Source organism: Lepidochelys olivacea (assembly GCF_965140295.1).
Source record: "Lepidochelys olivacea isolate rLepOli2 genome assembly, chromosome: 9".
NCBI lineage: Eukaryota > Metazoa > Chordata > Testudines > Cheloniidae > Lepidochelys > Lepidochelys olivacea.
Window position 1 is genome coordinate 23,305,277 of NC_140419.1, and position 72,089 is coordinate 23,377,365.

General features: G+C 40.7%; 2 protein-coding genes across 2 annotated transcripts in view; both read right to left on the minus strand.

The window, feature by feature from the left end:
- Nucleotides 1-669: 669 nt before the first annotated feature.
- Nucleotides 670-33,145, minus strand: MLF1 (myeloid leukemia factor 1). Its single transcript, XM_084639743.1, has 7 exons — nt 32,967-33,145; nt 16,190-16,352; nt 8,162-8,248; nt 6,125-6,253; nt 4,783-4,942; nt 4,283-4,415; nt 670-2,999 (listed from the first exon to the last, which is right to left on the minus strand). Exons 1-7 carry the CDS (start codon nt 33,134-33,136, stop codon nt 2,888-2,890), a joined length of 954 nt encoding a protein of 317 aa, XP_084495869.1. The 5' UTR covers nt 33,137-33,145; the 3' UTR covers nt 670-2,887.
- A 21,038-nt stretch (nt 33,146-54,183) lies between these two features.
- RSRC1 (arginine and serine rich coiled-coil 1) overlaps nt 54,184-72,089 on the minus strand; it is a 369,693-nt gene continuing 351,787 nt past the window's right edge. Inside the window, exons 8-10 of the mRNA XM_084638898.1 lie at nt 65,728-65,834; nt 64,280-64,426; nt 54,184-58,287 (exon numbers count right to left, since the gene is read on the minus strand). Of these exons, the coding sequence (XP_084495024.1) occupies nt 58,195-58,287; nt 64,280-64,426; nt 65,728-65,834 (347 nt within the window). The 3' untranslated portion in view covers nt 54,184-58,194. The remainder of the gene's footprint in view (nt 58,288-64,279; nt 64,427-65,727; nt 65,835-72,089) is intronic.

The following is a 72,089-nucleotide window of genomic DNA, read 5'->3' on the forward strand; positions in this document are numbered from 1 at the left end:
AATGTCCATGTTTATGGAATCCCTGGCCTCTGCCGAGTACTACATTTGGCACTAATGCAATTGTGGTTGGGGAATTGTATAGATAAGGGGATTGTTGATACGAGAATACGGAGCCTGCCTTTCACATAGAGGCTACAAATTCAAGTTCAGGTCAGTAATGCCCAAATGTTACAACCATTTGAAAGCCGTTCAGTGGTTGCTGCAAAAAGAGTTAATGGTCTCTGTGCTAATGCATAAGCATCTATATGATAAAAAAAGATGGTTAGAAACCAGACAACCTGGTGAAGCCAGAAAGAAAAATACAAAACAAAACCCAGCCAGGTGAGAAACTAAGCTGAATACAGAAGATGTTTCACTTACCTTTACTTAGGCAAAGAACTGTGTAACACTGGACAGCTTGAATCTGAATCTTTTCTGTGGTGACACGCATTTGTCAGCGATACTAAAGAGGAGTACTCTACCGACTGAAAGAATCATCTGTCTGAAATCCATTCTAGTCATTGCACAGAGATATTAAGAATAGTTTCCCTATCTTTTCCTTGTTGCATTTTTTTAGCTGCATGTTTTTCTTTTAACAGCCAGCATATTTACTTCCCTCCAGAATATTGCTGTATGAAAAAGTATTTATAACAGCCCAAACCAAACACAATGCACATTGTGGTACTAAGGTTAAAGAATAAACAACTCTTTATTAACCAAAGAATTATATTTTTATACCTTTAGAAACAACTTTTCCTGCATTAACTTTTAGATTATTATTTAACATTACATCAAATTCAGCCATGTGTATTAGTCCTCCACTGCTTCTTTACAATCAAAGTATCTGCTTATTTAATAAAGAATGAAGTACTTTATGTATATGTCTAATGTTTCTTCTTCAAGTACACACATAAAAGATGTAAAACGAAAAGGTCAAGTATAGGGCTGTAACAGATGTAGAAATTTTTTTATGAAGTTACAGAATCTCCTAAACAGAAGATTTCCTTCTGATTTAATTTTAATATTACATTACAATTCTAATGTACAAGCATTCGGTTACATTGCTTGTTATTAGAGAATCTAGGTGACAAAACAAACATACATTAAGAGCCTAATCTTGCTCTAAATGAAATCAGTGGCAAGATCCCCATTACCTTCAATGAAAGCAGGATCAGGCCTCAAATTTGTACACTGGTTAGTAATAAGGACAGTACATTTTCAGATTAAGAACTATTATCTGTAAATAAGTCTGATCTGACTGTAAGATGTATGAACTACATATTGGTCTTAGTAACATTAAACCATAGACACTGGATTTTACTATAATACTTGAAGAAAACTTATTGCATTAAGCAAGCAGAGAGAAGAAAACGGAGTCTTCCATTCCAAAAATACAATTAAACAGGGCATGTTATGTGTAAGAATAATAATATTAAATAATTTAGGGATCTGCAGGGGAAAAAAAATCAATATGGTTTAAGAGTAAACATATTTTAAAGACACCTCGGAGGTTGATATGATTAAAAAAGTGTACATCTTGGCCATGAGAAGTCAAACGCTGTAATTTAAAAATACTAATAGATTCATTGTTCAGGCTTATATTTATATATCATCTACAATTCCTTCCAAGTAACAAAATGGTGCATGAACTTTGACACAGATAATATACATTAAAATGTTTACTTTTCCCAATAAATCATTCAGTCTGTTTTCGCCTAATAATTTTAAGCCAAGGAAACTTTTAAAAAAGAAAACAAAACGTACAAACAAGAGAAGAACTTTGAAATAGTAAAATTTTCAAGGGAGCTCAACAATTTTTACCTTTACCAGATCCTGGATTCCTTTAAATTAAAAATCAGGACACAAAATGATACAACACAGCCACAAACTTAGCTGATAGAAGAATATGAATGACCACAAGTAGCATTTCCTGCACATATGTTTTTAAAACTATCATTTACGGAGGGAATGGTGTAATTATTCAGCATTTAGTTCATATACTTTTACAGTCTGTTGAACCAAATTTGATTCCCAAACCAATCTGGTTAAGAATGCCAACAGTCATATCTATTGTCCATACAAGGGAACTGCAGTATATTGCCACAGAAAATAGAAAACCCATCATGCTACTTAACTCTAGCCCTAGTATGGAGAATCTGCAATGGTGAGAAATAATGGGTCACACCTTCAGTGGAAACACACAAAGGATGTAAAACCACTTAGGAGATACAATATAAAGCCATTGAAATTAATGAACTATGTACAGAAAATCAACTATCCAAAAGTGATAAATAAGAATGTCGATAAACTTAAATTTTACTTAAAAACAAGTTACTTGACTACTTATTTTTAGACTCCGTTAACATTCTGAAATCAGGGCAATCCCCATGAATCTGGCGATTATACAATAGCATGTAAATTACATGCTATTTAATAATTTTAAAGTGTAATTTTAAATCTAATTTCACCAAAACCACACCGGTATTGCTTCAGCCACAAAAAATAATTTTACAAAAAGTGAATTGAGTTTCTGTGTAAGCTGTATTGCATGGGTAATAGATGTAGTTTCACCACCAAGCCTGCTGAAAAGTTTGAGAGATTAGCATAATTGTAGGAAAAAAGCCTTGGAAGGCAAAATATTGTAGTTTACAGTATACAGGAAAGTGATAACCCAATAAAGTGCTTTTCAGTGGTAAATATTTTCTTTTACTGCTCAGACCCAGATAGAGTAGCCAAAGAGATGGTGTCTTCAAGAACAATCAGCGGTCAAATGACTAGACGAGCAAGGCCCACTAATACTTAAAAACCAGGGATTGGTCTTATACATAACGATCCAGCACCATTATCTTCTCTGAAAAAAAAACCACCACCAAAACAAAAAACCCATCCAAATCATTATACAAGCCATTTATCTTTTGCTGGTTTTGATTGGGACGTGCGATCCTTTCACATTGAGGTTCTCCACAGAAACTTCGGGTTTTCTGGATCCTGCAATCAGTGGTTTTGGGTGGGGTTTCTCCCTGAAACAAAAAAACACAACACAATCAAAACCATTGTATGATACTTGGAAAAAAAACCTGGCTAATGCATCATATTGTTCACCATTTACAAAACACATAATGGATTATCTAGTTATTTTTAGGTAAGCCTTTATTATATGTATTTTAGCTATTTTACAACTTAGAAACATCCTCTGCTGGTAAAACTACTAACATGTTTCAGTGAATGAGAAACTTTAGCAGCCTCGGCTTTTTGTTGAGTTTATTGTGTACCTATGTATTTGATAAGAGACAGCTGCAAAATGGCATGTAGGCAGAACTCACTGAAGTGAATGGGAGCTGTGCCTGATTAAAAACTGAGCAGTAATCAAGGGCTGGATTTGACTCAGTTTACATAAGCACAACTTGCCCATGGAATACTGCAGGAGGGGCAAATGCAACCTCTGCAGTTTGGCAGTGTTTCCCTTCTAGGACTATGCAGAAGTGACACATGGAAAGCACTCTGCACGGTTTGGGAAAAGGTGTAGCTAGGACTAGTGCTTCTTACCACAGTATTCCCTACTCACTCCAGAAATTAGTTTGAGCCAACATTAACTCTTGCTGCATAACCTCCATGGTCAATACCAAGCAGCTGACAAAGGCAGCATACCTCCTACTAGAGCTATGCTGATAAGAAAAGACCAAAAGAGCAGCATGGGGAAAACAATCTATGCAGGACAGACACCTGCATCCATAGATATGGGGCATGCTCCTCCCAACAGATTCCCTGGTCTCTGGGGTTGGATTGCCTTGTCTCCTCCTGAACCTGTGCATCTCACCACAGGAGATACTGCCAGGAGAGGAATACAGCAATTTTCTTCCTTCTCCTGCTCTTTTCCTCAGGGGGATAGACCAATCCACCTCTGAGTAAAGAGTTAAGGATTCAACCTTAATGCAGTGAACCCAATTTGCATGTGATCAGTTCTCTCTCTCTCTCTCTCTCTCTCGTTGTTTGAGATAAAAACATACTTATCTAAAAAAATAAAATTGTAAAATTTACAAGTCAAAATATAATCAAATAGGTTAAATAGTCAAAACTTCTGAAAGCCACACCTAGTATTTCCTCAAATTTTAGTTATATCAAAATACTACTCTGAATTACACTTCAGCTACATAATCTCTGAAGCAGAGAGTAAGTATATTATTTCTTCTCAAGGTTCCTAACAGGAAGTTCTTATTAATGAAATAGGGCATAGTCTTTCCTTTTTCTTAGAAGAAAATGAGCGTATCAGCACAATTAGAGCCATTACAGAAATCATTTCTACCTCCTTGATGCATCTTCCCTGCTTATATGACGGTTACTTCTGTGTTTTGGAGCTTCTAAATTGCATCTAGCTCCAGATGTTCCAAACTTCATAATCTCCTTCTGCCATTCCTCATCAAATATGTGGGCCTCAGCTGCAAACAGTTACAAACATTTTTGTTTAAACTCGATGAAAACATAGGAGAGAGTATTTAGCTACAATTGCTACATCCCGAACCAAAGCAATTGCATTAAAACACAAAGTTTTGTAACTGGAATTTTTATATAATTTAATATATTAATGTCCATTCAAAACCATAAAACATTACCACTCAGATTACCCGCAAGTATGACCAAACACCACCGCCGCCACCCTGCCCCCCACCCCCGAAAAGTATTTTCAAAAGTGACTGATGATTTTGGGATCCTCACGTTTTAGGTGTCCAACTTGACACCCACTGAAGGGGCCAGATCAACAAATCAGCACTTCCTAAAAAATCAGGTGTGTGCTGCAAGACTTACATTCATCCAAGTTGATAAATTCTTGATTCAGTTCTCGATCACCAGTTTTGTTGTTCTTTGATTTTTTAATTACATGGGCACGATCATGAATGTGATGACCAACAGCCATTTTTTCCAGCCCACTTTCAGAATCTTTAAGTGCTTTTCTAGTCTCTCTGATCTGCTCAAAGAAGGGAAATTATATTGTAATTGCTACTTCAATTGAAAAAGCAGATTATCCAAATTAGTTTTCAGAGTTTTATTTTAAACTCAAAACAAATTTGCTTTAAAATGAAGTTTATGAAAAAAACAGATGCTTCCTACTGAATCTATTTTTGTTGCACTGGCTGAAAGACTGATAGCTCACACAAAGTATCGAGCAAACAATACTCATCCCACTATTAGCAGACAGGAAAGATAATATTACCACCCAATGTTTTTAAAGGAGAGAATATGCATGCAGGTTATTATTAATTGTTTCAAAATCTGTCAGAGCCCAGCCTAAATATAACCCCTGCAGAGAGTCTTAAACATTCTCCTTGACAACAGAACAGATAAGTATGTGTTGGTATTCTCTACATGAAAGGGCAACTAATTACGAGGCTGTCACGTTGACTGGTCTGAAACCTCTTGTCCACTGCTTATCACTGTGTTCATAGGTATATTATTAGAGCCTTTCTGATAACTAAGTGCTGGCTTGAGCTCTGACATGATTGGCTGTGGGATATTTTCAACAGACTCATACTGCTTGCATATAATCTTTCATGAACATTGCTCGAGGGTTCAAATTTAAATTTGAATTTCTTAGCAGAATTAGATGCACAACAGCTGCAACGAAGGTAATGAGAGGGCATCTTCATCTGAAGCATTATGTAAGCATTTAAAAGTCAAGTACTTAGGCTCAACAGATAATTCGAAGTAGCTATTTTGCACTATTATGGGTACATAAAGTGATTTGAGGTAAAATTGTGTATAAATGCAGACTTTTTTAGTATCTTACGATTGCAAATATTTAGGTGTAAATATATCCCAATAGGCAAAAGGAATATAACATTATACACTGGCTCAAAAAGCAGCAAATGCAGAACTGGTAGCTGTATCACTCACCTATTCAGCTTTTGAGAAAATGGGTATAAAAGTAGCTTTAGTAGGGGGGATAGCACAGGATATAATGCCTTAAAGAGTATTTTCAAACAGTATCTACTCTAAGATATAGCAATGGTGTAATAGAGTGTATATCTTTCTAAATTATGGAAACGATTTACCCCAGTAAGCATTTTAAAGGAGACTGAACTTGAGTCTGCATTAATATACAGTCTGACAATTTAACAACACTCTTCAGCCATGTCTCAAGAATACTTACACCTCCTGGAGCTGTGCGAGTCTGAGCTGAAGCTTGGAAAACCTTTGGTGGTTCATCACCTATCTTGGAATAGGTCATCACAGAAGAAGAACTGAATGAGTGTGCATCTGGATTGAGTGAGAGATGATCCTGAAATTGATATACTTCAAATTAATAAAAATATTAAAACTGACAGATAACTTAAGAAGAAAGAACAGTATCCCACATTAGACACCTTCTCCATCTCAATATTACTTTTGAGGAATTATATCAGGAAAAAATAGGGGGAAAAGAGCCTGAGTTTGCAATATCCTCTGTATTTGCCAGTGAATCTTGCTTTAAGCCCTGAGCATGCAGACTATCCACACAAAGGGACCCCTCTGCCCACATATAGCCCTACTGACTTCAATGGGATGTGCTTTTGTAGAGTTTATTGCAGGACTGGTACTTCAGAAGGGAAGGAACTGACTTTGTGTGCGTGTCATATACAGAACAAAGCACGCAGTCTGCACTTAAACAATAAAAAGGTCATGTAATGTATTTGGGAGGATAAAGGTATCAAAATGTTTGTGTGTTCTATTGTCTTCAGTACTGATAATGCCAAAACTGTTTTACCAGAGCACTTTAATAAATTAAACACATTTGACCACATTCTACTCCAGTACATAGACATAACTGGAGTACAACTGATAGTATAAAGAATTAAAACAAATACTTTCTGGGCAAAAAAACAAACAAACAAAAAAACCCCCACATTTTCTCTCTGCACTCCATAGGGAATCATAATATGGCTTTTTATAGGACTTCCCGAATAACTGTTTTAAACACTATTATTCTGTTTGTGACGGGTTGGATCATAGGAAACCCCTTGGGACTGCCAGCTGATGTGCTGAGACTAGCCCTGAGCCTGTTTCCCTGGTCAGCTTGGGACTTCAGTGCCCTACCTGGTTTGAGCCAGACATGCTAGCCTGCTGCAAACCCAGACCCAGGTCTGAACCACGTCCCCTAAAAGCTGTGGGCTTAACTGAAAACAGCTTAAGAAGTGTTCCTGTCTCTAGCACTCAGATGCCCAGCTCCCAGTGGGGTCCAAACCCCAAATAAATCATTTTACCCTGTATAAAGCTTATACAGGATAAATTCATAAATTGTTCACCCTCTATAACACTGATAGAGAGAGATGCACAGCTGTTTGCCGCCTCCCCGGGATTAATGCATACTCTGGGTTAATTAATAAGAAGTAAAAAGTGATTTTATTAAATACAAAGAGTAGGGTTTAAGTGGTTCCAAGTAATGACAGAACAAAGTAAATTACCAAACAAAACAAAACACACAAGGCTATGCCTAATACAGTAAGAAAACTGGATACAGATTAAATCTCACTCTCAGAGATGTTTCAATAAGTTTCTTTCACAGAATGGACGCCTTCCTAGTCTGGGCACAATCCTTTCCCCGGTACAGCCCTTGTTTCAGCTCAGATGGTAGCTAGGGGACTTCTCATGATTGCACCCCCTTTGTTCTGTTCCTCCCCCTTATATGTGTTTTGCATAAGGCGGGAATCCTTTGTCCCTCACCGGGTTCCCACCCACCCTTCTAAACGGAAGGGCACCAGGTTAAAGATGGATTCCAGTTCAGGTGACATGATCATATGTCACTGTAAGACTCCAAGCCCTCATTCCTCCCAGCCTGACTCACAGGAAGGCCTGCAAGCAAACAGAGCCATCCATAGTCAATAGTCCTGGTTGATGGGAGCCATCAAGATTCCAAACCACCATTAATGGCCCACACTTTGCATAATTACAATAGCACCTCAGGGTTATATTTCATCTTTCTAGTTTCAGATAGATACAAGAGTGATACATTTATACAAATAGGATGAACACACTCAGTAGATTATAAGATTTGTAATGATACCATATAAGAGGCCTTTTGCATGAAGCATATTCCAGTTACAGTATATTCACACTCATTAGCATATTTTCATAAAATCATATAGAGTGCAACGTCACATTGTTCAATATAAATAATACTTTTAAGACTGAATTTTCGAAATGTACTTACAAAATTTCTTTGCAGTTCTAACATACTGTTTCTCATGTTTGATATAGTTCTGTCCATTGCAAAGAAAGGATCCTTGAAATCTGAATTCTGTTGGAGGAGAGAAATTATTAGCTACAGGGGAAAACTATTGTTTGGGGTCTCTGTACCTTTAAACCTCTCTTTGGTGACTGACTGTCAATTCTGGTGAATCAATCCAGAGAATCAAACAAACTAGAAATGCAATATGCCTCTCCATCCCTTAGAACCCCAAAGTAGACAGAGCATCTCTAATCTGCAAATCTCACTGGTTGCATTCATGAACATAAAGCAGTCAGCCAGGAAAGGACATGAATGAGGATTTAGAGTGGACTCCAAATGTAATCAGTGAAATTCTTCAGACATTGTAAGCAGTTGTTCAGCAAATGTCTCATTAGGTAGCGCTATGAACTCCATAGAGCAGGTGTGGGAAAACTACAGCCCGTGGGCCAGACCTGTTGGGGAATGGGGTCTGGGGCTTTCCCTGCTTCGGTGCGCTAGCCAGGGTGCAAGGTTGGGGGCCACATCATGCGGCTCCCAGAAGCTGCAGCATGGCCCCACTCTGGCACTCCAGCAGCGGAGCAGGGTAGGGGGCTGCTCCATGTGACTCCCGGAAGCTGCATCATGGCTCCCTCTAGCTCCTATGTCCTCCAATGGCTCCCTCTGGTGCTCCAATAGGAGCAGCAGAAGCGGTGCCTGCAGATGGGGCAGTGTGCAGAACCCCTGACCGTGCCTTCGCATGGGAGGTGGAGAAGGGACATGCCACTGCTTCTGGGAGCCGCTTGAGGTAAGCGCCTCTCTGAGCCTGCATCCCTGAGCCAGTCCCCATGCCCCAACCCTGATCCCCCTCCTGCCCTCCAAACCCCTTGATCCCATCCTGGAGCATCCTCCTGCACCCCAAACCTCTTATCTCCACCCCCACCCAGAGCCCACACCCCCAGCTGGAGCTTGCACCCCTTCCTGCACCCCTGCCCCCTCCCGCACCCTGAACTCCTCATTTCCAGCTGCACCCCAGAGCCCACATGCCCAACCAGAGCCCTCGTCCCTCCCGGACCACAACCCCAATTTTGTGAACACTCATGGCCCGCCATACAATTTCTATTCCCAGATGTAGCCCTCATGCCAAAAAGTTTGCCCACCCCTGCCATAGAAGGAGTGAAAGGCAGAATGAGATACTCTAGAGGCATTTTCAATAAAACAAAACAAACAGTATATTTTTAATACTATCATAGCTCTTTAATATAGGAAAATCTGAAATCCACAATAGGATAATTTACTAAATGTAATAGCTTTAGACATCCACAAAATTTTTTTGAGCCAAGACATTTCCTTCACTACAAACTAAGGCAACCAAGTTTGAAAACGAGACTCTATATAACTAATTCAAGAACAATTCTAGTGGAAAAAAAAAGTTATTTTGTTTTATATCTAGCAGTACATGAAATCAATCCTTGAATAGACCTGTTTACTTACCAAGATCCATAACCAAAACAAGCTGTAGTGGACTGTCATCTCATCTATGTGTATTATGAAACACTGAGTTATTTTTCAAAAGGAAAACAGAGGGCAATGAGAAAACAAAGAGGTGGGGGAGGAGGAGGTTTCAAAACCAGATCAATTTTCAAACTGAAATTTACAATAAATTCATAATCTCATTTAAAATATGCAGGAAATATATTTAATTCCTTATAGAATCATAGAAATATAAGACTAGAAGGAACCTCAAGAAGCCACCAAGTTCAGCCCCCTGTGCTGGAGCTGGACCATATAAACCTAGACCATCCCTGGCAGGTGTTTGTCCAACCTGCTTTTAAAAATTTCCAGCAATTATGCGGATTTTCAGAGGAGGTTGTGGAGACTGTTCCAAAGCTTAACTACACTTATAGTTATGAAAACTTTTCTAATATCTCACCTAAATCTCCGTTCCTGCAGATTAAACCCATTATTTCTAACAGTAGACAAGGAGAAAAACTGACCACTGTCCTCTTTATAACAGCCTTTAATAGATCTGAAGACTTATCAGATCCCCCTTCAGTCCTCTCTTAAAGACTAAACATGCCCAGTATTTTATCCTCTCTCCATCGGTCAAGTTTTCTAAACCTTTTTATCATTTTTGTCACTCTCCTCCAGACTCAGTTTGTCCATATCTTTCTGAGGGGGTGGTGCCCAGAACTTCAACTAGGCCTCACCAGTGCTCAGTAGAGAAGGACAATTATTTCCGATGTCTTACATATGTCACTCCTGTTAGTACACCCCAGAGTGATATTAGCCTTTTTCACAGCTGTGTCACTTTGTTAACTCGCATTCAATTTATGATCCACTTCGATCCTTTTCAACTGCCACCTAGTCAGTTATTCCCCATTTGGTTGTTGTGCATTTGATTTTTCCCTTTCCAAAATGTAATACTTTGAACTTGTCGTTTTTAAATTTCATCTTGTTTTCAGACCAATTCATGAATTTGTCAATGTCATTTTGAATTCTAATCCTGTCCTCCAAAGTGCTTGCAATCCCTTCCATCTTGGTGTCATCTGCAAATTTTATAACCATTCTCTTCATAATCCAAGTAATTAATGAAAGCATTAAACAGTAGTGGATCAGGAAAGACCCCTACAGGGTTCCACTAGATACTTCCTCCCAGTATGACAGCTAACCATTGATAATTCTTTGGATATGGTCTTTCAACCAGTTGTGTTTCCACTCTATAGTAATTTCATCTAGATCACATTTCTTTAATGACATACCAATATTTGTTACCCGTGGCTAAACTTCATTAGGCAGAAAGAGGCGTGGAATGGCGTTCTGATCAGAAACAGACATATCAAGAAACATTTGCTTGACAGACCTTTGAGTAGACTCCAATTTTTGTAATTCTCAGTCACAAGACCTATATTTACACATCAAATGCATTATATCTCCTTTGGATAAAGCAGACAGCGGACCTAAGAGAAGCAGGAGGTATATGAGTGACTCCTTTCTGACTAGCAGGCACCACATTGGGTTAACCTAATGAACTACTGGAGGCTTTAGTTGTTTCATACGTACTGCATAAGTAAGCATTTCTTCACAGTTTAAAAGTTAATTGCATAATTCACAACATATCGTTTCAGGAAAGCACTATGGAAAAATGATTTTCATGGTCATCCTGGAGAAGGGATGGGAAGGAAATCTTTGCACATCACTGACAAATGACTCAGAATTAAAATGCAAAACTATAAAGTGAGCAGCTAATCCCAGTGCGGCACAAACTCTCCTTATGAGAAAACATGTCCATATCAAAAGGGACGGCCTGAAGGAGAAAAGTGAGCCTTTGCAAATGGTGTAATTATTGTCAAGGGTCTGAAGAAAATCCAGTGACATAGGCTTGTTCAGGTTAAGTTAAGTTTAGCATCTATCTCTGTCCTGACAGGGAAGAAATTACAGGTTGTTACTATACTGCTCCCTAAAATATACTTCAAAACATACAATTATGCTGGCTGAGTAAGTTTAATTTAAGGATGTCCATTCCCAAAGCCAATTTAAACACTTATACATATAGTAAATACATTGTCACCAAAATTCCATTTTTGAATTTGATTTGAAAATCATGACTGTTTAATTAAGAGTGCAACAGGCAGATCAGACTAGTGCACACTTTAGAGTGAGAGATAGATTTTCCTTGTCAAAGGAGATGTTATCAATGTTTTTGGGTCCCACAAGTTCTCTACTCTCTTCTTTCATCCAGAAAGTCTAATGGTGGCCATGACTTTCACATTCACTCACATATACAGGAGATATTATTGCTTAGAAGATTCTTGACAGTGTTATTTTCTTTCACCATCAATGAAGAAGCTAATGACACTACATCTGTCTACTTTTGTTTTGGAGAACCAGTATCATTGATATCAGCAGGAACATGGTATAGCTATGGAAACATTTCCTCGTCAACTATTTAATTGCAGAGCAGCAAGGAGCTTGTGTATCATTTGAACGTCTTATATCAGAATGCCGACTTCCAACCACACCACAAGCTAGTGTGCATGTTCCTGTCAAAGCACTCAGTATTCCATTTTCTTCTGTACTGTACTCTCCACCCACCCTGCAATAATTGTGTCAGAGGCACAATCATTGTGGAAAACGTCTCCATTTGTTAGAGTTGTTCTATGTTGTTTCTGAGTTGGCTACCAAAACTGCCAAAGGGCATGAGGGAGCAGCTCACTGCCTGGAAGAAAAGTACCAGTTCCTTTTAGTTATTGTACCTGTTATGCATCATGCTTAAGAGAAATCCAGTGCACTTTCACATACAGCAACTGAAATAGGTTTTTGGTAAAAAATTTTTTAAAATGTCATTTAAGTGGACCTCAGTGATTTATAATATGATAAAACAACATAACACGAAGCAGTTTTCTGTAGACACAGGAGTACAATTATTTCCAAATAAAAAAAGATGACTGCAGCCATGCTGAATAAATCATATTTACACAAATATAATAGAAGAAACATCTGTGTATCATAGCAACCTTTATACCAAAGGTAATTAAAACATAAGGTGTACTTCAAATGTCCCTTGCTTCCCCACACACTCTTAATTCTGCTTATGTAGTAGAGGCAGTTACAGAGAGGTTAATTAAAACCAACAAGTCTGTGTCTGCTTGACATACAAATTTACATAACTAAATTACAAAAGGCTGGCATAAATTTTACGGCAGAAAAATTGAAGTAAGTGATGCATCTGATCGACTCATAAGCTCTCATTTTATGTAATGCAAGAGATTAATGTAGACTTAAAAATGAAATATATACATATTCTCTAAAATATTCATATCCCTCAGGATAAACCAAATCTACTCTACCATGTCAGCAGTTTCAAAGGTCATTGCAAAGAAGTTCTAAGTATATCTATCGTCACATTCAGAACAGTCTGAAGACTAATAAATCCACAGTGCATAAATATATTCTTATACAGATGCATAAATAGATGCAGCTATGAACACCATCAGATACAGTTCCTGTAAAACTGACTAGTTGGTCTTGAATATCCCTGTCTGAGACAACAGTTCAAATGCTGGAAAACAAATTTAAATTTCCAGGAAATAAGGATGAGATGTTAAATTTACACACACACACACACACACACACACACACACACACAGCGCGCCACCTAAATACATGTGCATAGCTCATAAGGGTATAACACTTTCTAACAATGCAAGTTCAAAATGGAATATAATATCTGATTGCAGAATATTATACACTGTATGGAGCCATATACATTGCAGCTAAGGCTGACGGCTAGTTTTGGGGAAAAATGCACAAGTAACTGTCACGACTTCCTTTCATATCGAAACAATAATTTAGTTTTTGATCATGGTCAATTATATATTAAATATCCTTAATTTTATAATAAAAACGTAAAACCATTTAATATTTGCCTAATAGTTTAAATCCATAAAAAAGCTCTTATTGCACTATGACTGGACATATAGAGAGCCAAATCTGAAGACAATTCATGAAGGTGGCTTGCTCAATAGTAGAGCAGGTTGGAAAATGGAAAAAGAAATTCAGTACTTTGGAGTTTTTTCTATAGCAATTTTGAATTTTTTGGAACTTTTCTCAACCAGTTCTACTTAATAGCTATGGTAACCAAAATCCAACTGTTTATTAAAAGAAATTAAAAATTCATAAATATGAAAAGATACAGCTCGAATCAGACACACTGAAGACAACTTAAGAAATCAGAGTATTACTGCAGGTGTTAATGCACTGTATTCTTCCACCACCCTCACCCCCACCAAATAAAGTTAAACAAGCTTTGTGATCTGTTTAGAAAACAGTGTTCAAACAAACCTGGAAGAACAGTTAAAATCATAAAACAACAAACGCAATTGCTCCCAGATTGTTGCAACATACATTTTATTCCTTTTTAAAATGAAGCTTAGGCACTATAATTTACTTAAATACAGTAGGAATTATACTTTCATTAATGACTGGATAATTTACCAGCATGAAATCAGACAACAAAGTTTTGAAGCTTTTAAATAAATTAATTCTTCTCAAAGTGTGTAATTTAAATCTGTAATAAAGACACTGATATGTCTCTATACAACATCTAAGGAACCACCATCAGGTCACAGTATCCAGCTCTAAGTTTTCTGTGTAACTTGGCCACTGTTTTAGGGCAACCACAAGGATTTTTTTTTTTATTTTAAAAAGGATATTGGCGTGACTTTAGGCACCAAGACCAGGCAGATGCATTTTTCTTGGTGCTCTTTCAAACTACTTCAGTGTCCCCAAACACTAAGCTCCTCCCAACCACAACTCATGTTCCTCTGTGCCCCAGATTTGTTGAGATTAGACAGTGAGAAATCCCACTGTGTTTTTGTTTGTTGTTTTTTTAAAATAAGGTCAAGCCCATATTTAAGCATTTGCTGAACTGAAGCCCGAGAGCCTACTCCTCCCATGGACTTTAATGGAAGCAGAATCAGACCCCAACTCTATCTATAGTTTAAACTAACTTTCAGTTTATAAGCATAGGGGAAAGAATCTGGCAGTTACCCTTTTGACCTGCAGGTGACAGCTTGTGCTCCAGCTATGTTTATTAAGCTCCAAATATATAAGATTGAATTACAGTGACTGATTCTGGCAAAGTTCCACAACCCCCTGTAGTTGTGTTATCCTTGAACTAAATGCCAGTGGTTCATATCTAACTTAAAACAAAGTCCAAATGCTTTGAACATAAAATATATTTGTCATGTTATTTAAAAACATATATCCTTTCTAAACCAAGAAATCAGATTAGATTTAGAAACAGAAACATTGCCATAATTGTCACTGCACAACCCATCAGTTGAAAGTGTACTTTATATAAGACAGACTGTTGCCAATTTTCTTCTCTTTTGCAGAGAGCCTCAAGGATTATTAGATTTCATATCATTCACCTGATCCTCCTTAATTGTTACAGCCATATAACTGGAGGCAAGACATTTAAGAATCAGGCTGAATGTAGAATATGAAGCATCAATTCAAAGTAAAGAAATTGTATAAGGCTTAACACTATTTCAACAGTTTTAGATGTCTAGGTTTCAAGTGCGTTTTACACCCATGAAGGTGGAAATTCAAAGTTAATGACAAGCCATTACAATACTTAGGCTCAGACATAACTGAATTAATTATGGAGAAAGCAAGACCCACAACTATTCTGTTGGTAAGTAAGTAAATTAAATGGAAAACCAAAAACTTAGGGCCCACAGCATTATAGGTCTTCTTCCACAGACTGCAGCCTCTCCACTTCAAAGAGCAGATAGCTTGTGGAGGCTTTGGAGGCCAGTAGCTTCAGACAGCTAAAGTACATTGATAGTGGCTAGCCATGAATCATCCAACTTTGCTGATTTAATCTGCCATACACATTTAGGGGCAGATTTTCAACTGGAACAACATTTATGCACCCTCATACTGATCCTAGTAATTAAATGCATAAATTCTTGACTACATTTGTGTGTATAATTACGTAGGCCCAAGAGATGAGTTTATAAATTAAAGGCATAACTTAGATACCCACTTTAAAAAAATCTTTCCTTTAACATTATGAAATAAAGGAAATTCATATGTAAAAATAAAGAGAAGTTTAGGGAAAACTCTTCCATTGGAAAATTTTATTTCCTGCTATTTAAATATTAGCCACGCACAAGTGTTTACTTCATGACCAGTTCTAACATAAAAACTCACTTGTAGCTGTTAAGTAAAACTCTTCTATAGTGCTTTTCATTCAGAGATCATAAAGCATTTTACTACAGGAAGGCAAGTATCATTATCCCCATTTTAGGGATAGGGAAATGGAAGCTCAGAGAGATTAAGTAACTAGACCAACATCACATAGGCTAACCGTAAGGCCAGGAATTTAACTTTGATCTCCTATTTCCAGACTAGTGTCCCATCCATTAGACCAGGTTAGAGTCTAAAATCGAAGTGTTATGCCAGATACCTGAAATAATTAATTACTGGTAAAGGAAAAAATCCTGAGATTATGAAAAGACTTACTCTCTGATTTCCTCTCAAAGCAACCTGAGAATCACGGTGTCCTCTTTGATCTCGAGCTCTTTCGTCACCCTCCGTAATACTGAGAAATGGATCTCGTCCAAAAGGATCAGAAAAGCTTCTCAGCATTTGACGCATGTATTGATGCTGTGCAGCAAAAGGCTCCCTGGGGAGGAGGAGAAAGAAACAAAGAAAACTCATGAATATTCTTTTAGAAAGTTAACATGTCCAATTCCAAACTATGTAAAATTATTATGAAGTAGGCCAGGCCTGACTAGCAATAGCCAGAACTCCACTTAAAGCCACGACACACATTGGTCTCCAGACACCTCATCACCTTGATAGCAAAAACTGTTTTCAATGGACAGCTCCATTGTAATAAACCTTAGGGAGGCAGAGATTTCCACTTATTCCCTCCACCCTGCTGTTCATTTCCCATGTATTTCTGTCTTCTATTCCCCATAGCTCTTTTGCCTCATCCTCCCCATCATCAGCCCCTCTGGCTCTCAACTCTCCATATTTCATTTTCTTCCTCATCACCTTTACTTATGTCTCACATGCTTCAAATCCATCTTCTCTTCAACCCAACCTCATAACTTTTCTGCCTGCCAGGCTTTAATACTATTAACTTTATATATGTTGCCTCACTTCCCCTTCCTTTCACCTGCTACATCTGGAATTCCCTCTCAGTATTAAGAGCATCACCCCAATTCACTTTTGTCTCCCAGTTGCTCCATATGTTAACCAAAAGCCTGATTTCTAAAACTTGAATACTCCTATCTTCGTATTAGGCTTAGTTCTTTGCCTCTCCTTTGATTGTTTCCATCCCTCCTACATTTGTTTTTTCCCCCCACCTCCTTTGAGGCCCATACCATTCACTAAATCCATTCCTGGCTCATTCTCCCTTATTGTAAGCTCTCTGCTCACCCCTACTTTTCTCTCTTTCCCTCCAAATATGCCCTTTTATCCCCCTCTCCATCTTAGAAAGAATTTTCTCTCCTCTCTCTTCCCACCACCCCTTACTTACCTCTCTAAATCTGATCTTGTTTTTCCCCATACGCTCCAAATCTATATCTCCACATTCCTTAAGAACAGTGAACTCTTCCTTTTAACCTCCTCCAGATCCCCTCCACTCCAGTTTCTAACTTCCTCTACTACACTGAGCAAGGTAGCTACACCTCTCCTTTTAGCTTAATTAAAGGGATACGTCTTAATCCTTCCCCTCAACCTTTTCATGTGTGTCCATTCGGCTTCTGTCTTCAGTCCCTCTTTTTGGCTCTAGGAAACCTTAACCCATCCCATGGTGTTAACTACCTCTATGTGAATTAGTCCCAAAACACCCTCCTAGCCGCATAGGCATGTCGTCTCCGACATCCAATCATCTCCTCATACTCACTGAAGGCTAATTTCTTTCCTTACCACTCTCCATTAAAAATTTTATTAAGATGATATTTAAAAAAAGTGAATGGTACAGAGTTGAAGCATATAAGTTACTTGTTATCAGGGAATAACATACAGATTACCAAGGGGTGTGAAGTTTGGTTTAGGATTGGATGGCATAATGAATACATAATCTATAATATTCCTGTTTGGGGGTAAAAGGTTGACGGGTCAAAGTACAGACATTGAGATATGAGGGTATGTTGTTCCTACATCCCAAGCTTATAGCCATGTTGCCACCCTTGACTTTTCTCCTTCCCCCATAGCTATATATCTCACTAGGCCCCATAGTGCATGGGAGTTTTTTGTTTATTTGTTCATTTTTAAAACTGACTACGTAAGATTTATATTAAAATCTAAAGTTACATTTGTAATATTGGGTGAAGACATTTGTTTATTAAAAACATGATTTTTAACCAAACAGTGTCTCTTTAAGCTATGCATATACTTTACATCCATTTCCGTGTAGACAAGCAATTCCATGTCTAGAAGTAGTTTTTCCACTGTCAAAAGCAGTCCCTACCCTACCCACATGATTCCTAGTTTTAGCTTCAGTCCAAACATGGTAAGCAACTATGAGGCAGCAAGTGTCTTGGCAGTTATTCACAGGATAAATGCCTTACTCACAGTGTGAGAAATATAAGCACAAGCAAGTTATCACCTGTACAACCCTGTTCTCAAAACCATAAAGCATAGGAGTGCCACCACAATTTATAATTGCATACATACACTTCCATAAAGCCTCCTCCTACTCCACAGACTTTAAATACATTTAGATACCAAAATACAAAATGCATACACCATTTCTTAAATAATTTAACACATAGCAAAACTATCTGAAGGCTTTATCCATCCTCTCCTTCCCACACAAAGGACAGGTCTCATTCCCTATTAAGCACCAAATGAAATATGCTCAATATGCCAAGCCCAAGAACATACAGGACTTATATTAGTTTTACTTTAATTAAAAGTACAGTTTGTCTAGCAAGTTGCATTCCATTCCATCCCGTGTGGGTATAACTTTCAGGAGAAAACATGTTATGAAAAATGCAGTAGTTACATGTGGTACAACAAAAGGCTTGTTTTTAAAAACCAAAACTACTCGTATTTGGCAATTGATAAAGGTTTTACCTCTGTCCTTAAAACGAAGCAAGTCAAAGAAACATGAAAAAACCTGAGGTCCTTAACTTGTGGGAATTGTTGAACATTTTTACTCTAAACATCATTCCTCCAATATTTCTGCAAGAGCATGTGCATATAACAGCAATGCATTCTAAGAAACTTTGAAATATTTCATACATAGCACTTAAAGCACTTTTCATTTAAGGATCTCAAAGTGCTTTACAAAGGTGAGATAGTACCTACGCCCACATTTTACAGTCTAGGAAGCAGACACAGAGACGTTAAGTGTTTTGTCAAAGGCCACACAATGAGTCAGTTGCAGACCCACAAATAAAACAGAGATCTCCCAACTCCCAGTCCAGTAACTTATGCACAGGATCTTGTTTTGGGATGTGGCTAAACAGGAATTGCTGGTACAATCTTACAAAACTTCCAGGTTTGCTAATAACCAACAAGACAGAAATGGAAAGCTAACAACTCTTTGTTTTGGGGGACACAACATGTTCAGTTGACTACTGTTACATCTCTGAAGATCACAACTCAAAGCATAATTACAGGGATAAAGAGTTAGCTTTGGGTTTTGTTTTTTAAATTTGACTCCAGCCCATTGTTGGTCCTAGCAGGACATACAAGATTTGCAGTGGTACAGTCTGGTCAGTGGCATTATCAGACAGTAAGAGATGGAGAAGCCCATTTAAGTTTAACAACCCATCATGGAAAGAAGATGCTGATTCTTTAATATTTATAACTCATTTGTTGCTCAAGTCTGAGTGTGGGTATTTGGGGGGTGGGAGGGGAGAAAGAAGATGAAGTGATGGCAAGGAGAGTTGACGCCCATTAAGCGCATGAGGTTCCTGCATGTTTTGTACCCCTGTACTACAAAACTGACTGACTTTCTCAAGAAAAAAAAATTCTTTTTCAAGCATCTTGCACACCAAGCTTCTGTCATTCACATGTTAAAAAAAGTTATAAGCTTCTATAACTAAATTTATAATGGAAGCACTGACAACTCTGATAGCAAGGCAAATTTGTTCCACTATTGTGCAGTAATTACATTTGCATTATGATCTAATCGGTAGATAAATTCTCAGTAAAGGTCAAATTAAGACTTTGAGAGGATCAGTAATGGGATATAGAACCTTTCTCATCTGAGGCACCAGTTCATACTCCACCCATATCAATAGTAACCAAAAGTTTCTTCAATCTGATGGCTAAGGGGATAACGTGAAGTGATTTTGTATTGGTGTCAGTTCACCTCTCAGACAAATGTTCATATCACAAAATCCTTGTGACAGTTGCAGTAGAGAAGCTAAAGATTCGGTGGGTCTGAGAACCGAACTGTTGTCTCACTTCTACAGGCAGGCCCTCCAATTCAGGAACTGGTGTAGTTGATAGGAAAGATAGCCCTTGTTACTGCCTGAACTGTGTATGTTCTGTGAACGGAAGAGGCTCCAGTAGTCTGAACTATTAATCAGGTATAATTCATAATCACTACAGCAAGACAAAACATAAATCATTTTAAAAATGAAAAGGCAGATACTGCAAACACTTATGCAAGCAAGTAACTTTACTCTTGTGAGTAACTTCACTGAGATGCTTACACATGCAGGCAACGTATTTGCAGGACAAAGGCTGAAGTTCCTAAATTCAAGTGCTCCTCGTTCTCAGTTGAAAATAACAATGTTCTCAGAAAATGGTAACAAAAATATTATTGCTACTCTTTATTTCTCACACATTTTTATTCTGAGATGTGTATTCAACCGAATAACCATATTTTTATTACTTTAGAAGATCACAGGGTGGATAAAATAAATGATTTCTTTTTTAAATTAAAAAAAAATCGGATTTTTTTATTTAAATCAGATTTTTTTGATAGAATGCTTTTTGAGGGAAAAAACCTGTCTGAAGATAGTTTTAATTAAGATCCATGACGAGAGATCATGTGATAGATTATAATTTCTAATTCTGTAGTATGAGATAATATATTCATGTAATGTTTAAGAAAAATTTTGTAAATGAGTTCCAATAGTTCATGGATTAGGGACCCAATTTTTGGGGGTTCTAGGGACTTCAGTATAGATTACTTAGGTTAATCTTTCTATCTACCCAATGGGACTCAGCATCAGAGATGCTTAGCTTTGCAGTTCTCAAACTGTGGATTTGTGTCTCCAGAGATAACATTCTTGTTAACAGCAAAAATGTTTTAAAATAAATATATATAACAAGATATAGATATAGATAGATGTGAGAAATAACAGACCTCAACCCTATTGTCCCTCTGCAAATTTGTGTACACAGAGTCAATCCCTTACTTCTCTCTAAAAGTGCAAAATTTCAGAAAGTTCAATGAATAGTAGATTGTTGGGGTTGAATAGATCCGGACAAGGAGAAGACGTCTGGAGACAAATGTGAGATGGGAGGGACGGGCAGCAGAAACAAAAGTGAAACTGTTTGACCAGCATATTCTAGAAGTCTTGAGGTCTTTCTGCAGGGGCAGGATTTTAGAATTGCACTATAAGAATTAATGTATAATTTGATTTCATCCTGATAGCCACCCCATTTGAATAGCAGAAAGGAATGACCCTCTGGGACTATGAGATTCTGTTTTCCCATATGCATTACAAATTGGGCCCTCTTTAGTTCTTTGTTTTGAGGTTTAGTTAGTAAGAGACAGGATTCTGTATTGTGTCTATGTTAAGTAGATTAGAGGAACGTTGAAGGCCTGGGTCTCAATGTAAATTGTTTTGGTTATCGACTAAAACTTAGCAAGGTTTAATTTGCAATGCCTTTTTGCTCGATATAAAATACTACTGTTTGTATTCTCAAAGTCTCTGTAAAAGACTGCTTGTGTGAATGAGGAATGCATGCATCAGGAAAAGATAAGGTGTGAAGGCCATTGTTAAGCAGATGGTCAAGAAAGGAGAAGCGAAGACACTTACTGAGATTTGTTGACGCCAAAGAACCATCAACATGTATCCATGACTGAGGAAGAGCAAATTGACCACCCTGAGGTGAAGGCTGGCACCCCTTAAGATAACTGATTAAATCGAAATCAGGACAGAATGACCCTCTCAGAGGTGTTTTGGAATGTTAACAGCAATCAATGAGTAAAATCTATAGACTTCAACAGAGAAAAAGGAATATAAGAACAGGGTGCTTTGCCATGGGACTTTGGGTTCGTCTTGCCACACTGCAGGAGCATCAGATCGCGACCAACAGTGCCCTGCTCCCCTCTGCGACCAATCTGTTTGGCCACTAAATTGATCCAGACTCTGGACTGGTAACTATGAACATCAACTGGCGGGTGGGGGAGGGGAGGGAGAGTTTGAAAAGCATATGCTAACTGTTGTATTCTCAATAAATGCGGCGTGCTGCCTTCTTCCCTATAAAGATCCCGTGTGCTTCTTATAAGTATAAGATTTCTGAGTGTAGCCTTCATTGATTTGAGATCTACCGTACCATTCGCTCACTAGATGGGAAAACCTATAATGGCAGCAGGCTGTAAAAGAGATCCAGTTTGGGAATATTTTAATGAAGTTCCTCTACCTGTGGGTAAGACAGGCATGCGCACAAAATGCAAACAGTACAACAAAGAAATGCAAGGCCTGGTTGCCCGAATGAAACAACATCATGAGAAGTGTTCTTTCGCAGGAGGAAGCTGCATTGAAGATGATGAAAGGAACAGGTCTGAACATGCAGGATCTTCAGGTTGGTAAACTTTTTGATTTCATACTTCTTTCTTAAGGACTGCCTGTCTTCTATCTGGACTATTCTTGAATTCTCATGTTTGAGCAAAAAATGTAGCTGTTACTCTATGGTACTATCATTTTAGATGCAGTTGTGATAAAAAATAAATAGCTGAAATGGGCAGATCCTCCTTTTACAATTTCACCTTTAAAGTAGTACTGAGTGTCAGTGAATGGAATGAGTACTACTAAATGAGCAGTATGGTAATAATAATTAAACAACTGCATTGACTTATTTTGTTTAGGAGAATCCATCCTCAACATATAGGATTCTGAAGACTATCCACCTTCAAGATCACCATCATTTTCTACAGTTTTAGAAAAAACGAGTTTTTGGGAGTGGTTGGGTCATTACAAAACCTAAACCTAATTTCCCCAATACTAATTTCTCCCTACTGTTACTCACACCTTTTTGTCAACTGTCTGTAATGGGCCACTCTCATTACCACTTCAAAAGTTATTTTTCCTCCAGTAGTATCCTGCTGTTAATTGATTTATCTCATTAGACTGACCTCACACTTGGTAAAGCAACCCCCATCCTTTCATGTATTTATACCTGCTACTGTATCTTCCACTGCATGCATCTGCTGAAGTGGGTTCTAGCCCATGAAAGCTTATACCCAAATATATTTGTTAGTCTCTAAGGTGACACAAGGACTCCTCATTATTTTTGCTGATACAGACTAACAAGGCTACCACTTTGAAACCTATAGTTTTAGAGTTATCTGCCAATGATAGTGTTTCAGTCTCATCATGTATGTCACATAGCCACAGTATATCACTTGCAGCAAAAAGAAAAAAAATCTCCATCATCCGGAAACAACCATAGATAAGCTTGTGATGAGAACCAGCAAATTACAAAAAGAGGTAATTGATGAAAAAATTGCCTGGTTTGTTTATGCACAAACTCTCCTTTCCGTACGATTGAGAACCCACACTTCATGAACATGGTTCAGTCATTAAGACCAGGATACAGTCCACACAACAGAGCAGATGTCGCAGGCAAATTGCTGGATAAAGGGTATGAAAGAGAAATTGAGCAGTGTGCAAAAAGTCTAGAGGGGGAAATTGTTAACCTGAGTCTTGATGGGTGGAACAATGTCAATGATCCTGTTGCATGTACTTGTGTGACAACAGAAGAAGGGAATGTCTTTCTTACAGAAACAATTGCAGAAACATTATAGAAACATTAGGAAATGCACACACAGCAGAATACTTACAAGTAGTAGCAGTAAAAGCTATAACAAACTGTGAAAAAAAATTCAAATGTCTAGTATGCAGCTTGGTCACAGACAATGCTGCAAATTTATCAAGGATGAGAAAAAATTATTTAGAAGAGTCCCAAGCTAATAACATACGGTTGCAATGCTCATTTGATTCACCTCCTAGCCAAAGACTTCAGTGTTCCAGAAATAAAGGCTAATGTTGTTGAAATTGCAAAATACTTCCGTAACAACTGCTTTGCAGCAGCTGCTCTGAAAAAAGTGGGAGGAACCAAGCTAACTCTCCCACAAGACTTGAGATGGAACTCAGTAGTGGACTGTTTTGAGCACTATATCAAGAAGTGGCCTAATCTGATCACTGTTTGTGAACAAAATAGATGGCACTGTCACAGCTAAAGTTCTCAACATTCGGTTTAAGAGAAATGTTGAACACATGCTGAGTACCCTGAAGCCTATTTCTGTAGCCTTGAACAAAATGCAGGGAAATAGCTGTTTTATTGCTGACACTGTTGAAATTTGGAGGGAACTGAATAAGATCTTAAAAAGAGAAATATGCAATGACAGAGTTAAACTACAAACATTAAAAAAACAAATGGGACAAGCACTATCTCCAGCTCATTTTCTTGCAAATATCCTCAATACTCGGTACCAGGGTCAAACCTTAACTGCTGAAGAGCAGGTGGCTATGACATGGACATCCAGCAATCATCCCTCTATAATGCCAACTATAATAAACTTCAGAGCTAAGGGTGAACCATTCAAGAAATATATGTCTGCGGATGATGTTTTAAAGAAAGTCACACCAGTGAACTGGTGGAAGTCACTTAAGCACTTGGATTCAGAGACTGTTGAAGTGATAATCTCACTTTTAACAGTAGTAGCTTCTTCAGCTGGCATAGAAAGAATATTTTCTTCCTTTGGACTAATTCATTCCAAATTGAGAAATCGTTTGGGACCTGAAAAAGCAGGAAAGCTTGTTTTTCTTTTCCAGATTATGAACAAACAGGAAAATTAAAGTGAAGACAACCGAGTTAGCTGCAGAAGCCAATATTTTAAGTTTCTCATGTTGACCTGGCTGACATAGTCCATTTAATTTTTTTTTAAAAATATTTCATTTAACTACTTTAGTTAGTTAAAAACAATTTTAACAAAAACACACCTGTTTTAAAAAAAACTTGAATGTTTAACTAAATTCAAAAATTCATATGGTTGTTTTGTTAAAGTATTACATGTTTGCTGTTGAAGAAAAAAATCCAGAATACATAACGCTGTTGTTTTAGTTATATAAAACAATTTAAATATCTGTCTGGTGACGTTCTCCTCCTAATACAGCATGGCAAGAAAATCCTCCAAATATAAATGATTAACCTGTTGAACTAGAGATAGTTCACCTTCCAGTGACTTCATAAATATCTGCTTCAATTACCGTTAGTAAATGAAATAACCAAACAATCATTCATTTTCTGATATAACTGTAAAATTAATCTGAAAAGTTTCCAAAATAAATCACTTTAAAAATGTAGTGTGTACCTTCTAAAAATGAAACCTACATCTATCTGAGTTGTGAAGAATATGTATTAAGGTTATAACAACCAACAAGAATGCACTTTAATGTAGAAATTCATGATTAAATCAAGTCTTCCTGACTAGTGATTTAAATCAAATCCACCCTGGAAGATCATACTTGGAATTAAATTATTTAATTAATTCACTATTGTAAAATAAAATTACATTAGTTCTGATTTGGAATGAGAAGTCAGAAGCAGCAGAAAGTCACACTGAAGATAACAGCTGGAGTGATATAACACATTGACAAGTTAAAAACAACAGAAGAGATCTAGCTTCTGCACTTGCCTAAGCTATTCAGAAGGAAATTCAGCTAGATCCTGGAAGCATTTTGATCAAGATCAGCTAGTGCTTCCCAGGGCCAGTTCTCTAGAGATAGAGACATTTATATTACTCTTAACCAAGACACTATTTACAATTCATCAGTCAAAAATCTCTCCTTGTTAGGCAGTGGAAGCCTTTATTATACTAATTTGGCAGTGAATCTAGTCATTGGCTGAAGAAGTAAGCTGATCCCCGTAGCTGTATGTAAAACAGCTCTGCAAGAACTGTTCCAGCAGTCAGTATCTCTCTCTCTCTCTCTCTCATACACACACACAGTAAAGTTTTTTTTCCCTTTCAAACAATCCCCCAGCCACTAGAGCAGCACTGGAGCCACACTAAGAAAAAAGGAGGAATGCCGACAGTTGAAAGTACAGGGGTGTTTCCACTATCCTTTAAACACGTGACCTACGATAAACTAGACTTTATATTTTTCATCTTTCCATTCCTTTTATATATAAATGAAAAGTTTCTAAATGGGACAATTACCAGCAATTGTGGCTTTCATGTGGGAATCCTTGTTAGGGGAAATTTTGTGGTTCCTGTAAAACCGTGTACATCTAGTTGCCACAGTATCGTATGACCATTTCTAGAGGTCAATGGTACCAATCAAGTATAAATGTATGAAAGCCTGAGGACTACAGAAAGTTAACTCCACAGGTAAGAATATTCTTCTTGAGATAAGGCCCAGAGCATGCTCTCAGGTGTGCATATGCAACATAGGAACGGCCATAGTGGGCTAGATCAATGGTCCATCTAGCCCAGTATCCTGTCAGTGGACAATGACAAATGCTTCAGAGAGAGTGAACAGAACAGGGCAATTTATCAAGTGATCCATCCCCTGTCTTCCAGTCCCAGATTCTAGCAGCCAGAGTTTAGGACACCCAGAGCATTGGGTTGCATCCCTGACCATCTTGGGTAAAAGTTCATGGAGGACAGGTCCATCAATGGCTAATCTAATTCTTTTTTGAAACGGGTTACACTTTTGGCCTTCACAATATCCCCTGGCATCAAGTTCCACAAGCTGACTGTGCATTTTGTGAAGCACTTCCTTAGGTTTGTTTTAAACCTGCTGCCTATTAATTTCATTGGTTGACCCTGGTTTCATGTGTTATGTGAAAGGGTAAATAACACTTATATTCACTTTCTCCACACCATTCATGATTTTATGGTAGCATATTCTATGCTAGCATTCCCCATTTAGTCATCTCTTTTTTAAGATGAATAGTCCCAGTCTTTTTAATCTCTCTTCATATGGAAGCTGTGCCATGCCCCTCATCATTTTTGTTGCCCTTCTCTGTACTTTTTCCAATTCTATATTTATTTTTTTCAGATGGAGCAACCAGAACTGCACATAGTATTCAAGGCGTGGCAAGCCATGGATTTATATAGTGGCATTGTGATATTTTCTGTCTTATTATCTATCCCTTTCCTAATGGTTGCTAACTTAGGTTTTGTTTGTTTTTGTTTTTTTTTAATACTGCTGCAGCAATGTGACCAGATGTTCTCAGAGAACTATCCAAAATGACTCCAAGATCCATCTTATGTGGTAATAGCTAATTTAAATCCCATTAATTTGTCTGTATAGTTGGGATTATGTTTTCCAATGTGCGTTACTTTGCATTTATCAAGATTGAATTTCGTCTGCCATTTTTTTGCCTAATCACCCAGTTTTGTGAGATCCCTTTGTAACTCTTCCCGGTCTACTTCAGAATTAACTAACTTGAGTAATTTAGTATGGTCTGCAAACTTTGCCATCTTACTGTTCACCCCTTTTTCCAGATCATTTATTAATATGTTGAACAGCATTTATTAATGCAGTACAGGGTTTAATTTTGTTTTGGTTTGGTTTTGTTCACAGCCAGTTTTGTCCAATGAACTATGTACTCAGCCAAAATTGTTGTAAACCATGTTAGTCCTTGAATAGTCCTTCCCATAAGAACCTCTTCTGTGCAATAAACACTTCCCTCAAGGTATTGTTAGCACTGTTATGTCATTTCATCTTGCACAGATCACCCATGAGGCAATTTCATAGTGATACGTACTGAAGAGAAATAGCTACACTGGTTATAGCTTCTTGTCTTTTTGGAAGAATGGATGGTGGTTGCTCTATTTCTTCTTTGCTCTAATCCACTCTAGTTTCTCTGAACTCCTGCTGCAGATACATTTGCCAAATGTAACACTGGCTGTCTCCTCATGTTAAAATTGTGCAACCCTGTCTCTGCAACTCAGGAGAAACATAAATAGAATGCTAAACTGTGTTCTCTGAGTTTAGATATTACCTCTTAGAAATAATGCTTGTTTTGACTGGTTTCAACCTGGTATGTCAGCCCTTCAGCCAACCAACTCCTGTTTTATGTACACGATATGTGAGCACCAGTGGCTCTTTGGTTATAGTATACTTGCATATTCAACCTATAGTATAAGTTCCAATTCACATAGGCATCTTCATTTTTTAGCAAAAGCATGGCTTGCCCAATGTCTAAAATAAACACCCTTTCTAGCATGATGGGTAAGACCCTACCAAATTCACGGCCATGAAAAACATGTCATAGACCATGAAATCTGATCTCCCCCATGAAATCTGGCTGTTGTATTCTACTCCCACTCATACTTGTGTGCTGGTGGTGGTGGCGGTGCTGGCTTCAGAGCTGGGCAGCCGAGATCAGCTGCTGGCTGGGAGCCCAGCTCTGAAGCCAGCGCCACCAGCAGCAGCAGCAGAGAAGTGAGGGCGGCATGGTATACTATTGCTAACCTTACTTCTGCACCGCTGCCAGCAGCAGCGCAGAAGGGTGACAATACCATACCATGTCACGCTTACCTCTGTGCTGCTGCTTTCAGAGCTGGGTGGCCAGAGAGTGACAACTGCTGGCAAGGTGCCCAGCTGTGAAGGCAATGCCGCAGTCAGCAGCGGTACAGAAGTAAGGGTGACAATATTGTGGCACCCACCCCCCTAAAATAGCCTTGCGACCCCACCATGCATGATTCTTTTGGGTCGGGACCCTCATGATTACAACACACTGACAGTTCAGATTTAAATATCTGAAACCATGAAATTTACGATTTTTAAAATCCTTTGACGGTGAAATTGACCAAAATGGACATGAATTTCCTAGTGCCCTAATGATGGGGAAATCTAGAGATGTTAAAGGTTCCTGCCTTGACTGCTTACTTTTGAAGTAAAGGTACTTCCATGTAGTAGGCAAGCATTGAAGCAGAAAACTGAGACAGCTGATATGATGGACATTCAAAATATAGCCTGTAGTGTCATGTGTAACTGGAAAAAAAAATCTTACAGAAAAAAAAAAAAAAAACACACACACACAAGGGCAAAGAGTAACCTTAACAAGTACTGGGGCAGCATGAACTTGCTACTGGAAGCCTCAAAAGTAGCAGCAATATTTGGATTTTTTTCTGTATGGGAGGCCTTTTTAAGGGGGAGTTGTGGGGGGAGTATATAGAGGCTAGTAGTTGTTCTGATTCATAAAGTTCATGCGGTGAGTGACAGCTCAGTGGTTTGAGCATTGGCCTGCTAAACCCAGGGTTGTGAGTTCAATCCCTGAGGGGGCCATTTAGGGATCGGGGGCAAAAATTAGGTATTGGTCCTGCTTTGAGCAGGCGGTTGGACTAGATGACCTCCTGAGGTCCCTTCCAACCCTGATAGTCTATGTATTTCCTTTTCTTTCACTCAGCAATTCCCAGTATGGAATCATGTTATAAAGACATTATTAGAGCGGGGTGGAAAATGGTGGTCCCATCCTGGGACATTTTTAGAGATTTTGAAAAAATTTCCTGCCCTGAACCCAGATAAAAAACCAATCTCAAAAATGTTTGTGAATTGACAATGGGGGGGAGAGGGGGGGATTTAAATAAATAATTTAGTTGGGACAATTGAAATGTTTTAACATTTTCAAAATGTTTTGATTTTTGATCCTTTCCATTTTACTAGTTTAAATTGCAAAATAAAAATTTGTTTGGAACAAAAAACCCAGACATTTTCATCTCAGAAATATCAAAATGGGACATGGACACTGAAGAATTCTTGAAGAAAAAATTTAGACAAACTGAGAATTAGATCAAGGTCAACCATTTCTTGTGAACAGTCAGTTTCAGACCAAAAAAAAAAAAAAAAAAAAAATCATCCTGACCAGCTTTACTAAAGATATTTATTGATAACTGAATCCTTACAAGTGTCAATAAATGTAATAATGAATATTCTGTTCCTAATTGGTGATGATGTAGGGCCAAGTTCTTCTTTCAGATATTATTCTACAGCACCATTGATGGGTGTGTGCTTTAGACTTGTAAGAATACATATCTATTCTATAGAGTTTAGAATTTATAATCTAGATTAGAGACATAAAAGGAGTGGGGGAAGAAGGGAATGGGAGAAATTACATGGAATGATGTGATTTGGATTGTTTTGGCAAGTGTTTTTGCTTTAGTTGAGTCCAAAGCAGACAGCAAAGAATTACAAAGGGATCTCACAAAACTAGGTGACTGGGCAAGAAAAAGGCAGAGGAAATTCAATCTTGATAAATGCAAAGTAATGCACATTGGAAGACATACTCCCAACTATACAGACAAAATTTAAAAGTCATTGTGGATAGTTCTCTGAAATCCTCTGCTCAATGTTCAGAAGCAGCCAAAAAAGTTAACAGATAGTTTGGAACCATTAGGAAAGGGAGTAAGACAGAAAATATCATAATGCCACTATATAAAATGCACGGTATTTTATATACCTTGAATACTGTGTGCAGTTCTGGGTCACCCCATTTCAAAAAAGATATAACAGAATTGGAAAAAATACAGAAAAGGGCAACAAAAATGATTGGGGGTATGGAACAGTTCCCATATGAGACGAAATTAAAAAGACTGGGACTATTCATCTTGGAAAAGAGATAATAACTAAAGGGAGCTATGCTAGAGATCTATAAAAATCATGAATGGTGGGGAGAAAGCGTATAAGAAAGTGTTATTTACCCCTCCACTTAATACACAAATCAAGGCTCACCCAATTAAATTAATAGGGAGCAGGTTTAAAATAAACAAAAGGAGAACTTCTTCACGCAACGCACAGTCAACTTGTGGAACTCGTTACCAGAGGATGCTGTGGAAGCTAAAAGTACAAATGGGTTCAAAAAAGAATCAGATAAGTTCATGGAGGATAGGTCCATCAATGGGTATTAGCCAAGATGATCAGGGATACAACCCAATGCTTTGAGTGTCCCTAACCTCTCACTGCTAGAACAGGGGAGGGTTCACCTGATGAAATTGCCCAGTTCTGTTCACTACCTCTGAAGCATCTGGCACCAGCCACTGTCAGAAGACAGGTTACTGGGCTAGATGGACCACTGGTCTGACCCAGTATGGCCATTCTTATGCTCTTATTGATGCACAATCTTCTCAGACTGTGCTCCTTAACTAAAAAGTTTTTTTAGGTAGAGTACATAAGAAAAAAACCTAGTAGATTTTTCATAATACCTGTGCTCTGCACAGTCTATTAGGACTCTGCATAATATTTAAGTTGTATAATCATAAACCACTTTTTGTAGCATGTTGTCTTTACAGTCCCATTGGATCAGAGGTGGGCAAACTACGGCCCACAGGCCACAACCGGCCCGGCTCTTGAGCTCCCAGCCAGGGAGGCTAGCCCCCGGCCCCTTCCCTGCTGTCCCCCCTTCCCTGCAGCCTCAGCTCACCATGCCAGCACGTGGCTGTGAGCTCCTGCCGGGCAACGTGGCAGCATGGCTGCCAAACATGCTGCTCTGAGCGGCATGGTAAGGGGGTGAGGAATGGTGGGGTTGGATAAGGGGCTGGGAGTTCGGAGGGGGGCAGGGCAGTCAGGGGACAGGGAGCAGTTGGATGGAGTGGAGGTTCGGGGGGGGCAGTCAGGGGACAGGTAACAGGGGGGGTTGGATAGGGAGTGAGGTCCTGGGGGGGGGCAGTTAGGGGCAGGGGGGTCCTGGAGGGGGCGGTCAGGGGACAAAGAGTAGGAGGGTTGGATGGGTCGGGAATTCTGAGGGGGGCAGTTAGGGGACAGGAAGTGGGAGGATAGGGGGCTGTGGCCAGGCTGTTTGGGGAGGCACAGCTTTCCCTACCCAGCTCTCCATACAATTTCAGAGCCCCGATGTGGCCCTCAGGCCAAAAAGTTTGCCCACCTCTGCATTGAATCAACTGAAGCATCAGGCAACCCACATTTTCTGCAGTTAAGAAATCATAAAAATATGGATTAAATCTTTTTTTAAAATATAAGATATGGGCATTTTAGCCGATAAGACTACAATATACAAATGAATTGTGCAACAGTGTGAGAGTATGATGACTGGCAGTTGCCTCTGATATGACCGTTCACCAACTAGGATGTGATAATACCCATCACGCAACATTGAATTCTTTGTAGGGTAGCCTCGAGTGGGGAAAGTGGGAGAAACAGGGAGACGAGAAGAAGAGCACCAGTATGATGGTTCTGGAAATCACTTCATGTTTCCTTACCTGTCATCTCCTCGAGATTAAAATAAGAGATGTATTAACCCAGTGCTTACTGGAACATACTGTAAACCAAGAAATCTATCTATATCTAACACACACAAAGGTAAAGCCATTAAACACAGCCACAAAGACAGGTTTCAGAGTAACAGCCGCGTTAGTCTGTATTCGCAATAAGAAAAGGAGGACTTGTGGCACCTTAGAGACTAACCAATTTATTTGAGCATAAGCTTTCGTGAGCTACAGCTCACGCTCTGCCATCTGGACGACAGTTACGCAACTGTGAACGCCAATGCTTCATACGGTTCGCATGTACTGGCCTGACCACCCGCCACCGGCAGATCTCGAGAACACGAGGATAAAAAAAGCCAGCCCACTCCCCCCACTGCGAGCAATGGGCAGAGCGGCAGCCTAAGTCCCTGACCCAAAGTCTTCCCCAAGCGGCTCTGTTAGGTTTCCTCCCCAGCTGAAAGGAGCGGAGCAGGACACTCACAGCCAGGCGCCTTCACCATCTTTCTGCTTTCTACAGTTTTTCTGGCTAGTATTTCAGGGGGCCGAAGATCCCGGTTCCGATTCGGGCCCCTCCCCTCCACGTCTCCCCGGCGCGCATCACGCTCACAGCCACCTTACCTACCTGCCCGGCAAGGGCTGAAGCGCAAACGCCGGGCAGGAGACCGAGGAGACGAAGCTGAGGAGCCGGCTCTGGGCGGAGGATGAGCCAGGCAAGGCAGAGAGAGCCGCACACATCAGGCCGGCCGGCCGGTGCAGCCCCCCCGAGCCTCGGGCGGGTGGAAGCTGTCCACGCGCAGGGGTCGCTGCCGCCGCCGCCCTCCCCAGACCCCCGCCAGGTGCCTCGCCCCGCCGGCCACTCACCGGAAGAAGGGGTCTTCCTCGAAGAGGTCCCTCAGCCCGCCGGCGCCAAACATGGCTGCGACTCCGCTCCTCCGCCTCCCTCCCGACTCGCCGTGGCACGGCAGCTGCAGCCCCAGCGCAGGCGGCGAGCCCGTCGGCTCCCCGCCGCGCCCGCCGCCCAGCAAGCTCATGTGAGGAGCCGCTCACGTCCCATTGGCTGCCACGGGCCTTGGCTGCCTCCCAATAGGGTGGGGGAACGGAGTGGGAGGGTGTCGTGGTGGGGCTGCTGCCCTGGCAACCGCTTTCAACACAAGGCCTGGGCTTGGGCTGCTGGCCAGGTCCAGAAGCTTCTGGCTCGGCTGGAGCCTCAAGGGCAGCAGGTTACGGGGGCGGACAGCACCATGACAGCAGGAGGGGAGCCCCTATGGACGGGGGGACCGGGCAGGGCACCATGACAGGGGGGAGGGGAGCCCCAAGGACAAGGCACAGGACTGACACAGCAGCACAATAAAGTAGGTTGCAGCATGAGTACTTAGACACTCAGCACCAACATATTAGGGGGACCAGAGCATAGGGATGGAAAACCATGAAGTAGGGGGGCCTGAGGGACGATTACCTCAGAGAGCAGCTCCAGAGAAAACTATGGTGCAGGGGCACTAAATAACCATATGGCCGCCTTGGGCCTCTTGGGTGGAAGCACAGGCCTATGGAATATAGGAAGTCTAGGGCTACAGCATGTGGGGTTTCTAGCACCCAAAATGGAGTGCTATCCCCATAGCACTATTATACAGGGTCCCCAGTGCCATGGGCCAAAGAAAAGTCCAGGGGCAAGGGGCCAAAGCAAACAGTGCACTGTAAGACAATGAAAAATAGCAGAGACTTGGAAAAATATATTCTGTAGCTAGGAAGCAATAGTCTATTTAGAGACAAGGAACAGAATTTGTGTAGGAAGTGGAGATGGGAACAATTTCCCTTCTTTCCACTTTCAAATTATTCATTATTTGTTTTACTTTAGCCCTAGGAGCCTTAGTCATAGACCAGGATCCCTGAGTGTTAGGCCCTTTGAAACACAGACCAAAAAGACTGTCTCTGGCCCCCAAGGCTTACAGTCTAAATACAAGTCAGTATAGATTTGTTCCTGTGCTTCTTTAGGGAGTTTCTTGAGCAGATGGAACAGGAACAAATTTACACTGACACACCCCTGGAGCCCTGACCAGGGGTATTCTATCTGCTACCTAAAATCCATAAACCTGGGAATCCGGACGCCCCGTCGTCTCAGGCATTGGCACTCTGACAGCAGGATTGTCTGGCTGTGTAGATTCTCTCCTCAGGCCCTAGGCTACCAGCACTCCCAGCTATCTTCGAGACACCACTGACTTCCTGAGGAAACTACAATCCTTTGGTGATCTTCCAGAAAACACCATCCTGGCCACTATGAATGTAGAAGCCCTCTACACCAACATTCCACACAAAAATGGACTACAAGCCATCAGGAATAGCATCGCCGATACCATCATGGCAAACCTGGTGGCTGAACTTTGTGACTTTGTCCTCACCCACAACTATTTCAGATTTGGGGACAATTTATACGTTCAAGTCAATGGGACTACTATGGGTACCTACATGGCCCCTCAGTATGCCAACATTTTTATGGCTAACTTAGAACAACGCTTCCTCAGCTCTCGTCCCCTTACACCCCTACTCTACTTGCGCTACATTGATGACATCTTCATCATCTGGACCCATGGGAAGGAGGCCCTTGAGGAACTCCACCATGATTTCAACGATTTCTACCCAACCATCAACCTCAGCCTGGACCAGTCGACACAAGAGGTCCACTTCCTACACACTACAGTGCTAATAAGCGATGGTCATATAAACACCACCCTATACTGGAAACCTACTGACTGATCTACTTAACGACATGCCTCCAGCTTTCATCCAGACCACATCACACGATCCACTGTCTACAGCCAAGCTCTAAGATACAATCACATTTGCTTCGATCCTTCAGACAGAGACAAGCACCTACAGGATCTCTGTCAAGCATTCTTAAAACTGAAATACCCACCTGGTGAAGTTAAGAAACAGATTGACAGAGCCAGAAGGGTACCCAGAAGTAACCTACTACAAGACAGGCCCAACAAAGAAAGTAACAGAATGCCACTAGCCGTCACCTTCAGCCCCCAACTAAAATCTCTCCAGCACTTCATCAAGGATCTACAACCTATCCTGAAGGACAATCTCTCACTCTCACAGACCTTGGGAGACAGGCCAGTCCTCGCTTACGGACAGCTCCCCAACCTGAAGCAAATACTCACCAGCAACCACACACCACACAACAAAAATACCAATCCAGGAACCAAACCCTGCTACAAAGCCCGTTGCCAACTCTGTCCTCATATCTATTCAAGGGACACCATCATAGGACTTAACCACATCAGCCACCCCATCAAGGGCTCATTCAACTGCACATCTGCCAATGTGATATATGCCATCATGTGCCAGCAATGCCCTTCTGCGATGTACATTGGCCAAACTGGACAGTCTCTATGCAAAAGAATAAATGGACACAAATTTGACATCAGGAATCATAACATTCAAAAACCAGTAGGAGAACACTTCAATCTCTCTGGTCACTCAGTAACAGACCTAAAAGTGGCAATTCTTCAACAAAAAAACTTCAAAAACAGACTCCAACGTGAAGCTGCGAACTGGAATTAATTTGCAAACCATCAGATTAGGCCTGAATAGAGACTGGGAGTGGTTGGGTCATTACAAAACCTAAACTTAATTTCCCCAATACTAATTTCTCCCTACTGTTACTCACACTTTCTTGTCCACTGTCTGTAATGGGCCACTCTCTTACCACTTCAAAAGTTATTTTTCCTCCCTTGGTATCCTGCTGTTAATTGATTTATCTCATTAGACCTACCTCACACTTGGTAAAGCAACCCCCATCCTTTCATGTATTTATACCTGCTCCTGTATTTTCACTCCATGCATCTGATCAAGTGGGTTCTAACCCACAAAAGCTTACGCTCAGATAAATTTGTTAGTCTCTAAGGTGCCACAAGGACTCCTCATTATTTTTGCTGATACAGACTAACACGGCTACTACTCTGAAACCAGTCTACAACAGTGATACTCAGACAGTGGCTCTTTAATGTGTCTCCTGCGGCTCTTTGTAGCACCTGATATTAAAACACTGTGTGATTTAATTATTAACCAATCTAAATTGTTAACCACTCGGTGCTTTTACTATGTTATTAACCAATTGTAGTTGATAAAATAATAATACTTGGTCATTCATTTTACTGAGAGAATAATATACATATATAATAAATAAAACAATTCATACTACTGTGGCTTTTTTGGGTAATGTTGATTGCTATTTGGCTCCTGAACCACTGAGGTCTGAGTATCACTGGTCAAAGTAAAACAAGACATTACGGATGGAAACAGACAGATGGTGGGAGTAGCAGGAACAATGAGATGATATTGGTCCTCATGACAGGCTAGTCTCTTGCACACTAGTAGTCAAACTGTTGTCAAGTTTTATGTAGGCATCATGCCAAAGTTTTAAGGAATTTGAAGGTGGATAATGAGGTGGCTTTGAGGATATTTACCAAGAGCACCTTCCAAGTCTGTGGGGCAGCATGGGAGAAAGGATGAAGGTATCTAAAAATGTAACAAGTGGACAGTGAAGATTCACGCCATTGGGCAATCAGAGGCAAACACTGACAAATCATTGAGTCTCAGAATGGGAGACTTGGCAAGCACTGCACTAGAGTACTGGTTTTCTGTAGCTAAATACAAATAAATCTACTTGGTAACAACTTGCACAACAGGATATGTGTACACTCAGCTAGCCAGGGTTGTGAAATCCTTGACCATAGGTTCTTTATTCATCAGTCCATTGTATATGTATGAAGGGTGGGTCCAGGATCTGTTCCTAAATTGGTAGTATCTGTTTGTGTCCTCAACTGCCTTTGACTTCAATGTTTCTTTGCTACTTGGAGCTGATTAGTAAATATATGGTAAAGGTAATAAAATTATTTGTTGTTTTTTTAAAATTATATGTGTTCATCCATACAAGTTTTCTTTCCATAGAAAAGGATTCTGAACTGTCATTATCTGGTGAGAGGGGGAGAACACAGTGTTTCAGTGGTAGGGTTTAGCTATTGGTTGCATGCTACAAGTACTGTGAGTTCTGTAGGCTGCTATAAGGCTTTTGGGTCCTCTGGGATTCTAAAATCTCGATCCATTATTTTGTGATGTACTTTTCATTACTAAGATTGTCTCTCAGATTCTAAATATTCCCTACATACTAATGCAAAGATCTTGTAAGAGAAAAATCAGTATTTAGGAACAGAACATATTGGTACCAATGAAACAGTAAATAAGGCTAAGTTTTTGTCACGATTATTTTTAGTAAAAGTCATGGGCAGGTCATGGGCAATAAAGAAAAATTCACGGACGCCCTTGACCAGTTTCTGACTTCGACTAAAAATAATTGTGACAAAATGGGGGGGAGGGGTGTCCAGCACCCACTGCTGCTGTGTCTCTGGGGTCCACAGGTGCCCGTGGAGGCTGAGAGTACTGAGGTTGCCCCCTGTGGCAGCTGGGAGCTGTGGGGTCTCCCCACTGCCTGCGGCAGCTGGAAGCTGCAGGGGGCCCCCCGCTGCAGAGCTCTGGGGCTGGAGGCTGGGAGTTATGGGGGGCTCGCCACCTGCAGCAGCCGAGAGCTACAGGGCCCCGCTGGCTTAACGCTCCAGCCCAGCTGCCCCAGTGCTGAAGTGGAAGATGTCACGGAGGTCTCTGGAAGTGATGAATTTAAACTACTGTTCAAAAAATGACAGCTTTTGTGATACCATTAACTTTTGTGGTGCAAAGCAAACTTTGATCCAGCTTAACTGGTATGTGGGAATTAGGCTGCACAGTTAGCTTCACAGTGTAGGGGCTGTTGCTAGGGAAAAGATGGCATGACTGGAGTGTACTTCTGCAGCTGCTGGAATGGTCCCTGGTGGATAATGTCAGCTGGCATAATTTAGAGCAGCAATTTGTTTCTTGGGAGCTGATTTGCAGCCTCAGGATCAGCCATCTTTATGTTCTTCCCATCTGAGCTCCTCTGAACACCAAACATCCAGTCCCAAGGATCTGGAACACAGCTTTGGAAGGGCTCCCGGCATCTTTGCATGCCTGAATATTTGGGAGGTGGGGCAAGAGTAGATCAGGGAAGTGATTTGTTATGATCTGGGTGAAACCTGGTTATGGGTTGTCATTCAAAAAGTCATTCAAACTGATGTGTGAACACACCCTCCATTCAGGATATTTGTAAGAGACACTTAAGGGGCCACACCGTAAACAAGGACTAATAGATTCTGCCCAGAAGCTAGCAGTACTCTGTGAGCAGGGGATTCCACTGTGTATTGGGACCAGGGGTGTGTGTGTGAGAGAGAAAACAGAACACACAAACTGAAAGCAGACACAGAACAGAAAGTGAAGCAGAGACAAAAAGCAAGAAAGCCAAGCAGTAGCCATTGAGCACAGTGTGTGACCCTGGAAACACTAAAGAGAGCACTTTTGGGTTTGGTGTTGGGTAAAGAGGCTTCAGTCTATAAGTTAAGAAACTGCTTCTTTTGTTCTTAGTTTCTCTTCTGTTCAGAGAAGCAGGACCTAGTACATCATTTTAAATAAGACTGCATTAAAGAAAAGACCAGACTCCATCAATTTTTATTTCCAGCTGGAACACCCCCAGAGCACTGAACTTAACTAACTACTCAGATCAAAAAGGGGCAACACTGGTGTCAGCAGTAGGATCCAGGAGAGGGATTGTGAGCTGGTATTCCTGTTGAACCAAGATGGAACTGTGATGCTTTGGGGGTCCACCCAGGTTCTGGCACCACCTGTCTACTAACCCTGGGTGCGTCTGTGCTGTGCAGGTTTGACCTGGAGCTCTGACCCCAGCAATATACAGCATAGGGGCCTCACCCTGGATTCCACCAACCTAGTTACTCCTTGCAGAGTGACACCAAAAGCCCTTCCAGTCCCAAGTTTCCTCAAAACTGACATGACACCTTTTAGATACAGATTATGACAACAGTGTGTTGGGGCAATAAGTGTGTCAGGTCTGATGTAAGTTGTGGTATGGTGTGCCCTCTACTAGTGAGCACTGAGGGACTCCCTGGGTCACAGGAATGTATAATGGAATTACTTGCAGAAATCAGAAATGGCCAGCAGGAATTAAAATGAGACCTAAAACTGGAGCTGGAGATTTTGCAAAAGGAATTAACACAGGACCTAAAACAAGAGCTGGAGATTTCCCAGAAAAAGCTCAGAGATGATTTGTAGGTTGAGATAAGATCCCTTTTGGAACAGAAATGACAAAGTGCCTGGACAAACTGGAAACCAACTGCCATGCAGTGAGGCTGGAATGGTAAAATAGCTTGATGAGGTAACCAGCAACCTGACTGCCACAAAACAGAAGTTTTTCCATGAAATAGTGGAGACCAAGCAGGCTTTGACCAGTTTGGAACTTGCTAAGAAAGATGAGCTGCAAGGACTTAAGGAGCTGAAATTTCAACTCCAGAAGGAACTTAAAGGATCACAGACCACAGTAGAAGGCAACCGTCTGGATGTGGAAGTGACCAATTAGAGGACTTGGGTGAGACTGGATATTTACAACAGTTTTTTACCCTGTTTGTAATCCATAGAGGCGCAGAGGGGAGAGGTCAGGCTGTCCCAGCTCAGATGATGCAAAAGCCTGCTATCTTTGAGGGGAAAACTCCCTGTGAGGCTTATTTGGCTCAATTCAACATTGTAATTCGAATGGCTAGGAAGAAAGACAGAAAGGGGCAGCCAATTTCGGTGGCGCAGCTCTGATGCTGCTGCAGAACTCACACCCAGAAAAGAAAATAAGTTATCCAGACCTGGTACAAGCCTTTGACATGTAGTTTGGAGCTACCTATCAATCTGAGCTGGCCAGGGCACAGCTGAGAGCTAGGAGAGGAAAATATGAACCCCCACCTCAACTGGCAGAGGACCTGTGGAGGCTTGTGTTCCTGGCATACCGAGACACCAACGAGGCCTTCCAGGATAAGTTGGTGAGGGATCAATTTATAGATGCTAAGCTGGACTTGAACTTGCAGATCAAGATCAGTAAAAGGAGGCAAAAGGCACTCTAAGAGGCTATGGAATTTTCCACAGAACTTGAATCTTTCCTTGCAGCAGTGCACCAGAAGAGGAAGCAATTAAGCTGATCTCCAAGAGCCCTGTAAGTAGAGCTCTGTGTCTGATGAAAGAGGGGATTCTGACTTCATCCATGACATTATTGAATGATTAAAAAAACTGATAAATTCAGTTTGGAAAAGAAGGCAAAGCTGCAATAATGCAAAAATTAAAGGAAACAGTTTAGTTAAATGCTAGTAATGTGACAAAATTGGCCACAGAAGAAAGGATTGTTATAAATATAAGGTAGGCCAAGACAGACTGCCACAAGTGTCTTGTGAAAGGCAGTCTTCCAGTTTGGGAAAATGGAGAGCACAAAGCTGAAGGGTCAAAACTTGGTAGAATCACAAAGAGCAGCTCCACCGTTTTGTATTGATCTGGGCAGCTGAAGAACAATGGGAGCTTGGCTATTGAGCATGTAATAGGATCTATAAAATGCACAGCAGTGATTGAGACTGGTTCAAATATAAGTTATTAAACCAGACATGCTAAAAAAGTCTAGGGAATTAGGTATCCAAACTGAACCACCTAATTGGACTGAAATTGAGACATTCATTGGGGTAAGGGCACCCATTCAAAAACTGGGTTTGAAGATTGGCCGTTTGGAACTTGAGCAATAAGTCTGGGTGACTGAAATAGATGAGCTAATAATGGGCTTGGATTTCTTTATAGTTAACAACTGTGTAATCAGTGCCAGGATTCAGTCTGTGGAAATTCCCTTTAAAGGTATTGCCCAGGTGAGACAAATGGTTTTTTGGAATTGGTTTGCAGTGATCCAATTGTCCTGTCCCTGGGGCAGAAACCATTATATCAGATACATGCTGTGGTAGGCTTCTGGCATGAGAAAGATGGGGAGTGGTTGAAACTTATGTAGAAACCCAGAGTCTCAGGACAATCTTAGCTGCCTAAGCTCTTGTGAATCTGAAATAATAATTGATCCTTGTTCATTTGTTGAATGTTTCTGACAGGCAGCAAATAGTTAAAAAGGGAAACCATTGTAGTGGTCAGCAGAGTGTGATTTAGCATTTTCAGAGTTGAAAAAGGCTTTTTGGGACTGTTCTCCTCTTGGCTTATCCATATTTCAAACCTCCTTTCATATTGGACACAGATGCTAATGCTTGCGGTTTGGGGGCCAGGATTTCAGATTGGCAGCCCTTCCTTTCCCCAAAATCTGAGATTGTAGCTATGGAAGTTGAGGCTTGAAGAGTTGTTATAGAGGTTGTCATAAATATAAAGGGAAGGGTAAACCCCTTTGAAATCCCTCCTGCCCAGGGGAAAGCTCCTCTCACCTGTAAAGGGTTAAGAAGCTAAAGGTAACCTCGCTGGCACCTGACCAAAATGACCAATGAGGAGACAAGATACTTTCAAAAGCTGGGAGGAGGGAGAGAATCAAAGGGTCTGTGTGTCTGTCTATATGCTGGTCTTTGTCAGGGATAGACCAGGAATGGAGTCTTAGAACTTTTAGTAAGTAATCTAGCTAGGTATGTGTTAGATTATGATTTCTTTAAATGGCTGAGAAAAGAATTGTGCTGAATAGAATAACTATTTCTGTCTGTGTATCTTTTTTGTAACTTAAGGTTTTGCCTAGAGGGGTTCTCTATGTTTTTGAATCTAATTACCCTGCAAGATATCTACCATCCTGATTTTACAGGGGGGATTTCTTTATTTCTATTTACTTCTATTTTTATTAAAAGTCTTCTTGTAAGAAACTGAATGCTTTTTCATTGTTCTCAGATCCAAGGGTTTGGGTCTGTGGTCACCTATGCAAATTGGTGAGGCTTTTTATCCAACATTTCCCAGGAAAGGGGAAACCAAACCTTGTCCAGGAAGTGGGGTGCAAGGTTTTGGGAAGTATTTTGGGGGGAAGGACGCGTCCAAACAGCTCTTCCCCAGTAACCAATATTAGTTTGGTGGTGGTAGCGGCCAGTCCAAGGACAACGGGTGGAATATTTTGTACCTTGGGGAAGTTTTGACCTAAGCTGGTAAAGATAAGCTTAGGAGGTTTTTCATGCAGGTCCCCACATCTGTACCCTAGAGTTCAGAGTGGGGGAGGAACCTTGACAGAGGTGAACTCTCATTTGAACAGAATGGGCAGGTTCTGCCAGCAAAATCAAAAGAAACAATAGGCATTCCTCAGGAGCTGCTGAAAGAAGCCCCTTTTGGTGGATGAAAGAGGAAGTGAAAACTCCCACAGGGGCTTGGATGGGAATAAAATTCAGTTGGGGTTGGTGATGTAAAAACATCTTGACAGAAAGACACTGCACATATGTAGATAGCTAACCTTGTATCATTTTCAGTTTGTTACATTGTTTGTATTTTCTGTTTGGGAATGGGTCGTACTGGGTATCACCATTTTGGCCGAGGAACGTAAAAACCCCAACAAATCAGTTATATGTGTGAGGAGAAGATGGTATGAGGAAGTCAGTGGAGTGGGAATCTCTTCTTTCCCTTTATTCACTATAGGATGGGGAGAGCTATATTCCAATGGGGGAAAAATACATTCTATGGCAGCAAAGCCTGTCCAGACCTGCTGGCAATTCTTTTGCAATGCGGTCAGCCTCTCGGTTGTGCTAACCCATTCAGTTTCCCTGGTGGTCAGTCAGGTGAGGAGATCCTGCACCTTCTAGTAGGAAATGGAGAAGGCATTCTTTGCCCTGATGTCCTCCCTCAGTGTCCCAATTGTTACATGTGTCCGTGAGAGAGGGCAGAGTTACAGAATGTGACCCTGGGGTGGGAATAGGGTTGGGCAGGAGTATAGGAATTACATGGCCATCCTAAAAGGTCTATCACCTTTCAAGATTGGCATAGCTCATCTGCAGTGAGGAAGATGGCGGGGTGATGCAGCTCTGGCTAAGAGCCACACTGCAGAAGCTACCATGCCAGCATATGGCCTTAGGTGGAAAACTGACATAAAAGATGAATGAACTGGGCCAGCAATATTTTTGAAAAATATCTGTAATCAGATGAGCATTGATTTTGCTGTCCACTGATGTGCTCTTTTTTGTAAATCAAGCAAGTGGTGATATTGCAGCCTTAGGATACACTCTGAGTTGAAACAGTTGCTATTGGAAAAAGGTGTATAGTGATTGACTGGTGGGCATGTAGGTCTGACAGAGAAAGGGTTACCCACTGATTATTCAAGTGAAGTCTGTGAATTGTTTGTACATTTCTAGTGAAAGACTGTCAAATAAAAACAAAACAGGGCTGTGATTCTGTAGTCACAGAACTGTAACTATAAAGCTATGAGGCTCTTTTATATAGAAACTTGTGTCAACTGTGGTATTTTACTAAGTTGCATTGCTCAGAAGCAAAATCCATCTTGGATTCTGAACAGAAAAAAAGTGATTAAAAATTATCATAGTAAAAATATCATACTTTGCACTTCTATAGCCCTTCAATTTATGGATCTCAAAGTATTTTCAAGTTATATCTTGCAATCTTCTCATGAAGTAAAGAACTATTATTGTCCCCATTTTGTCATTGAGACACAGAGTTTTCAGTAATTGACCTGCCCAAGGCCACATGGGAAGTCTGTGGTAGAGCCAGGAATAGAATGATAGTCTGCTGACTGCCTTCCTCTGAGTTAGCCACAAGATTATCCTTCCCCTAAGAAGGAGGGAAGGAAGTCTCCGGAGAAATGGCCTTATGGGAGCATAGATAAGTCCTAAGAGCATTAGAACTCAAAAGAGAAGTTAAAGAAGGAAAAAGTGGCAACAATGTGCAGAGAAATTGGAATTAGCTAATCCCTTATCTTTTTCACTGCTGGTCCTCCATTGCGTCAATCAAAGCTACTGGGTTAACTGCATCTCTGACTAATTCTGGTCTCCTCAACTGCATACCCTCTCCGGTCTCAGGCCTAGAGCCATCACCTTTGTCAGGATCGAATCACGCATCCTGGTAGGTCAGCTATGATTACTTCAACAAGTCTGCTTTATGTCCAGATCCTGTAAGTCTGTTCCCTCCAGAAGTAATGATACTGGTAACCAGTGACCAGATAACTTTCTTAATGCAAAGTATTATTTATCTGAGACAGAAACATTTCAGAGAAATCAGATTTTAAAACAATAAAACAGGCTATATGCATGTCTAGTTTACCAAAGGTCCACATGGGGATCTTGGTACGTTTAAACTTCCTATAGACCCTCTTCCCTCTCAAAGATAGCTGGGGTCTAGGTCACACACTCTCTTCCCTTAATTCACAAAATAGTTCACTCTCCTTGCTTCAGGGAGAGTCTTCTTTAAAAGGTGCTTAGTCCTTTTGATCACCCTCCTTTCCAGAGAACAAGTCACTTTTTAACTCTTTATAGCCCCTTGATCTGTTGGGTCCCAGCATTGCCAAAACAGGGCTTGTCACTTGGTTGGAGACAGGATATAAGGTCCTCAGAGGTAACATTTTGACCATTGTCTTTTATGTGTGTGACTGGGACTATTGTGTTGCTTTCTTGATTGCTTTTCCAACAGCCCTCTCAAGCTCGATCAATACATGCAGACAGGAAAGATTTCTAACCCAGTATGCTATAACTTCACTTCACTGACCAGGTCACATAAAAATCACATAAATCTGACCAGGTCACATAAATCACAAAATGATTACATATCATTATTCTTAGATTGCTACAAGCAGCTCCTCATCCATTACAGCAAGTGTGTTTGCTATTTATTACTATTTCACTGGTATCCAGGCTACTGGCATGTTAGCACATATCTGTTTTTTTCTGCAGAGCAAGTAGGTTTTACTTGGTCATACCTGGCACGTTCAGCAGCAGTTCAACAGCTCTACAAACTCGCCTCCTCTTAGGTGAGTTATCTGTAGAAATTTGCATTTCAGCTTGATTATACTATTTTGCAGTCTTCTCCCCTAAATAAGTACTGTAATTCATACAAAGTTCATTAATAGATTATGACTAAAGTTTCAAGTTATAAATTAGGCTAGAACACAGTCTCGCCTTACTGTGAAATTCATTATGTAAGAACAAACCAGTTATTTTCTTCCATACAATTATGAAATGGAATTGTGATGCCTTTCAACTGCTGCTCACTGCTGATTATTTAGTCTAAGGGTTGCCTATCTAATTTCATGAAGACTAACTCAGACTCTAAAGATAGATTTTCTTCCCAAGTCATAGAAGACCTAGACATAGTTCTCCATACAGACAAATAAGGAAGATGAGTTCTAGCTATTGTTAATTTATTTTGGTTGTTAGTGGAAAGAGGAGCTCTATTATAAATGAGCTCATTATGAGAGGATCACTCATATGATAAAGTCGGTACCCTATTTGCACAAAGTGATGTCTCTAATTGCTCAGACCTTTTTATGGTTTGTGTCTGCTTGAGTTAGAGTTCTTTTGTGTAGATAAAAAGGCTTTTGTAGGAAATCACCTCAGTGCTATAGGACTGTCAGTCTGGAGGGCATCTCCAATGAGATTAATGATGTCTGCCTTAATATAAGAAATCTTTGCATAAATGAGATTATAGATTCTGCAGAAACCTGCCAACTCTTATTCATTTGGAGTAAATATTATCTTTAATTAAAAGTTTTACGGTATCTTGTCCCCAAACTAATGAGATCTACATTGATTTCCCTTAGGAATTAATTTACCTTCTTAATTCTCATTCATTTTGGTAATAGGACTATTTAAATCTTATTCCGACTCTGCACCTTTGTTGAATATACTTGTTTACAACAAAAGGTCACTTTGCCATATTGACATCTTGTTGGTATTTATAATACTCTATTCTCTCTTTTGGTTCCATAAGTATTTGTTTAGTTTGTTACCCAAAACATTTATTACTAATGTCTCCGTTCATCTTAGTTCTACATACTGTGCAACACTTGTCAATAGCTATGTCATTTTGGGATATATTATCTTTGTTTCACACAGAAAACAGATCATTAACTGTGAAGCTAAAAAAACCATGAAGTTAAACAGAACTGCGTAGGTAAGAAAAACACACTAAAAGAAGTCTGAAAAGTACATTGTGCAATCACTGAAATATATCAATGGCTCATTGTATGTCTGCACACTCATCAGCTGCTATTTTTCTACAAGGATTAGTTTTAACCAGCAGGGATGTTTTAGATTTAGAAGCGAAAATTGCATTACGGATCTTGGATACACATACATATTTAACTAGGCAAAGCTCCAGCATATAACAGGGCTGTGAGAATGGAAGCCAGTACCCACTTTAGGAACATACTTTATAAAAGTAATATTCTTGGCTAGAATAGAATTATTTTAGTTAATTTACACTTTTTCTTGTTTCATCAAGAATAAAGACAATGGATCTTAAATATTGATCACTCTCCTGTCACAAGTACAGCATAATATAGTCTAACCGTTTAAAACACGAATGTAAGGCTATGTTTACACTACTGCGGTAAGTCAACCTAAGTTATGCTATTCCAGCTATGTGAATAACGTAGCTTAGCTTGACTTACTGGGGGTGTCTACACTGCACTGGGTTGACGGGAGATGCTCTCACTTTGATTTACCTTATTCCTCTAATTCCTGGTGGAGTACTGGAGTCGACCGGAGAGTGCTTTGCCGTCGATTTATCGGGTCTTCACTCGACCCGCTAAATTGATCCCCGCAGTAGTGTAGACATAGCCTAAGAGAGCGAATTATTAAAGGCCACCTTCTGGTGCTAGATGGAATTACCATGATAAATGGAACAGCTGTTGTTTTGGGTTTTATTGTACCCAAATATCTATTTTCTTAAGCCAAAATTATGGAAGACTTCACCCACTTGCCTTTTCTATATCTTCTTTCTTGTATTTTGGTATGTCTGTGTCTTCAACTTTGTGTACAGGTAAGCACAGCCATACAAATGATTCATGATAAATCACTTACTTTAAACATTTTTGACTTTACATCTCATGTAAGAAGTGTTGAGATAAATTGATACTTATTGCTCTGTGAAGCTCAGTGGTTTCTGTTCACAGGGGGTTCAAATCAACCTTTTTCTATTTTAATTCATGTGGGCTTTGTACTCTGAATTTCACTTTGAGATTTGGGGTCAAACGAACAAAAAGATTGAAAGTGCTGATTCAAGTAACTAGTGGAATTTATCTAGTGGGGTTCCACAGAGGTCAGTTCTGGGTTTGGTACTATTCAGTATTTTCATTGATGACTTTGGTAATGCAGTGGAGAGTATACTTATAAAATTTGCACATGACACCAAGCTGGGTGGGGTTGCAAGCACTTTGGAGGACAGGATTAAAATTCAAAACAACCTTGACAAATCTGAGAACTGGTTTGAAATCAACAAGATGAAATTCAAGAAAGACAAGTGCAAAGTATTTCACGTAGGAAGGAAAAGTAAAGTGCATAACTACAAAATGAGGAATAACTGGCTAGGTGGTAGTACTGCTGAAAAAAATCTGGCAGTTATAATGGATCACAAGTGGAATGTGAGTCTACAATGTGATACAGTTGCAAAAAAGGCTAATATCCTAGGGTGCACTAACTGGAGTGTCAGATGGAAGGCAGGGGAGGTAAGTGTTCTGCTCTACTCAGCATTGGTGAGGCCTCACCTGGAGCACTGGCATCACACTCTCCGAAAGATGTGGACAAACTGGAGAGAGTCCAGAGGACAGCAACAAAAATTATAAAAGGTTTAGAAAACCTAACCTATGAGAAAAGGTTAAAAACACTCTTTAGTCCTGAGAAAGGAAGACTGAGGGGGGAACCTGATAATCTTCGAATATGTTAAGGGCTGTTATAAAGAGGACTGTGATCAGTTGTTCTCCACTGAAGGTAAAACAAGAAGTAACGGGCTTAATCTGAAGCAAGGGAGATTTAGGTGAGATATTAGGAAAAGCTTTCTAACTATAAGGGTATTTAAGCGCTGAAACAGGCTTCCAAGGGAGGATGTGGAATCCCCATCATTGGGGATTTTAAGAACGGGTTGGACAAACTCCTGTCCAGGATGGTCTAGGTTTACTTGGTTCTGCTTCTGTGCAGGGGGCTGGACTTGATGACTTTTCATCCAGCCCTACATTTCTGGGATTCAAAGTTTAACTGGTTTTGAGGGGGAACCATTAATTGGCTTAAGTTCATTGGAAAAGGGCTCAGTCTTGGTCAAAGGGTCAGTTGAGTCTTGAATCTGTATTGTACTCCCAAACTAGCAGAGTTTCACCTGGTCTGATGATTGTAATTAATGTTTCACTCAGCCCTCCTGAGAACTTTATCTAAAGTTATGCTGAAGTCCCTACTCAGCTTTTATTTTCTCCTTACTCCATGCAAATGCCTATGGATTTAAACGAGAGTTTTGAGTAAGGATTCTCTTCATTAATTGGCTTTCTGTTAAAAAAAATTCTGCTCCCTCAAAAGTCAGCTCACACCATCAGGTACTACACTACTTTCAGATCAAACAGAACAATGCAGCACTTTCTGGACCTGAGTGAAGCCTTTCAGAGAACAGACAGTCACTGAGACTATTAGTAAAAGATTTTATGCCTCGTCTGTTGTAATGTAATCCACATTGTGAGATGAACCTGCTGTCTTCAGACTAATGAGTGGGCCTGATTCTGCTCTAGTGTAAGTGAGGGCTAACTCCACTGAACTCACAAAGTGGTACATGTTTGCCCTTGTATACAGCCAAAATCTCCCATTCTCCCTTAGTGTGTTGTGTACCTGTCCCACCCCAGAAGTTGCTGCACAATACCTTAGATCATTTGAGAGTCATCTTGGAATCTCAGTATATACAATTGTAAAATATTCTTAAACACTGCTGTTTTTCCCTTGGAACTGATAGAAAAAAATTAAATAAATTTATGGAATATTTTACATGCACCAGAGAAACACACATCTTAAGAGGTTCCAAGTCCTACATGATAAACAAGAAACATTTGGATATTTCCATTAGCAGATCCATTATCAATCATCGTTGCAGAAGCAGAACATACACTGGGACTAACTATAGATAGATTCATCATTGATTTCTACAAGTTCTTGATGATTTTCCACTAATAACGCACTTGCAGATGCACTTCCTTCCATCGAACATGAATTAGAGTATTATCAATAATTTACAAAGAAGCAAATAATGCTTATGTACTGCAGTCAGGGTAACAAATGTCCTTTAGACTGCACTAGAGGTCACCAGCTTGTGACATGTATCTTTTAGGCCATCCATAAGGCTGCAACTACATAAAGCAAGCGATTAAAAGAAAGGTGCAACAAAATTAAAATTGATATTAATCTAAAAAATCTTTGATACATATATTTTATTAGGTTTCCCCAAAACATCAGTGTAAAATATCTGTTCCCTTCCTCAGGTCACTAGTTGACTACATTAACTAAGTACAATGAAAGTTTACCCCCCCCCCCCCCAAATCTATTAATTTAATACACAAGAACATAGGAATAGTCAATGTGGATAAGACCCAATGTTCATGTAGTTCCGTATCCTGTCTTTGACAGAGACTAGTACCAGATGTTTTAGAAGAACGTGCAAGAAACCCCACAGTAGGTAGGTGCAGGATAATCTACCCCCATGAAGCTCTCCTCTGTTTAATATTTAATAGAGATTGGTTTAAGACCAAGTATGAGGTTTTATATCTATTCAAAAATGTTTGTTATCCTTAACTATTATAATTCTGAATATCAATAGACAATCCTTTGGAATACTGCTAAATTCTTGACTTCAACAACTTCTTGTGGTAATGAGTTCCACAGTTTAATTACTCCTGGTGTGAAAAAGTATTTCCTTGCATCAGTTTTGAATTTTTTACCTTTTATTTTCATTTGCTCTGTCCTTTGTTCTTGTTTTTACAGCACTGCAGTACAGCATATATTTATGGTTGGTGGAGAGAAAACTGAAACAGGTAAGCTTTCTAAAAAATATTTCTTAAAAGCCAAATCCTGGTTGCAGTGGAAGGGTTTGCCACTTAATTCAATGGAACCAGGCTTTGATCCAAAAGTAGTATTTGTTTAAATGGGCTCCACTGTACTTGTCTAAGATAGCTATTGATTTATAAACAACTTTGGCACCACACATCAAGATATTAGGAAGGAGAGGTGAACTCAGTTCATGACTCATTTCACTGAATAGCGGCTGGATCATTTGCCATTCCCTTTGGTGTTCTAAAAATAAGTGTAGAAGTTGCTGCGTTTGAAAGTCTTCTCTGGGTGGATACATTTTACTTCTTAAATACTGAGAGTTAAATCCTGTCTTGGCTGGCACTGTGAGACAGAGAAGAAATGCTGCCAATGCATAGTCTTCTACTGGCATCCTGACACCTCAAAGGACTGTTCTTTGAAGATGGGAGCAATGCCCTGTGGGGATCACTTTGATGCTCCTCTCACTAATGCTTCTTGCTAGCAGCAGCATGTGCAGTAGCTCAGGCAGAAGGCTATACATCCTCATAACCCCTGCAACAAAATTGCAGACCCCCACGGGAACTTTGTACACAAGCCTGCATGGTAGCAGGCTATTTCTCCTAGCGCTATGTAGAGATCTTACGGTGCTGCTTGCATTGGCATAAGAGGGGAACATAGACTCCCTGGGCCAAATTCTCTGTTGGTTTAAATGGGTGAGACTCCACTGAAGCTCAGCTGAGAATTTGACTGTCCCCTCTTTTGTACCAATGCAGCATAGGGCAAGATTTTGCCTCAGCTGTAATATCAAGAAAACAAAAGTACAAAAAGCACATCAACACACACCCCATAGGATACAGATTGAATGGCTAATTAGAGTTGATTTACATGTCAGCTATGTGTGTATACAAATTTCATGGCAGTTCAAAATAAAGAAACTATTTTTGGGGCTTGAAAGCTAAGTGGTTTACACCAAGTCTGGTCAAATTTGTGTGAAATCCACAATGTGACCAGTCAGAGGCTTCTCATAGTTGTGCATATGTGCTCCTGAACAAGGACCTGACTTCCAGGGGTGAAAATCAGAAAGGTGCTCAGTATGGTAGGAAAATATCTGTGCCTAGTTTACACCATTTGACTGTTTATTTTTACCTTAGTTAACCTGAAAGAAGGCGGCTGTCACTCCCAAAAGCTTCGAAGTGGTGGTGGTGCTTGCCTAACCCCCATCATAACACTACAGTGAAACTAGCCGTTCAAGAAATGTGTGCATGACCAGATCACCCTAACATCAAAGTCACACAACTACATTCTGTGGCAGTACAAATCCATAGAAAATAACTGTTTTTACTGACAGAGAGCAGGATATTCACATTTTAATAGTCTAGCAGGGGGTTACTCCCGTCCATACAGGGATAAAAATCTAAGGATTTTTTCACATCTAAGGAAGATTACTTTTCTAATGGTATTTGTTGCGACCTTCAACTTCTAAGAGTCTGGAGAAGTACAGGCCCATTGCTCAAACACTGAGAATTAACATATATTATAAAACAGGTTGCTTTTCTGAACATTCACTGCAAACCTGCTAGTTACAAAAGATTAGATGCATTTGCAGATCAGTTCCACTCTGTCATATTCCCACTTGCTACGGAGCAATGTCAGAGTCAAGGTTGAAGGTAATTTGAGAGCACAGTGCCCAATTCCCATGCAGTTTTACAAGGACTAAGCTGTTACTATTTAGATTTAAAGTGTACTGGTGAAAATGAGGTATCCTTGCTTCCTCCTTTTTTACATCTAAGTGCTTTTACAGTGCCAGCTTTAGAGATGTGATGAGTTTTCTAGAGTTTTAAATGCACAGTGTTTTGTGAAGATACATTTATGAACAATTTATAATAAACTACCATGAAAGTCAAATGCCAACTGCAAAATGAGCTGAGCAAATAATGACAAAAGTTATATTTTATTCAACAATATAATTAATTTAGATATAGTCACCCAAATCTGTAACTGGAATGGTAAAAAGGCAAGTAATATTTTTGAAAAAATACTGTAAAATTCACTAAAAAAATTATCCAATAATTATTATTCAGCTGGCCTCAAACACAACATACCTGCAAATGTAAGATGTATTTATTCCTGTCTTGATTAATAGAAATTAATAAAGTTCACTACGTGCCTGCCTTACATAGTGCATAACAAGAGAATATACAAGTTGCCTCCAGAAGTGGTGAACGCCTACTGTTTACAGAGAGAGGTGATTCTCCCCTACTCCATTCCCAATAATGTGCTAGAAACTGTCTCTTGGCTGTGCCTCCTTTGTGCTGCTCTGATGGGCAATAGAATCAGAGTTCTAGAGATGCCTCTTTGGACAGGGAGGGGAGAAGAGCAGAGAATTTCTTTAAGTCCACTAGGAACCTCACCATTCAGATATAAATTTACCTGGGTAGCTCTTAGATTCTATAGGATGGGTCCTCTAGAAAGCCATTAGGTACATGACCTGCAAACTTCTCCATGCTGCCCTGACAACTTGCCTCAAATCTGATCAGCAGGGATTACCTTTAGGGTTGAGAAGGCATGTTCAGTCTTCATGCATACACACTATTGCCTTCTTTGTTAAGACTACAACTAAGTTCCTAGTTAGTGCTAACTGTATTGTTTGGTGAGGGAGACATGGATACTCATCTATTAGGGATGGGACTGAGACCGTTAACCACATTTCACATAGGCAACTCAACAGCCACCAGATGGTAACTTTTGGTTACTACCGACTCTGGTACGTGTTCAGACTAGTGACGCAGAGCTGAAAGACTCTTCATCCCATTACCAATCCTCTGAGCCATCTAGCCCTCCTTGTCCTCCTTATTGCTTTTCTAAACTAAATTATATCTATATAGGGAAATGCAATTTTGAAAAAACTTAACATGATTTAGTTGCTTTCAAAGAGTCATATTGACTAGGCTTGGGAGAACGGGTTCGGCTAGGCATAGATTGGGGACATAATTGATGGGGACAGGTCTGAAGAACCCAACTAGAGCAACCAATTTTCTCCACAGGGGAAGGCTTGACTAGAGAGACTTGCAGTCTAATGAACTGCATCCCACATGGAAGGTCACTAAGGCCAGCAGTGATAACCACAATCAGACTTGTTGACCTTTACAGCTGTATAGGCAGCTAGAAGAAACCCTGCTGAACTACAGTTCAAATGGCTGTCACATTTGCTAGATATTCAAGAAAAAGAATACATATACACACTTTTTGAACATGCTCTTAAAAGTTGATAAGACAGATATAGGCCTGTAAATCATCATTGCTTGGATGGACTTAACTATTTACATAAAAATTACTATTCCAGTAACAAAACATTTCAGTCTCTTCTGCAGTTTAGTGTCTGTGTCTAGCTATGTATTTATAAAGTGCACAATTCACCTTGGTATGTAGGCATGTAAGGACTACAGATACACTTTACCAAGTGGGAGTCTGCTCTCTACCATTGTTTTATTTGTTGTAAAGTTTCCCTCTTCTCTCTTCCTGTGAGACTATACTCTGCAGCCCTGTTGTCAGCTTGGGGAGAGATTCTCTCTCTTCTATCTCGGCACAATGGGAACCCCAAAAATCTGGATTGGGGCTTTTGGGAGCCTGCAATAATATAAACTTTTAATGATATTATTTTTAATGCTACAGCTTGAAGAGGTTGTGCTTACATTGTGTTCTGAATATAGCAAGGCTTGGGCTTAGTCTACTCTGTTGTGACAGATTTTCAAAAGATAGGACCCCTCACTGAATTCCCTTTGCCTCCTGCAACTTTACAACTTCATCCTCCCCTGTGATTGTAGTTCTGTTGGTGAGTTCCTGTCCGAGAAACTGTCTTCAAAATAGCCCAGTCCTAGTCCATTCAGGGCCTTAGAAATTAGGGCCAGGCCATTGAATTTGAACCGCTTCCCATTGACAACAGTTTTAGAGATGTCAATATTGCACTACCATAAATCCTCCTGAAATAAAATATTATGTTAGCAATTCTATCTAAAACTAATATAATAGCTATTAGTAAATTTTCATGCAATTTACCGATTTAAAAGTGAACTATAGAGGCACCAGATAAGTCAGGAGATTGGCAATAGGATAGTGAATATTTTACCTAAAAATTACCTAATCAAATTCAGCCAAGATGGATTATAATGGAAATAATCTATTTTATGATGGCTGTTCGGTAGCCTAAGTGAAATGAAGAAGTGGGGTTTTTACCCACGAAAGCTTATGCTCAAATAAATTTGTTAAGGTGCCACCGGACTCCTTGTTGTTTAAGTGAAATGAGTTAGTTAATTTAGTTCCTAGGGATAGATGTCTGCATCATAACTTTATTGGCAGTCTCAGAAGAGAGCTCAGAGTCTGAATGGATAAAGTTACTGAACTGTCCTCTCACCCTGTATACGCAATTCCTCCAGGTAAGGTTTAAGGAACTCTGGGGTTTGACAATGTGAGGAATGTTGGACTGCTGCCCACCATACTATGGCCACTTTGTAAGTAAATATAAGACTTCTCTCTCCAGGGCCATCACTCTGGTAACTTTCACAAATCCTAAATTCATTCACTGTTTATTTCAGTGCATTCTCTAAAACAGGTGAAACACCATATATAAACTATATGTATGTAATCACATCACATTGTTTATTGTATCCAAAAGGCAGAACAAGAGAAAAAAATAAGTACAGACCAGCATACATGAACTATTGTCACAAATCATGGGTGATAAAGAGTCATCAGAAGTGCATGTAAGATAAGAGTTAGGAGACATTACAATTCACCAAGAATTCTTATGGTTTAATTTAGTTAGGATTATTTAAAAAACAATTCTCTCTTTTCCTTTCTCAGTCCAGAATCCATTCCACCCTCCAAAAGCAGCATGAAGGAACTAAAACAGAGAGGAAAGTAGATCAATAAAGGAAACTGAAGCTCTCAATGGAGATTTGTAAGGTTCAGGATGAAAGGTGCCTTTTAGGATTTCAAGGAAGTGAGGTCATGGGGGCAAGTATAGGTATGACCTGATACCTGACTGGCAGCAGGAAAAGAAAAGCACATGGGGAGAGCTAGTTAGCAAGAACTTATTTTTTGGACTATTAAAGACCTTAATTTGTGTTCATTGATTTGATTTTCACGCCCCCATTGTGCATGGTGCATCTGAATTCATAGCCAGCCTGTCTGATTTGGAAGCATATTTAGTTTCTCCCTCAGCTGACAATGGCTCACAAACCAAACTTTTGTAGAATATAGATATATTTTGGGTATATTTATATTGGGACCAGTCTTGTAAAATGGTTTTAATCAGTAAGATTTGCAAAGTTGTCCTTATTCTTTCATGGTTAGTAATAGACCAATATTTCTTTCTAATGTTATTGTCTGCCCTCCTGTATTATTTCTGCTGGCTGAAGTATCTGCCTTACATTGATAGGGAAATGAATAATTTATTTAATCATTCATAGAACAAATAGGATATGGGGAGTTTACACAACCTCAATCATGCAGTCTATCTTAAGTCATGTCCACAATATTCAACTATTAAGACCCCAAGGATTCAGACTCTGGCCTTAAGCAAACTTTACTTGCCTATTTAGAAGCAGACTCAGTGTGCAGAGTGAGTTCACTACCATCCAAGACCCTGCCTTAATATCAGACTTGGTAATTCACTACTGATTGTAGTAACGGTGGAAATTGTAGTGTAAACAGGACTTGGGTGTTTTTACTGTATTGTCTAAGGTGCTAAAAATGCCCAAGTCCTGTTTACACTAAGCTTCCACTGTTGCTACAAATGGAGCTATACCACTGGTGAATTATGGCTATGAAGTTTCCTTGTGTAGACAAGATCCCAAAATGGTGAGGACTCCCAAATGTCCATACAGCAACCATATGCCAGGCTCATCCTTTGACAGCATTAAAGATGACTGGCACAGGAATTTTACAAAGTTCCATTAACTTTAGAATGCTTGGTGTTTTGAATGTTCCCAATAGTCAGGCACAGTAGGATACCCAGTGCACTGTTAACATTTAACTGCATCATAAGACTTAAAGGACAAGAAGATGCCATTTAAATTAATTTAAAGCCTCTCCACCTAGCTATTGGGGCTATTCAGCAGGGTACATTTAAAACTATAGAATTTTGTACAATTACTGTATTTTGTTGGTTACCTGTATCAGTAATCTGCAAATGGTGCTATAAAAATCTAACTGTAGAATGATGTGCTCATCATCCCAAATGGTGTCTGGGGAACTTCAGCACAAGGTTTTAAACAACTTCTTTTCCTTCTATTGCAGGTTTAGTGATAGCTATTCCCATTCAGTTGCCAGACCCAGTTCCCTATTATGATTCAACATGGACTTTGCGGTTGATATTTCACTGTAGATTGATCATCAGTAGCAAAGGAGCCCTGCCTATACGGGTACATCCCATTTTTTCCATTACCGAATGGTTTTATAATTTTTCAAAATACCCTGAAGTTGTAAAAATGCAATTATAAAACAAATAAATCTAATTCAAAATAAAAATATTAACAACGTTATAGAACTGTGTAATATTGGGCTGAACATGGCTTGGAAACTGAACATTATTATTATTTATAAAAGACATACCAGTAAATTAGAAAGAGGACAATGCCAAATAGAGAACTTTTGAAAATATTCATTTTGACCACTGCTTCTCTGACAATTAATGCAGTTTCTCTTCATTTAGTTGCAGGAGATTTGATACGTTTAAAAGTAAACAATTATTTTAAACCTGTCCCAATGAGACTTGTCCCAGTCTCACTGTTGTTAAAAATGGAAACTGCATCTCAACATATTTTAATCCCCTGATAAAATGTATAATCTACCCAAAGGTAGATCTCTATAACGTCTTTTTGAACAGGTCTGGGTTATTGAGAGGTAATATTAAAAAAGTGACTGCATTTGCCCATGGCTTGATGCAGGTTATTTCCAGGTGATTTGTCCATAGATGTTAGGTTTACATTTCTCTTTCTTTAACACAAATATTTTCACTACAGATGTGTTAGGTACTTCAGAAGAGCCATTTTTTTGCATTTAATTATGTAGCTGACTGGTATGTTGCTGGACAATGAATGGAAATTCAGATTTTGTTCTGAAATACACTAATTGGTGTTCACTAGAGGGAACAAAAAATGGTACCAAAACTTTAGTACTGCTTTCCCTCATTCTCCCAAAAATATTATGACTTTAGATTTAATTTGTTCATAAATTGAATGCTACCCCAGATGTGACTAATCTTTCATTAGCAACGTGTTTTAAAGAGCAATTTGGATAACTGAAAACTTTATATTCTGAAACACTCTCTCCATCTAGTTTTAAGAACTGCAGAGACCATTTTAGTCTTCTTCAATATACTGCTGTACAGGTGCACACAACAGTATATGAATCATTTCCCATTAATAGGTCATACACAGAGCTGACCCCTCTAGAATGCCAAACATTTTAAAACTGTTTATGAAATGCATTTCTTTAAACCAGCTGAGAATCTGCACGTTTGAGTTTCAAAGGGATAGCAGTACTATTTATCATACATGCTTATTGAATCTTTACGAGCATGGTGGCCGTGGGAAAAGGCAGAAGTAGAGTTAAACCCAATGTTTCTTTCTATTAAAAAATATAGCTTCGTATATTTTCATTCTGGTTTGTCTGCCCGAGACATGCGTTGTACTGGTGAGGAACAAGGGCCAGGGCAATGGGTGAATGTACAGTTCAGCACATCTCTTCAGCAGCCTCTGCCGGCAGGACGCATGTGGAAACCCAGATTAAAAGCTGCTTCTCCCTGGGAAGACCACAGGCCCTACTTTGAGCTGAATCCCTCTTGGGGGGCAGGAGGCCTTGATGGCCCCAGGAGATGCCATTTATATCGTCCTGCTGCAGCACTAGTAAATTTGGCCCTAAGCCTTTCCCCATTCTTTGACAGTCTCATGTCTTCATTCATCCCCAAAGCGCTACCTGTATACAAATTATTCTGAATATTGAATACATGTAACTCACAATGAATAAAAGGGGATAATGAGTGAGAGTAAAGCATGTATCTCCATTCAGATGAAGCTTGTGTTCTTCTTACAACTCACATTTACTTTTTAAGAGATGTTAACAGTAAAACAATTTTACAGGAGATTTTTCTTAGCATCATGAAGAAATTCTGGTTGAAGTTCCCTGTAATTCACTCAAGCCACAGGACTGCCCATCAGCCTTTCTTGCCGAAGAGCAACCAATCTCTGGAACCACTTTTCCTCTGCTTCTGCCTTCTCAATGAATAGCTGTAGAGGGGGAGGGAAGACAACTAATTTTAACCTTCTGTTGTTGATTGGGTTTGATAATATTGTATTGATACAGATATTGCATATTTCACTGCTGTCAAAAACAAAAAAGACAACCAAACAAGGAAATTAAATACAAAATCTATGTTAAAAGGTTGAGATTTTAATCATATGAACATCAGGAAATTTAAAGTTATGGCTTCTACAGCAACTGCAGCTCTGTCATATTGTACCGCTAGTACATCTATATTAAACATAGGCAGTATAATACAGCAAAATACTATAAATGCACCATGTGTATCTGAATTAGTTGCTGTAGAAGCTTTACTTTTGTTTCCTTTACTTCTACATGACTGAAATTTTAAATATAAACACTGCATTAATATAGTTCTTTGAATTAAATACAATCATCCTGTGGCGTGGATGGAAGTAGAAAACCACAGCTGTGTGCTGAAATAATGGCAGAACCTTGGAAATATCCATTAGCAGGGCTAAAAAGCACAAACATGAAATTCCACTTAATTAGGAGTGCATAAAATGTGTGAGCCAACTTTCACTTTGATATTTTGGATTGAGGTGGGATTTTATAATGTGCATGAGGTCAGATAGAATTCCCACAGCCAGAAGTCAGGCCCGGTCACATGGGAAAGTTGTACTGGTTTAATTAGTTTTTAAACTAATTTAGTTAAACGGGTTCAATAAGAGTGTCTTGTGTGGACACTCTTATTTCCATTTAAAAGTTTCCACACAGGAGTTTGAACCAGTTTAGCTATATTGATTTAAATTCACACCTTAGTTTAAACCAGTGCAACTCGCTCATGTAGATAAGCCCCTAGAGTTTTTTGAGTGTGGTATTCAGAGGGTATGTTAACACAATACTGCAATATAAGCCTGGGCTTAGGCTCAAGCCCAAACCCCATTTCTGTCTACACACAATTCTGTCTGACTCAGGCCATCAGGCCCTCTAGCCCAGACCTGCAAGGGGGCTGGGTTCGAGCTCGAGTGCCACAGGACTCGAGCCCAAACTTCTCCGTCATTTAGCATGGATGCAGCTTGGGTCTGGGCCCTCCCAGACTCAGGTACTGACAGTCTGCCAACACTATCCCACAATCCCATGGGAAGTGTCCTTTGTCCTGCCTATCCCAAGACTATCCAGTTAACTCCCAGGAAATGGAAACAGCCCCCGATTCAAGTACAGCTGCTCGGCATTTAAGCTTCATTTTATCTACTGAGTTGCAAGCAGAGTGAACCTTCTCCTGCATTTGTGATGGCTATTGACAGGAAGAAGTCTTTTGTGAAGCACTGCTACCTGGTCATGAGAGCACAGTCAGATTTTGGTTAATCTCTAGTGTGAGGTGAGCAAAACATTTGACTTAGCAAGAGTTCCAGGAATGATTACATGTACCAGAAAATAGCAAAGAAGCCGGCAGTGCTGGGGATTCACCAAGCTGGTGACCAGTTTATGGAACAGATTAAGTGGCTCGAGAATGACTACTGAACAGACGGGGATAAGAATCACACCTCTGGGAACTCACTGTCATCCTGCCCCTTTTACAAGGAGTTTGACTGGGTGCTGGGTACTGCACCAAGCACTGAGCCAACAGTCCTTCACAACAGCCCAGTCAACCTGTATGGCAACCTTCTGACCCCAGAATCCAGTATCAGACTGGAGAAGAGCCAGCAAGTGCTGGACCAACCTGCCAGAGTGACTCTGGTGCTCACACTGGTTCCCAAGAAAGCTTTGCTGCTGGAGCAGCTGCAGCAAATCCTAGGTCTCTCTTTGGAAGAACTATTTGATGACTTCCCCCCAGAGGAGCAGCTCACTGTGGAAACAGCAGCAGAAACACAAGCAGAAGTAGCCCCTCAGTCTGGTAAGTTTCTAGCTCCACATCTGTTGTTATTAATAAAAGGATGGGAGGAATTTCTGGTTTATGACCCCATACAAAATTTATTTATTACAAGCCACAGGCAGCAGTATGTATCCACATTGGAGCCACCCCCTCTTCCCCATATCACCGCATGGAATTCAAAATGGAGACCAGGACACGCATGCAACAATGAGACAAGTATTTATAATTACATTTTTACTACATGCTCGCACATTCTTACAGAGTTGTGCTGGAGTGTTAAAAATAAGAACCTTATATTCCCTCCCCCTTTTAGTATGCCATGCAATACACATCGGCCATGCCAAAATGTAATGAGCTGCCAGTAACTAGTAAACTGTCCAGGGTGAGGGGAGGTTAAATGTAGTCCATGGGTGACAAAATCAATGTCTGAAGTAGAGCTGGGGGTTGCATGTAGTCCAGAAGTGGGCCAGGAGGGGTGAAGATTGTTGTTGTCTGAGAGTCCGTATTATCATTTGTGTTTGTATGTAGTCCTTGGATAGTTGCCTTCAGAGCAGCCTGCACCAGAAGCCGTATGGAGCTGTAGGGAGGTGCAGTAATCCATACATATGCTAATGCAGCATCCTGTTGATTTCCCCCTGAATTTGGACCTGATCCCAGGTGCTGATAAACTTTTCCTATAGTACGAACTCCAGAAAGGTAATCAAATTTTAGGAAAGGACATATTTTCCACTGTCTCCTCACCAGCCCACTCCACTCATAGGTGTGCTGCTCAGTCACCATAACTTTGAAAACCTCTGTGGCATACACAGCTGGCTTACCACTGTTGGCTCAGAATAAAATGTCCCTTTGCCATTGTGGAACCTCTAGAATTGTCTAGAATGTCATTCAGAATGTGGAATACCTGAGGGGGTAGAGAAGGCTTAGGTAGTAAGCTGCACCCCACCCTGCCTGCTAAAAAAAACAAACCCAGGCCCACCTGGTTTACAATTTTTAAACAAAAAACAATTGTAAATTCTCATTGTTTGAGCAGTCTTTTCACTATGATTAACTCAGTTGTGTCGAAAGAGCTTCTCGGAACTGAAGCATTCCTTTCAGAATATATTAAAGTTCAGTTTTACAGAGTATCATTTTCTGGCTTTGAGATTCCACAAGGCACAGTTGCCTGCAGAGGCACTGAACTTGTTTTGAAGTGCTGAGACAATAGAGCACTGTTTGATGTTTATTTTTAGGTCCTTCCACCTTTGCTGGTCTTTCCACCTTGGCAGCACAGGCACATGCCAGCAGGTCCTTGGAATTCAGATCTGACACAGACCAGTCCAAGCAGCAGTATATTTCATTGAGGAACTTATGGTGAATATTCTGGACAGGGCCAACAAGAAGGTGCAATACCAGAAGGGGAGAAGGATTCGCAAAAAGTGGAAAGGCACAGACAGGCTGCAAAGCGAGAAGACAGAATTGAAGCACACAAGGAGAGACTCACAGCTCAGTTTCTGGAGCAGGACCTTCTGCCATGAGAGGAAGATTCAATGCAGCAGAAAGACCTGTTCAAGAAACTGCTTATGGCTGTAAGAAGACAGGCTCCTGCTGTGCCCATGTATACCATGGCAACATGTGCTGCAAACCAGGAACAGTTTAGACAATTCCAGGTTTGGGTAGCCCATGGAACTGAAATTTAACAGCGGGTGGACTGGCCAAGACTACCCCATGCAGGCCCCCATCCTGTGCTGCAGTGCCAATGCAAGCAAAATGTGCAAGGAAGGAAAAGGAGAACGGGGGCCCAGGAGACATGCAACATTAGAGAAGAGAATGTATTTGTTAGCAGTGCTTTCACTCTTTTCATCATTATATCCATGGCTTATGTTTGATTAATGGTTTTGGTGTTGGTTTATTACTGTGCTTTGATTTGCTAATAGTAGCTGGTCTGCCTGGCAACTGTGTAATATTGGTTTTGGGTTTTTTTACATCCACATTCACAAATAAAGGCTTTTACTTTATTAACAACGTTTATTACCATCACTGTATCACATCATATAAGGTGTATTTCAAATAATAAAGATAGACACATGATAACTGGGACGTATCCAAATACTGTATCTCAAAACTTGTATCTACATCAAGCCATACTGTAAATCCACAGTTATTGCCACATGCCCCCTATTGGTGGGAAATGTGTCCCAGCCTGTCCGTGATGGTAGACTCCCGATAGGCAGAAAACCCTGGCATCATGAAATTTTCCAGTGCAGTCTACACTGATGTCTATAAATCGGCCTCTGTGGTCCACAAGGACCTGCATAACAATGGAGTAGTACACTTAGCGGTTATGTACTCATGTGTTCCTTGAGGAGGGTGAACTATGGACACACAAGTCCAATTAATGGCCACAATGCAGTTTGAAAACCCCTTTCTCTCAAAATTAGCAATTTCTTCAGGGACATTGTTTGTACCCACCACTTTTGGGTAAATCACTTGCCTGATTGTCTCAGTAACCTCCACCCTCACTTTATCCACAGTTGACTTGCCAGCACCAAACTGGTTCGCAGTTAGCAAATGGATCTTTAGCAGTCTGGAGTAGCCAGCTCCCAGAGAGTTACAGCAACCTGCTTCTGGACTAGTATGGCCACTCTCATGTATGTGTCCTGATGCTGGAGATCAAAGCAAGCCACTTACAAAGCTCCAAAAATGTAGCTTTCTTCATGCAGAAGTTTGGGAGCCACTACTGGTCATCCCATGTCAGTCTGCTCTTGTGGCCCTGCTCCAGAAAGACAGGTGTACATAGGGGGATCAGCAGCTATACTAAGAGTCCTGAGCAACATCAGCCCGTTTGAGACTTCCATGTCTGTATCATCGTCCTCTTCCAACAGGTGCCTTCAGTAGTCAGAAAACATCCACAGAATGTCCACCAGCATCTCATGGATGCTCTTCCAGTTTCCCGAAACAAGAGTGAAAGCCCAATCAAAAGAAGCTCTTCAAATGGTGGCTCCTCCATGTTGCTAGTTCTGGTTGCTGGGAGCATGCAGACTCAAAAAATGGCTCAGCAGGGGATGTTGGTGGGATGCGACAGCTTTCTGTAACATGCAGGGTGAACAGTCAAGTTTTCCCACACTGCACTAGGAACCAAGGGCTAGAGCAGCCACAGCTGGGGAAGTCATAAGGAAGCCAGGAATATGGTAGTTTGACTCAGGTCTGTGTCCTGCAGTGTGCATGCGAGGGCCCAGTTTGGGGCCCAGGTCCAGAAATTGTAAACCTAGAGTCAGAATTAATGTAGATGCTCAAGCTCTGGGGTTACAAACCCAGGGTCTGTGGACTTTAGTCCCACTAACGCTGGAGTTTCACTGCAGTGTAAGCATACTCTGAATCACTCTGGTTCACCAACTCAAACCACAGAAACTTTCAAACAATTTCCACTGACTTTTCATAGATTTGCACAGGGATTTAAATTGCATTAATGGCTTTAGGAAATCTCTACACAACTCTGAAAATGTAGGAGTTTTTACGGGACAGTATTTGATTCATCCATTAGTTGTATTCAGTGTAATCTGTATATTTCTCGCTCTCATTTTATATTGTATATTAACTGGACACATAATTTAGAATGGATAATTATTATCTGATGGGTTAAAAAAAATGATCAATGATTCATGAAGAAGCAGGCCAAAGAGATTCCGGTTGAGATTACTCAACAGCGGTAACTTTTCAAATGGATTGGGTCATACTTTTCTCTATGGAATCTTAAAACTTCCATGTTTTCATCACACCCTTTCTATGATTTTTTCTCTAAAGCTACTGCAGCTTCTGCCATTCTCTGCTCAGGCATCTCATGTAACACAACAGTAATATATACATCCTGGATAAATGTAAGTTAAAAGATATGTTTTGTTTTTTTTAGGGCAGACTGTCACTCATTCACTTTAAAATTTCACTTTCACTCAGAACCTTGTTGGGCGCATCTCCTAACACTTCACTATTTTAGATTATGCGAGTTGTGTAATCTTTTTCCAGTCAATGGTGAGCTCATCAGTAAATAGTCTTTGGAACCTAGAATCTTTGACAAGCAACACTGCAAAAGTATTCGGTCATGTGACCTTGACTCCACCTAGTAGACTTTGTTATTTCAAGGGTTCAATAAATATCAACACACTTACATTTGGATGTGCTAAAGAATTATCATCTTGGTACTTTATGGCAGTAGGAATGTTGCCAGGTGCTATTTCTTTTTCAGTATTAGACAGATCGACAGTTCCCACTCCGACAGTTGCAGGTTCACATTTTAGTTCACCAGCTTCTGTTGACTAAAAGGAAAAAAACCCACATTTGGATGCTATCAAGGATGTAGAATATCATTCCTGATAAACACCCAAGCATTGTAATATAACTTTGTATTCAACTTTCTTAACATGTTCAGATTACAACCATTAACTAACTAATCCACAAAACAATAATCATCATCTTCATACTTTTCAAAATGGATAACAGGAACTGCCTGCGCGTGTCAGACTGGTAATATGAGTGAAGGAGAAGCACTGCCAAGTAGGGAAGTGAAAGAGCAGAGCTGCAGTTTTTTTCCATAGAGCACATTTATTCAAAAATTGTGTGAAACTTTTAAAGTAAATACATATTTGAAACGACAATAATGGTACTCTTTTCAATGGAACACTCAGTGACAATTAAAAACATTCCATTCTCTCAATGGAACACTCATTTGCTTATGCACTTCCTCTTATAAAGGGAAAAGTGTGTGGTTTCTGAACAAAGACAGAAGCCTGGTCCACACTTAAAAATTAGATCGACCTATGTTGCGTAGGGCTATGAAAAATTTTGTACTGTGAGCACCATAGTTAGGTTGAAATAAACACCAATGTTGACAGTTAAGTCGACAGAAAAATTCTTCTGTCGCTCTAGCTATTGCCTCTCAGAGAGGTGGATTCACTATGGATAGGGTTTTCCCCTTGATGTAGGAACCATCTACGCTATGTGCTATAGAGGCATAGCTGCAGCTGTGCCGCTGTAGCACTTGTAGTATAGACATAGCTTCAATGGCCAGAGTTAGGTCACAATTTTAAAACCTGGATGTCTTAAGTCATATTTAGGCACTGAAATAAAAGTGGCCTGACTTTCAGAGTTGCGGAGCCCTCTGAATATCAGGCCACTTTTATTTTGGTGCATACATATATTTTTAGGAGTCTAGCTTTAAAACTGTTTACCCTTTATATAAGTACGAACATAAGTTACCTTATTGCCTTTGCATGATGATTTGTCTAACTCTCGCCCCTCCCTTTTTCTTTATACCTTTCTGTTCTGACATAATGACTTTTTAAAAAAATGTTCAAAATAACCAAACTCCTAAGCAGGGCCGTGACCATCTTGCCATTTCAACAATGTATTTCACCTCATCCTAAACTCTCACGCACCTCCAGTCCTGTCACTCATCCTTACTTCAGCACCAATTCAAGTACCTATGGACATGTTTGAACGCTGGTACTGGGAATGAGGATTGCCAATGTGATGTGTCAAGGGAAATTGCATTAATGCTGCAGCTTCCACCTGCCACCCCAGGCGGCTTATACGCAAAGATAGGCTATTGACAACTTACCTTTTTGACTTCTTTACTTGATCTGAATGTCTGTGGAACAAAAGAGTCACTTTCAATAGCTTCAATTTCTTTCACTCGTTTCACTTGTTCTACCAGAGTGGCTTGGTCTACAAAAGACAGTCATAATATCAGTATATTTCAGTGTAAACTTATGATCAGTGCTGTGCCTAAGCAATACTATCGCTAGATAGTTTACTATTTATGAAATATGTACTAGCTTCAATGAAAGCTAAAATATTCTGTTACAAAGAAACATTCCTGCTTTATTAAGAACAAGAAGAGTGATTAAGCTGTAATTGCTTTATTCATGATGCTGAGATAAAAATTTGCTACTTACACATTAACAGTGCCAGAACTGCAGTGTTTGGATATATTGAAAAAAACAGGGATTCTGGAATAGTGTGAATTTGTAAGAAATGTCCATTAAAAGAGAAAGTTACTTACCTTTTAATAACTGGAGCTTCTTTGAGATGTGTGGTCCCTATCTGTATTCCACTATGGGTATACATATATTCTATGCGCCCCGAGCCAAGGAATTTTGAAAGGAGTGTCCATTGGTCTGCAGATGCACCTTGGTTCACCTCATGCCTCTAACTGAGGAGATAAAGGGAGGACAGACTAATCACCTCTCCAGTTCCTTCTCCACCTTGAATCAGAGAAGATCTGAGGCAGAAGGGAAGGAGGGTGGGTAGTGGAATATAGATCTCCAGTTACTATAAGGTAATTCTCTCCTCTTCGAGTGCTGGTCCCTATATGTAAGTCCAGTGTGGGTGACTGACAAACAGTACTCAAATAGGAGGAGGGTGCAAAGTCATAAATGGCAGAGCCGAACAAAAGCACTGAAAAGATGCATCAGCAGAGGAGTCCTGTACCAAGGCGTGAGTGCCTAGCAAATGTGTGGACTGAGTTCCACATAGCTGCCTTGCAGATGTCAAGTAGAGGCACCTCTTGAAATGATGCCATAGATGTTGCTTGTGCTCTTGTGGAATGAGCTCTTACCCAAGGAGGAGGGGGAAGATTAGATAGCTAATAGCAGAGCAAAATACAGACCGAGATCCATTATGAGATTCTCTGAGAGGATATAGCCTGACCCTTTTCACTATTGCGACAAATAATCTAGGGGGATTTCCTTATTGTTTTCGTTCTCTGCAGGTAAAAGGCTAAGGCTTGCTGAATGTCAAGGGAATGGAACCTTCTTTCTTCTGAGGATGTGTGAGGTTTTGAGATGAACATAGGTAAGTGGATAGATTGGTTCAGGTGAAACTCAGACTATTTTGGGGGGTGAATTTAGGGTGTAAACACAATTAAACCTTGTCCTTATGGACTAGCTTAAGGAGGATCCACCATCAATGCCCAGGCTCATCAATCCTCCCAACTGAGGTGATGGCTACCAGGAAATGTGACTTTCATTGAAAGGGAACACATGGAACAAGAAGCTAATGGTTCAAAAGGAGGCTTAGTAAGTACAGAGAGAACAAGGTTAAATTCCCATGGAGGAATAGGCTTTTTTTTCAATAGGCAGAAAAGTTCTGATTAGGGCTTTCCAGAATTTGCTCATCAGAGGGTGTGCACAGATTGAGTAGTCCTGTGAAGGCAGATGGTATGCACTGACTGCTGCCAGGTGGACCCAAAAGGAACTGACAGACAAACCTGCAGTCTTCAAGGAAAGAATACAGTCCAGAATGAAAGCAATAACTGTGGCTTCTGGAGAAATAAGTCTTGGATGCATCCACATAGTGTAACACTTCCACTTGGCTAGGTAACATTTTCTAGTGGAATCTTTCCTACTATTAGAAAGGATGTTCTGTACAGCTCCTGAACACAATTGCTCTGAGCACAATGCCCGTCAAAAAACCAGGCTTTGAGATGAAGTGGACATGGGTTAGGATGCCTGATCTTTCCATTCCCTTCAGTCATGAGACCAGGAAATGTAGGAATAACGATTGGTGCCCAAGATGACATGCGTAGGAGGTTTGGGAACCATAACTGTCTGGGCCATTTGGGGGCAATGAGAATGACTCATGCCCTGTCCTGCCGAATCTTGCACAAAACTTGAAACAGGAGTGGCAGTGGAGGTAAGGCATAGTTCAGATGGTCTGACCATGGAAGGAATGGAGTGTTGCCCTGTGAGTGGTGACCCAGGCTCCTTTGGAACTGTATAGATTGCACTTCCTGTTTGCTTAGGAGGTGAACAGGGGTCCCCCACAAAGAGTGAAAATATTGTTTGCCAGAGAGTCTTGAAGCTCCTGCTTGTGATAGACAGAAAAGTGTCTGCTGAGAGACTCCGCTAGCACAGTGTTTCTCAACGACTAGTCCCTAAAATCTCCCTGACACAGTTTAGGAAGGCAACAAGTTGGTCCCTGGTATCAAAAAGGTTGGGAAACTCAGCGGTAGCACATTCTGGTTTTCTGGGAGGTTGACTGCTGACAGGGTAATCTGATTGCTGATGCACCAGTTCCACAGACCGAGCGCTTGTGGGCACAGGGAGGTGGGGTTGAATCCTTGTTTGTTGATGTAAAAGACAGTTGTAATTTTGTCTGACATTATGAGGGCATGGTAAATAAATGGGAGGAAGGTTCTGCAAGCCCTTTGAACTGTTTGTAGCTCTAGAACATTGATGTGTTTCCTAGACTCTCGAGGTGTCCAGGTGTACTGTTATCCATGCGAGCTCCGCAACCAATAGAGATGTGTCAGTAGTGATTGTCCTGTCTGGTGCAGAGGCAAGGAAGGGAATACTGACACAAACCCGATGGGGATTCTTCCACCATGACATGGGCCATATCACTTTGGTGCGAAGAGTCACTGTGGTGGCCATGGACTGTCAGTTTGGCAAGTACACTGTTTGAAGCCACTCTTGTAGGCAACAAAGGTGTAGTCTTGGAAAAGGTGTGACAAGTGCATGAGGCCACATGGCCTGGTGGGGGGGAGAGAGGTCTCAACAGGCTCTCTGGTAGGGTTGTAAACCAAACACCCTTGCCCTGCTCCTGTCCTGCCCCCCTCTGGTGACTCCATCCCCCCTCACTCACTCTCCCCCACCCTTGCTCACTCGCTCATTTTCACCGGGCTCGGGCAGGGGGTTGGGTTGTGGGAAGGGGTGAGGGCTCCGGCCTGGGGTGCAGACTCTGGGGTGCAGGGTGGGGATGAGGAGTTTGGGGTTCAGGAAGGAGCTCCAGGCTAGTGCCAAGGCATTCAGAGTGCAGAAGAGGGTGCAGGCTTTCGGAGGGAGTTTGGGTGTGGGAGGGGGCTCAGGGCTGGGCAGGGGGCTGGGGTGTGGGAGAGGGTGTGGTTCCCGGCCAATGGGAACTGCGGAGCCAGAACTCGGAGCAGGAGCAGTGTGTGTGAGCCCCCTGGCTGACCCTACACCTAGGAGCCAGACATGCTGGTCGTTTCCGGGAGCCATGCAGAGCCAGGGCAGGCAGGGAGCCTGCCTTAGCCCCGTTGCGATGCTGACGGGACTTTTAGCGGCTTGGTCAGCAGTGCTGACTGGAGCTGCCAGGATTCCTTTTTGGGCGTTCCAGTTGAAAACCAGATGTCTGGCAACCCTATTCTCTGGGGTGGTTTATGATCTAGTCTGTAATAACATTCATAGCCTGAAACCTGTCTCTTGGCAAGTAACCCTTTCCGTGATGGAATTTAAGGACGTCCCAATGAAAGCCAAAGTCTGTGTAGGGGTGAGAACGGATTTTTCAGCATTTATGTTGACCCACAGAGAGAAGTTGTAGCATTGTTGAAGTCGACGCCTGAGTCTCTTGGCATGACCTGGTGACAAGGAGCCAAATGTTGAGGCAGGGGAAGATGGTGAAACCACGGCATCCTATATAAGCTGCTACTACAGAAAACACCTTGGTAAAGACCCTGGGGGCAGCCGCAATGCTGAAAGGGCATACTCTGTACTGAAGTGGTTGGAGCAAACTATGCATTTGAGAAAGCGTCAGTGAGTTGGGTGAATGTAGGTGTCCTTCATGTCGAGAGCTGTGAACTATATGTCTTTCTGCAGGGATGGAATTATAGATGCCAACATGATCATGAAAAATTTGAAAAGTGGTTGAGATGGCAGAGGTTGAGAATGGGTCTCCAACTGCCTTTCTTTTTGGGGACTAGGAAATATGTTGAGTAAATACCACTCCCTTAGAATTGAAGAACCACCTGCTTTATCATTCAGTGCTGTAAGAGACATTCCTCTTCTTGATTGAGAACATTCTTGCAAGAGTGGCCCCCAAGATGGGGTGAAGAAGAGGTTTTTGGACAGGGTAAAAATGCAAACTCCATTGTATAGCCAGAATGCATGATGCTGAGCACTCATCTGTCTGTTATTGCACTCCAGGTGTTGAAAAAGAGTGCTAGACAACCCCCAAAGGGTGTGTGGGAGTCAGGAGGTGTTGGACTCAGTGGTTTTCAGCTCTCAAGCTGCAGTCAAAATATTTAGGCAAGGGCTGGGATTGGAATGAGGAACATTGCTGCAGAAAGTGTGGGGAAACAGGTCTTCTGAGTGCTCTGCCTCTTACCAGGTGGTCATAAGGTCTCTGGTGGAAAAACTATTGAGCCATCAGTCTAGACTTCTATTGTTGCTAGTAGACTTTTCTCTTCAGGGCAGTTGAATGTATTCCCAGGGAGAAGAGGGTGGAGTCTCCTGAAGTGTGTAAGGACTCATCCATCATCTGATTAAACAGATGAGTCTCACTGAAGGGAAGAAGGGAAGGTCCTTAATGGTTTTCTGGACCTCCCTGGGTTGATACTGCTGAGCAAACGGAGAGGAAAAGTTTGGGGGACTTCTTGAAAACCTTCATCCTGTCCAGGTAGAAGGCTAGGGCTCTCCTGACATCCAGTGTGTGTAATATAGCCACTCTGTTGTCTCGGTAAGGCTTGGGTTAGAAGGGTGGAAGAGGAATCAATTTGGTTCATGTGAAACAGAGAGGTTACTTGAGGAATGAATTTTAGATATGACCTAAGTGTAATCTTATCCCAAAAGAATAACACATGGGGGGAGGGGGTGTTCCATTAGAGTCGCTATTTCGCTTATTCTCCTAGTCAAGGTAACGCTATCAGGAAGGCCATGGGTTCGAAGGGAGGCCTAATCAGTCCTTTCAGTACCAGGTTTAGGTCCCATGTGAGAGTAGGAAGTTGAGGTTGTGGGAAGAGGTTTGCTATACCCTTGAGGAACTTTTTAGTAGTCGGGTGTGACAGCACTAAGTATCTCTCTGTTGGTTGGTGGAAGGCTATTACAGCCACTAGGTGGACTCTGAGAGCGCTTAAAGATAGCCCCGATCTTTTTAGGGCTAGTGCATAAGTCTAAGATAAAGTGTAAGAGTCGTGGATGTCGGGGAGATTTGTTGGGAAGTACACCAAATCTGAAACCTAGAGCACTTTTGCAGGTACATATGTTGTGTTGAGGACTTTTTACTGTGTAATAATACCTCTTGCACTCCTTTGAACAGGAGCTTTCTATATGTTTGAACCAAGAGGATCCATGCCTTCAGGTGGAAAACCACCAAATTGGGATGTAGGATGTGTCCTCTGTCCTGGGAGAGGAGGTATGGAGTGACTGGGAGAGAGATCAGTGGGCACATCGCAAGCTGTGACAGATAGGGTACCAGGTCTGTCTCGGCTAAGTAGAGGCAATCAGAATGACATCTCTTTTTATTTTCAGCAGGACACTTGACAGCAGGGGAAAAGGAGGAAAAGCATAAAGAAGGTCACTGTCTCATGGGAGGAGAGCATCTCCCAAGGAGTGTTGTCCTATCCCTCCTTTGGAGCAGTAGCATGTACATTTCTTGTTCAGGTGAGTGGCAAACAAGTCTGTCCAATCCCCTGAATAGATCGTGAAGTACTGCTGGATCTAGCTTCTACTCGTGGTCATGTCCGCCACTCTCTTTGCCAGGTCCTAGAAGAGACAAAAGTCATCAGCCAGGAATGGCAGAGGAGGCATGACAGGCTCATCCAGGGAGGAGGAGATGGTCCTCAGGGGCCTCAACTGCACCCTCATTTTCCTCCACAATTTTTTCCAAAGTTTCTGAAGCTCTGGACGCTGCAGCCAAAGGGGTGTGCCTTGATAGTTCTTGGGTAGGGCTAGAAGCTTGAGAGGCCTGGTGTTGATAATGCAGCCCCGGGGTCCCCACGATGGCATAGAGGTTGGCAGTGGTGCCCAAGGGTAGCTGTACCAAGATGGTGGTGGTGGGGCCTTCTGAGGGTATGCTTGAGGATCCTGTTGATACTGGGCACAGTAAGGAGCCTGAGAGGAGTACTGTGATGCTAGCTTCTCAGGTTCACTATCTGAGTCTTCACTAGAGAGCAGGGAAACATGACAGGGCAGTGGGAAAAACTCCCATGCTGGTTGAACACTAGGAGGAGACTCTGGTACGTCC

What these genes read in the sequence shown, in the direction of transcription:
- MLF1 (XM_084639743.1), bottom strand. Translation starts at nt 33,136, where the DNA reads ATGAGCTTGCTGGGCGGCGGGCGCGGCGGGGAGCCGACGGGCTCGCCG. An exon ending in CTCGCACAGCTCCAGGAGGT is followed by an intron (nt 4,943 to 6,124) that starts GTAAGTATTCTT and finishes TTCTTTGAGCAG; the next exon opens with ATCAGAGAGACTAGAAAAGC. An exon ending in ATTTATCAACTTGGATGAAT is followed by an intron (nt 4,416 to 4,782) that starts GTAAGTCTTGCA and finishes AACTGTTTGCAG; the next exon opens with CTGAGGCCCACATATTTGAT.